At 43.0% G+C, this 57,238-nt stretch overlaps 1 protein-coding gene across 2 annotated transcripts; it reads right to left on the bottom strand.

The window, feature by feature from the left end:
• Positions 1–26,424: 26,424 nt before the first annotated feature.
• On the bottom strand, positions 26,425–47,250 carry NDP (norrin cystine knot growth factor NDP). 2 transcript variants are annotated; one of them, XM_005431925.3, is made up of 3 exons: positions 47,015–47,250; positions 35,182–35,530; positions 26,425–27,453 (listed from the first exon to the last, which is right to left on the bottom strand). In XM_005431925.3, the coding sequence occupies exons 2-3, from the start codon at positions 35,398–35,400 to the stop codon at positions 27,226–27,228; spliced, it is 447 nt and encodes a 148-aa protein (XP_005431982.1). In that variant the 5' UTR covers positions 35,401–35,530; positions 47,015–47,250; the 3' UTR covers positions 26,425–27,225. The 2 variants fall into 2 exon arrangements, with proteins under 2 accessions (XP_005431982.1, XP_027672755.1); XM_027816954.2 differs by lacking the exon at positions 47,015–47,250 and adding an exon at positions 45,941–46,370.
• Between the last annotated feature and the right edge of the window lie 9,988 nt (positions 47,251–57,238).

Here is a 57,238-nt window from a genome sequence, read left to right as displayed (position 1 = left end):
CGCTGGGCAACCTGTTCCAGTGTTTCAGCACCCTCACCATAAAAAAAATTCTTCCAAAAAAAATAATTTCCATATGCTTCCACTGCACTTTCCTCCCTATTTCTGCTTCATCTCTTACTACCTAAAGATGTGCTCTCCATACTTCTCCTGCCCTGTGTTTAATCCCTTTTCCAGCCCTCTTCACCTGAATATCTCCTCTCCTTGTATCTTACCCACTGTTTCTCCAGGGTGTGTGCTGATAGACAGGTGAAGTCCAGCCTTTAGGATGAAAGCCCCTCAAAATCTGAAGAACTAGTGAACTAAACCCCATGATTTCACCGTAAGGGGAAGGTTAAAATAAGGATTAATTTAAAAAAAAATCCTAGAGGAAGAGCAATATTTAGCTGAAAATAGTTTATCACTGTTTCAATATCTGAAGTATGACATTTGCGTTTGATTTACGTGATATCTTTATTACTTTGTGACTATTAGGTTAATAATTGCAGCAGTGATACCCATAAAACATGTGCAGCACCTACCTTTTATGGGGATGCGATTCCTCCATGATAATGAGTATTTTCTGTTTTGGCTGGAAGAAGGCATGCCAGAGGGGCAAGGGATGTCAGAGTGCTAGGGACTGAGCCATCATCTGGGGGTCAGGAGGAAGCCAGGTCACTTCTTGCAATATACAAGGAAATCCATTACAAATGAAGGGCACTGCTGCTTTTTATATGCTTAGCAGAATGCTACATTAATATTTCTGAGGTTCAGGCTGGTTGCTGGTAAAAGGAGAGATCAGGGTAGATAGGGAGAGAAGAAAAAGGAGTAAAAGAGGAAGGGGAGAGGGCAGTGGCCCTGATTAATTTGCCTCTTTGTGCACATTTTTTTCATTCACTTTCAATTTTCTGAATGTGACAAATCAGCCAATATACTTCAGAACTTGAACTGAATTTCTTTCCAACAATGCTGGTCCTAAGAAGTAGTTAGCTAGTACACATAATCCTTTTGATGAGGTAAGCAATAAGCTGCACTGCCATACGTAATGTGTTTAAAGTCTAGGATACTCTATTGTAGACAAGATTTCAGTCTCATTTCATCACTGTGGTTATGAATATCATGACTGCAGTTAGGTGCTGTATCTGGAACTGCAGTTCCAGATAGTTTTAGACATTCAATTCTATTTTGTGCTGGTGAAATCTGTTTTGATAAAACTAATCTTTTGCTTTAAAAATTATGAAAATTTGTGGAAAAAAAATTATTGCCCCATACCTTATTTTTCTCTATTTCTCTTTTTCCTCATCTGAGGTGTGTTCAAGGTCCTTGCCTAGCTGCTTGCTTACCCTTTTTGTGCACTTATAGATGTGATGTCTTCATTGTTAAGGTCATGTATTTATCAGCTTCTTAGAAAAGAAAGCAGTCTAATGAAACCATCTACATTTTTACTTTGATTATTGCATTTGTACCTGGAAGATATGTGAAGACAAGAAACCTTTGCCTCATTGAAAGTGTCATAAATATTTCCCTCTTAGAACAGGTTTTCTGAGTGGTTCTTGCCCTGCTTGAAGCAATGGTACATGATTGATCATTTACAGGGAGAAATTCCATATCTTTGAGATAAGTGATTAATGGAGAAGAGAGAAGGAAGTCTTTCCACATAATCTGAATAAAAATTTATTGGGAGGCTGATGAGGCTGAATTAATAGATGATGACATTTTTTAGTTTCTGCTCAGAAATACATATTCTTACTCTGATTAAAAGAATCTCTGATTCAAGGATGGTTAAATCAAACTCCAAGATCTCTTCCTACTGTGAGACATGCAGTTATCAAGTGGCTGTCAGAAATAATAGTTGTAGAGATTATTTCAAACCCCATATGAAACATTGAAAGGTAGGGGAGGCTATTCTGAAAGCAGAAGTCTGTAATTTTATTTGGGCTTTTGTCAAGGGTAGCTATGGCTACATCTGTGTACTTAATGCCAAGTGCTGCAGATTCCTGATGTCCACAATATGTAATACGTATTCCTGGGATTCTTCTGGTTCCTGTTGTCCTTCTGTGCCTCTAAGAAATATATATATATATTTATTTTTTTTTAATGTGAGTGTTTGAAACAGAGGGCTGTATTGCCTGCAATTAAGGTTATGTGGTGCATGCCCTAGAGTCACATGAAGGTCCATGGGAGTGTTTGAAGGTGCAAAGCCCTCAAAGGGCTGCTGCTGCAATACAACAGAGCAAGCATCTGTGTCATTAAGTCTGGTTTTCTGTCATCATGGGCACACTATATAATCCTTCTAATGAATAAATCTAGCGCTCTCTAGAGCAGGCTAAAACTCTCCCAGAGCCAGGTTGGTACTTTTTCCTTCCTCTCTCCCACAGTAAGTCTGTTTCAGAGGTTCATTTTTTAATCTCAGTAGCTTCTCCTTCCAAAATGTTTACACCATGATGCATTTAAACAGATAACATATTCCCCTTTCTGCTGTTCTGTTTACAGTGTTGATGCTTATCAGGCACTTTAGTACCCTCATTTGCTGATCCTAATAGCTCTTTTATACACCTGTCTCAGTCCAGAAGTATCTATTTTCAACATATATGACCAGAATGCTATACATAATCCTAATAAAGCCTCTTTAATGGCAGAAAGGGACCTACAGGAAAGCTGGAGAGGGACTTTTTACAAGGGCATGTAGTGATAGGGCAAATGGTTTTAAGATGAAAGAGGATAGATTTAGATTAGAAATTTGGAAGAATTTTTTTATGATGAGGATGGTGAAACACTGGAACAGGTTGCCCAGAGAAGTTGTGGAGGCCCCATCACTGGAAGTGTTCAAGGTCAGGTTGGATGGGGCTTTGAGCAACCTGATCAAGTGGAAGGTGTCCCTGCCTATGGCAGGTGGGGTTGGAACTAGATGATCTTTAAGGTCCCTTCCAACCCAAACCATTCTACGATAAAGATTTGTTTTGTCTGGAATCATCTTTTCTAGTCATATTGGGATTCTGTTTCTGGGTTTTATTATTTTTGTCATCCCATGTGGTTCTAATTAATTAAACAGATAGTTTTCTGCCTGGATTTTGGTGCATTATTCTTTGAATGCATAATGTTAAAAGCAAAGCAAACTTTCTGAGAAAACAGAGCAACTGAGAGCCTCCACATTTTCTCACCTTGGAAGACACCTCATCTGAGACAAATTATATTGTTTACATAAATTTTGTTAGGCACTTAGATGCTGTGGCAATGAGATGGCGTAAATAGCTATATTGTCTGGCAGAAAATGTACTGACAGCCCTGGACTAAATTTTGATAAACTAGTAGAAAACTGATGGAGTAGGGGTCAAAGCCAAAGATCTCCACATTTACCATGACTTAGAGGTAGAATTTAGGCACATGATTCATGACTGCAGCTGGTAAAAACACAGTGCGGCATTTTAGATTACACATTCTCTCAGCTTCTGCTCCTTAAACAGCAGTGCATTTAATAAGCTAGCTTTTCATTGTTTGTTATGTATTTCAGTCTGTCCTCGTCATACACAGCAGAAAAGTCTACTTCAGGAATTTCACTGTTGAAATTTCCTGTGGGCAGGTAATACATGTTGATACAACCTTTAATCAAGGCGTCAGAATGGATTCCTCCATTACCTGCAACTATATTAGCACCTGCATCACGAGGGTGCTTCAGCAACAGCGATATGAACAGAGCCAAGATTTCTTCTGAATTCCTGGATGCAAACTCCCACTGCACCAGGTCCATGTCAGTGAGCCCAGGGCATTCATCCCACCCTTCCCCATCACGGCCACTGTGCCCTATATACAGCACAGGGAGGAAGCCCGGGACACAGGCAAGGTGGAGTCCATGGCACACCACAGGAAGTCCCAGACCTTCGTAACTGGGGTCAGGACACAAGGACCTGACAGGTTTTGGACTGTTTAATGTTCAGGCTCAGGAGCACAGGTAAGTCTAGGCACAACCTTAGGGCATTGCCATCACATACAGAGATACTGCAAAGAGAAAGGTAATAAAGGGATTGGTTGTGAAGAGCAGGATTGCGTCTTTCATCAGCAGTGAGCATACACTGGGACTTGGTGTTTCAGGCACCTGGTGAATTTGCTGCTTGTACGTCATTACTAGTTTATGGTGCAGAATCTCGAACGTGGCTTGCTACCTCTCTAATCTGTAATCAGGTCATGCTATTCTTCTGGTGAGTACCTTTGTGTAGACTGGATACTGATGTTACCAGAGAGGCTTAAATGTATTTTTACACATATATTTTACATAATTTCAGATGTTTCTAAAGCAATCAGTGCAGAAATTGTGAAAACACGTCAGTGCTTTTGAAATACTGTACAATTGCATAAGCGTAAGCTCCATGCCACTTTCCAATAAAGGAAAACTGCTGCAAGGAGTCTCAAGAGGTTTTCTAGTCTGACCCTTTGCCCTACAGCGGCATCAGCTATGACCAAAATGTATCTTGATTAGCAGTGAATGTTAACTGGAAAGGCTAAATGCTAATTGCAAGGATTTTTAATTCAATATGCAACAGTCTGACATTAATCTAGAGCTGATAGCAAAATTTTAGTATTTTATCAGTCAGATGCCATTCAAAGTAGGACTGATCATAAAATGTAAAACCTACAAGAGTAAGCCCATTAGTAAAAGTGATGAGTGAATGTGAACACATTACGCCTGAGCAAGCAGAGCCATAGCAGAAGAACAGAACAAGGGTCTGAGTTCCATGGCGCAGCCAGACTGGCAGCTGCCCAGGGCTGGGGGCCAGGATCATGGAGGCCCCCCGTGGGAGGGCACCGGGGGCAGGCCCTGGCAGCCCAGGCCCATCCCACCCGCAGCCCAGAGCAGCAGGGGGCACTGGGGCAGCCCCAGCCGTGGGCATCAGGCACATCCCTGGGGATGGAGATGGGCTGAGGCTGGGAGAGGCCATAGGCCCATGGGTGGGCCTGGCTCAGTGGGGCCCATGGCCGGGCACGGAGGGCTGTGGGGAGCTGCAGACCGGCCCAGCTGTGGCATCTCTGGGGCAGGGGGCAATGGCTCCAGGGGGGTGACATGATGCCCTGGGCTGCGGGCAGGTGGGGGGCCCTGGGCAGCTGCCAAGAGCCAGTCAGGGCTGGTGGTGCCCGCAGGGCCTTGAAGCTGAGTGAAAACTGCATTGCATATTTTCAGGTTAGACAGAAGGACCAGCAAAATTAGGTCCCTACTGATACCATTATCATTAAATACAGGTGCACAGGTTTCTAAGCCACAGCATTAAAACTCCAAATAATTTTGGCTTGTTTCGTATTAGCCTTGTCTATTTAGACTTAAGGATCCTCCTAGTCAAAAGCACCCATAATGGGTGTAAAGGCAGCCTCCCCTTCAGTGGAGAGAGGCCATATAGGGTCTAACACAATGAGGAGTTCATCACATGTCCCTTCATTAGATCTCATGGAGAACCCATTCTTCAAGACTTCTTGTGTAATGAAACTCCAAGGAGGAGTGGAGGAAAGTTGATGTGATGTCTCAAACCATTCCAGACAGTCCTACTTCATAGTCTCTAGTTTCCTTTCCCATTCCTTGTCCTAATGAGCCTGCTTTTAAAAATCTGTGACTGATGTAAGCACCGTTCTGATGCAAGAATTAATAACAGTTATGGTAATTATACAAGTATGTGGATACTTACTAATACAGATAACAAAGAACAGCCAGGAAAACCCCCTTAAACTACCATAAATTATTTTCCCAATGTCAAGCTCATCCTTCCACTATGCTAATCTCTTCCTGACCATTAGCTACAGTTCAGGCTGGTCCAATTTCCTATTGCTTTTCTCTTTTGCAAAATTGTTCTCCAAAAGAAATCCACTATCAGGTTTGCAGTTATGTTCCCTATTGGTGACAGCAGCGAAATTCCTTCTTATACCTCTAAACAGGCAGTGCCCTATGTAATATGCATTAGCATACCTCAGAATACATAAGGAAGTAAAACACTTTGGTCCTTTTAACAAAAATGACTGCCATGTCCTTTGTTGGTAACCTAATCTGAAGAGTTCCTGAAGAGACAGGTTATGCCTCTCACTTATGTCAAATGTTTTCTAGGTGAATAATGGCAGGTGACCTTTTATTTTTTCTTAATCGTGCTGGTCCTGCTGCTTCACATCTATTGAAGTCATAGCACACTGTTTCTACCTGTCACTTAAAAGACAGTTCCCTTTCAGCCTGGCCACTGCCAGTCTTCATTAATTCGCTGCTAACCTATTTAATCTGAACAGGAGTCAAAAGGAGTTCCTAGGTTTGCATTCCTCTGGTTTTTCATTCTCTAATTACGTCTTTTCTACTGTATTTTTTCTAATGCCTCATTCACTAATTATTGGCTGTGGTGAAATAAACCAGCATCAGTAGCAAAACTCATGTTCTGCAGGAAAAAGCATACAGGAAGATACTCTGGAAGTTCCTACAACTCAAACTTGGGAAAGAATTGAAATAATGAACAGGCTATCGTTTATTGATATGGAGGTCATTATGCATGTGTTATGCATGTATATGGTAATGCTGCTGTGACTACTAGAGAGATGTTGTTTATACTTCTGTGCATACTTCCACAGTCCAAGATGGCTCTGCAGAAATTGAAGTGGCTCCAGTGAAGAGCCCTGAAAGTAGTTAGCAGATTGGGAAATATGCTTGCAAGTGAAAAAAACTAAATTTAAAGAGGAGGACAATTAGCCAATCTACTTAGACTAGATAAACTTTCAGATTATTAGAACTAGTGTACTAAGTCCCACTCCAGGTATGTACTTAGTAAGCAAAGAGCTACCCAAAGAGTTCTCAGTGAAGATGACAGAAGTGCTAACTAATACTTCTAACCTAGATGAAAAGGAGAAATCAATACAAATCTTCCCTGGAAACTTAACCACTCAGGTTATTTTATATACCATAGGATCTTGTATTTGTATCTAAAAAGCAGCAGAAGGTTGTGACTTCAAGATGAATTGTCTCCTTGCTCTTCCATGAAGGCTAGAACTACCTCTGCAACGGCCTGTGTTGTCCTGCTCATTCTCCATGCCTTTCATTAGTGCCCCCCAGTGCCCTAAAGCAAAGCTGATACAGCTTCCTGAATGGGCATGGAGAATCCCTTTACATGGGAAGACTGAAGCCTTGCTAATTATTAATGTCAGAGCACAGATTTTAAGCACCCACAGACAGCATTAGCTGTAGGCTGGACCAGAATCAAGGTTTTATTGTATAATTGCCCCTTGCACCTTTGGTTTTCTAAACATTCAAAATCCCAGCATTGCAAATCGCTGAGTTTAATCCAAATCTTTCTGTGCTAAATCCTCTGGGGTCAGGACTTGATCCTGTTCTTTGAGGCTTGAGGTAGATTTTCTGTACTTACATTATTTTTCCTTTCTATTGTATACACAATTTCCATTCTTTTCAGACCTAAACTTTCTCTGAAATCTTTAATTATCCTATACATTCCCAAGGCCAGCTCCTCATCAACTTTTCTTTGTATGCTTCCTTTAACTCATTTCCATAAAAGACAAACCTCTTCCAGAGAATTAAAAAAATACATATATATGCACTGACTACATGCACAATAGTTTAAAATCAGTAGAATCTGGATCTTTTTCTTTCAGATCTGGATGTTTTCATACTGTCTTCATGCTGTTTTCTGTCTAAGTATTTAGGTCTGTCTTTACCTATGGTCTTTCATTTTATACCCTGCTCCTTTTGAAATGCTGGGTTATTTTAATAAGCCTGACTTGCAAAGGTGTGTTGTTTATATTAGCACTTCTCTACAGTGCCGCTAGGATCAGTCATAAGTCTCTTTGTTTTCTGCAAAATGAGCCTGCTGCATTCACTTTATGTTTATAGATCTCCTACAGAAACCAATGTTACAGTTTCAATGAAATTAAAATATTTTGAGTTTAGGTACATCAGAATTTTAACTATTGTCACATACAGATGCTGAACAATAGTTTTCAGATAAAAATATTATTTGATCTCCTCTCACGTTTCTCATGATCAGTATTATAGTTTCATGAGGTAGCCAGCATGTAGTTGGTGTTACAGTGGGTGTATTTCACAAAAGGTAGATTTTAGAAGAGGTCAGTACTAGACAGGGTTTTTTAAAATGCTGTAACTTTACAGGGATGAGCAACCAGCTGGAAAGCACCAAGAGATCTCATCTCCCGTTTTTCAGCTCAAGGAGATCTCGTTTCTTGTTGCTGGTGGCTGCATTGAATGGAATTGTCAGGGCTGAGAGCAACTTTAACTATTTTACCCAAAGACCTCACCTGCTTCTGGCTCTGTCTTCATGAACTAGACCCTTGAATCAGAATATCATTCAGAATCTAGGCTATCATCAACCTTCCAGGTTGCGGTGTGAAAACAGAAACCCACCATGTTCAAACACCAGGCCCTACTGTCTGCATGCTTGGGAGAAGAACAGCAGTGATCATCTTCTGGCAATTATCATCTCACAGCAGATGGCAGAAAAAGCAAGGTGAGCCTTCTGTGTTTTCTCTTTTGGGATTAAAATCTGGGTCCTGAACCATCACATGGATTTGACTGACTGCTTCCTTTCTGTATTCAGTGGCCATTGCTTTCTCTCATGTCCTTCTGGGGAATGATTGATACCTTATGGTGATGTGTAGACCTTTGTAACTCATTATATGCAAGCACCTGCAGTAGAGAACTGTGCAAGGCTATTTTCATCTGCTTTGCTTGTTCAGACCGACATCCTTTTGTTTTAAATGTTCTATTAGAAGTTCAAATGATGCCCTGGAATCAGCCACACAGGGATTTGAGTCTGTGCTCTTTGAAGTCTTGCCTGCTTCCCTAACATCCTTTTGGTCTACCTTTTTTTTGCATTATTTTCTTCTGGTTCACCATTGTTGGCATTCTCTACCATTGCTGAGTGGGCCTGATAGTCTTCATTGGCATTACCTGGATGTGTCTGCAATATAAGCATAGTGGTCAAGGAAACTGCTATGATATCTTTCTGAATACAGTAGCGTTGCTTATTGCTCTTGCTTAGTTATGAACTAGCATGTGGCTAGTTCAGTTGTGGGCTTGTTCATCCTCTATGTCTCTCCACCAGTTTGGAGACAGGTCACAAAATAAGTTTCATTGTTTGGATTTTTTTAATATTGCAGACTGTGATGTGAGGGGCTTGTTCAGAGCCATCTGCAACTTCTGCCACTTTTTTTTTGCTTGACCTATTGCTAATCACCAAGGTATTTTGTGATCGTGTTCTGCTGACTAGTGGAGTCAGTGGAGAGATTCATACTGGTGTCAGGGACTGATTTTTGAGAGCCTGTGTTATGTTTTTCATTGCTGTTCTAGAATTCCTGGGTTTGAAAAAAGTGGTTTGCTTTTCATGCATGATTTTAGATGGAAAGAACATCAGCGTGTGCAAGCAGTTCACTGAAGTTAGACAAACTGTTGTCTAAGCCACACAGGTTTCTGGAACTGATACTTGTCCAGAGATACTTGGACAAAGGTACAATAAATATCTCATCTTGTAATTCTTCTGGCAAACAAACGTGACTTTTAAAGTCATGTCAGTCAAGTGAAGCAAGTGAAGCAATTCTGTCAGTCAGATCTTATGAATTCACAGTCATAAATGCCTTAGTACTGATGTAAAAATTTAATAAACCAAGTATATTAACATACTTTCATACTTGGGAGAATATGTATTGACAATACCAGAAAGAAATGGCCTTTTGAATATTAGTTAGTGATTTCAAATACCCTGAGTTCATTAGAATAGTCAGCATTTTGTCTGGCACTGATTGATGAATCAAAATAGTAGAGAGAAGCAAAGTAAACACACTATGATTAATTAGCAAATCTGTGTGGTATTTCTGGAAAAAATCCTGACATTTTCATAGGAGACTCTGGGGTTGGAAACACCATATAACCATGAGGCTTGTTTAATGAATGAATGTATTCTGAAGTGAGATTCTTTCACATACCTGTATCTCTTAAACTGGCACACAGTAGTCATATCTCCTTGAACACTGGCTTTTACTGCATTATAAAATAGCATTCCCTTGAGAACCAGGTATAAAGGTGTTGCACAGCATGCATTAGCACTCTGTTGCACAACTGCTGGGGTCTGGGCTTCGTAGGCTCAGTCCTATGGTGAGTGGCGAAAGATCTTGCAGAACCTAGCCAGTAGCCACTGAATTATATACCTGGGAGTCAAACTCTTAAAACCCTCTGTTCTGCCCTTGATCTGCCTCTTCAGGAAAGCCAGCACCATTTTCATGCCCCTAGGAGATAAAATTGTCTTCTAGGTTCAGTGCTATTGCAAACTGTTGCAGAGCTTGTCTGGCCAGTAGTGCCTATGTTTACCCTGGTTGATCAAAAGGTGAGAGGTAGGCTTGCAGGTTTCACCTGAGCCCTGCATTGAGGGAGGGCTGGGGAAGGTCTCCTGAAGCCAGGATGGCAGCTGCATACACACTGTTTCATGCAGTGCTGATACTGAACACATTGGTAATCCATGTGAGGAAATAGTGAGACATTGGCCTAAGAAGGTGTAGAGGAACCCAGCAAAATAATCAGTGCTTTGTTCACTTGAACTGTCTTTCTGGCCACTCTGAATGGGAAGGGAGGCGGCAGTCATGCCTTAAACCACAATAGACTCCTTCCAGAGAACTCTGCTCTTTCTAAAAGTTTGATTTATCTCTCCCAAGATCATAAGTAGAATTTTCCATGACATGTTTTCCTTTGCATAAGCCTTTGTAAAGTAAACAGTGTTCAAGCTTTTTAAACTGAGTTGTGAAATTTTGTGTCTACTTCTCATCTTGTGATATGGCAGTGTTGCTATACCTACTTTCACAGTGGTTTGCTATGCTTGGAAAAGGGGTTGCAGATATACAAGACTTTGTCAATGAACAGTACATGGGAAAGTACAGGTAAAGCTTAGATGAATGACATTACCATGATAGGAGGTGAAGATAGCACAAATATTGGCACAGGTACTCTAGAGGAGTGCATGTAATGACATTTAGTTGAACCAGACATGAAATATTGTCATGACAGCTGTCTGATGTTGATTGATTTCTTCACTGGGAATAGCTGTAATTTGTTTTCACTATCCTCTGAAGAGTATTCATGGTAACAGCCTGTGCAAGGTGTCCTGAGTTCCAGATGCATGTTCACCAATGACCACAGAAACAAGTATGGCACCTGTGAATGAGACATGCTCTAATAAAAGTAAGCACAGGGATTCTGCAGACCCAGAGCACAGTTCCTCTGTGGCTAATCTTACAGGCATACAGTAAGCCTTATGTGGCCGGGGTACTCACTGTTGGATTTGAGGACCTTTTTAAACTTGGGGATTTCAGAACGTGGCTCAGATTTAGATCTTAAGATGACACTGTGCATTCAGAATAATCTTTTCCCAAATTACCAAGGTTAAATATGATGTGATGGGCAGTAACTGCATAATTCCTTTAAAGCATTTTCCTACATTCATAGCCTGCTGGTCTTCATTCCGCCAACTGTGAAATGCACCCTGAACAAGGACCTGTTCCAGAGATAGTGGTGTTGCATATGAGCCACCAAATAATGTAATCCTGAATTTTAAAGGCAATTATTCTTCATACCCTTTAAGTGAAACTGGAGGAGCTGTTTGTCTTCAAAGCCTAGTGTTCTGTGAGACTGTGGCAAGTGATGTACAGATGATCATGGAGCTAACATCACCTTCATAGTATTTCCAATTAAAACAGAGCTGTAGATGCATGCTTGCCTATAAAAGTTCTAAGTGGCGACGTGAGCCTGAGGGACATAAAATGGGGAAATCACCAAGCAAAGAATGCCAGACGCCATAACCTCTGAGTGTTATGGAGGGGTGAAGACAAAATATAAATGAATATTAATGTCTGGGGACAGCTTAATGATACAGCATAAGATTTAGATTATGTCATTAATTCCTAAGTAAGGAACAACATTCTTTCTGAGGGGAATTGTTCTGATTATGATTAGAAATGTTTAAAAAAAAGAAGGCTTTTCTGTTCATAAATGTATGTCTGTCTTTGGCTGATGTGAAGGTCATATCTCAGTTCTATCCAACAGAAATAGCATAGAACTTGAGTGTCTTACTGTGAAGTAATACTTCCAGCACTTCTAGATGCAAGACAGAGCTTAAAATTTTATATGTCGCACACAGCATCATATAGTTCGTTTCAAAAGAGCTGTCACTGCATATATTCTGCAGTTAGGATTAGTCTTGCCCTATCCTGCACTAGTATTAGTCACAGGCTGTAGCAACTTTAATTTCAACATTATTGGTGCTCTGCAAGAGGAATTCTTGGTAAATACTGGCAACAGAAATACAAACTGTTAATCTTATGATATTTCTTTTCAGTATTTATCACAGACCTCATTATTTGATAGTTATTTAATCTTGTTAGCATTCTTATCTGTGTTCAGTGTAAAACAAACTGTATTGTCACTACTTGCTTTTGAACAGGCAAGCAAAAAGGTGATATGTCTCAGCTGTGTTATGAAATACCTGTTTTTCACATGAACAGTGTGGTCTTTTATTGCATTCTTTTGGCATTGCTTCTGTTCTAGCAAGATTCCTTTTCTTTTTCCAATATCTAATCATGCTCCCATCAAAGTATCAGTCCCTAAGGGAGAAGGCAGGAGGGGAGAAGTACATATGTTGCCCGCCAGGAGACAGAGAAGCTGGTTTTATTTATAATGAAAGTGATAGAATAACCTGGTTTAAGTGTATGAAGCAGCAAAATGGAAAATCTCAAGTTTTATCAGCAATGAAGTTATTTTTTCCTCTACGAGTCTAGCTTTGGTCAATTTGTCTGATACTCAACAATGATTCATAATCCAGCAAAATCAGAACACCATCTCAGAATACAATTAAAAATTATGTTCTGGTTATTACTGTAGTCCTATGAAGCCTCAGAGCCTGAACACATGTCCTGTACTTAGATCTTAGTACAGAAAAATTTTCAAAGGTGGCATTTGAAAAGGCCATGGCAATTAAATGAGATAGAAGCAAAACATTCTGCTGGTTGGTGTGTACTTCTCCAAAAGGTTCATAACCTTACTGATTTCAAGACAAATTACAGATGATGTAACCTTCAAATAAACCATGATAATGTCACCTTTCAACATTGGTCATGTTCCAGATCATAATTATTGTCCAAAATAGTCTGTCCATAGCTCATACATATTCATAAGCTGTAAGGGGCATTTGTGTTCCCCAGCAGAGTAACTGAGGTCTCTTTGTGACCAAACGATTTACACTTGATACAAAAAAAGAGAACTCCCCACAATCATCCTGTTGCCATGCTGCCTCTCACACTCCAACCAACTTGTATAATACAGCTGGGTGGTACTAAACACCAGGCAACATGAAGATGCTCATTGCCTCAGATGTCAAAAGGTAGCAGAGGAGCCAGTGCCCAGCAGGGTCTTGCTGCTGTCTGTCAGTGCAGACAGGGGAAAGAAACATCACAAACCTTAAAACCAGACAAAGCACAGTGTGGCACACCTTTATATTGTATGATGAAGTACTCTGCTGAATCCAGAGGATGAAGAATTGGGCCTCACTCCTTCCTGGTGGTTTTTGTGCTGGGTTTTTTTTTTCCCCCCACTACCTTATCTTTGAATTCAGGAGAGGGCATTTTAATGCTGCTTTTCTTGAAAGTCAGTTGTTCCAGGAGCACAGAAAAGTAGGTAGAAAAACAGGGAAGACAAACAGAACTCCCTCTTCAGCCGGGACTGTGGGCATGGGGAGGTGGACAACAAAAAGAGGTGTAGAGGAAAGAATAATCAGCTCTTTTTCAAAGTGGAAGTATTTGCTTTGATCAGTTCTAGTGAAAAACAGGGTTGGTAGAAGGTGATACTGCATTACAAGGAGTCAGTGAAACTGCCCAGGAACCTCCTGAACTGGGATCTCGGAGCTATAGTTCTTTAGCAGAGGCATACACACAGCAAAAGTCACTCAGGGAAAGGCTGAGGTTCCTCACACATCCTCACTTAACCTTTGCTCTTGGCAACAGCAATCTCCTAGGAGATGACTGCCCTTACAGTGTAACTCCATGTGCCTATTCTCTATGGTACCAGCATTATTTATTTTTTTTCACTGTAGTTACAAGTCATATCTCTGTGCCTCGCTACTACTACCTTCTCCTCAAAATATTTTCTCTTGAGCTGCGTTCTGAGGCTTTGAAACATCTTTTTCCCTGCCTTTTGGCCATCCCCTTTCCCATATGCCTTCATGATTATAAAGCCTAAGCCTTCCTGTTCCTTTATTCAAAACCAAGGTATTTTATTTCTTAGTCTTGACACTATGCTTTAGACCAGCAGCATATCTGTTTATTGCTGGAGCATTATAGTAAGGAAGGATTAACATTGATACTGGCTGTGTCAAGGACCTGACTTCAAGCCTCAAGAGATTTCTAAGCCTCCTGGCTACATGACAAGCATTTTAAGGTCTTTGGAAAGTACTGAGTATAAACCAGCACAGGAGTACAAAATGTAAAACAGGAAGAAAAGGATGAATTCACTTTTGGAGAGAGAAAGTGGGGGAAAAAAAAAGGGTAAAAGCAGATGCAGAGAGAGGTATGTTCAAGACTGGGTTAAATCTGCCTCAGCTCTACAGGCATCTGTAGCAGGCAGTGAGAGCTCATGGTCACAGCTGCAAGCTAAAGCTAGATTTCCTCTTGCCAAAGAACAGTCGGAACAACTAGGCTACTTTAACCTACACATTAACGAGCCAAATGTTGAGAGGCCTGTGCAGGCTGCCCTGTTATGTGAAACAAATTCATGGTGTATTTACTTTCTCTAAGTGTTGCAGCTCTGCTGCCTTTTTAGCTCAGTTTCAATGGCAGCTTGCAAGTGACTTTCCTTTTCTGCTTCCCAATCAGAGAATCACTTTGATATAATTTTTCTGCAGCAGACCCTGCAATGAGGATGCATGCCTTGACCTCCTCTGGTTAGTTTAGTGGCACAAATTTTTTACCCCTTTCCTCAGGGGTCAAGCATCATTAACTTACCCAAGTGAAAGATACTATACCTAAACGGTTGTGACGTGCTGTTACACACAGGGGCATGGAAGGAGACCTGAGGAAACCATCTAATTCCTTGCACCATCCAGAGGTAGGATTGGCTATACCTAAACATTTATCTGAACTGCTCTTAAAGGCACCTAAGGATATGTCTTAACAGCCACCTTTTTAAATTATTTCCAGTCCTTCATTGTCTTCTGTGTAAGAATGTTTTTTTGTTTGGTTTTTTTTTTCCATTACAGATACTAGAAATTTAATCCCTGCAGCTGGTTTTTTTGCATATTTTAGTATTTTCAGCAGATTTTCCCTCAGCCTTCTCTTCTCTAGGTTATACAACCCACTCCCTTCAATTCTTTCTTACAGGCTGTGTTTTCATGCCCTTTGATTATTTGAATTTCTCTCCTCTATACTTTCTTTGGTTAGTGAACTTCTTTCTTGAGCTCAAAACTAATCACACTGTTCCAGCTGAGGCTTCACTAATACTGAATAAAGTGGAAGGATTGCTTCAGATACCTTATGATGCCAGCCAGTATTGCATCTATTTTTCTCATAACAACATGATGTTACTGGCTTATGCACTGCTGTGACCCACCATACCCCCCCCATCTTCTTCTAGTGAAGGTTTATATTTGTACAGCTGATTATTCTTTCTTGTCCACTGTGTTTTTTCAGGTTTCACCTCTGTTTAAGTAGTAGCTTCAATTTGTCACGATTGATTTGAATACTAATTTATATTTGCAATCCCTCCTGCTTAATGCTGCATGCTAATGTAGTAAGCATCCTCTCTATTCCATCACTTTGGTCATCAGGGAAAATTTGAAGGCCCCCAAATGATGTAACCCCCCATTTTGATAGCATTTAGTAGTAGCTACTCAGAGTAGTTGCATACTCACCTTTCAGAATTTCTATCCAGACCACGTTTCCTCATTTTATTTGTGATGATATCACTAGGGAGACTAAGTTAAGAATATTCCTGTGACTCCTATTGATCTCCACAGCTGCTATGTGGTTCTTAAAGTTAAAATTATCCTTTTTTTGTGTGTACATTATATTGATCTGTATCTGTGACTTGCTGCAATAAGAATGACAGTAAATGTAATAAGTTTAGTAAAGGAATTGCTTTTTTTTTTTTTTGAGGAAAGTAGCAAGTTGATTCAGCTTGCAGATTGAGACTATGTCTACCTGTGACAAATTGAGATTGAGGACATGTCTACCTGTGCAACAGGTGTTTAACCTCCTGTTATAAGCCACAGGCATCTAGTCTGGACAGACAGTTCAGTCTAGAAGGCTACTCAGCTCACCTAGACATATACACTAATGCCTAGTCAGGTGAACTGAATCTAGACTCAGTTGTGTCAACTGAATCTCTGACTGCAGCAGGATGTTGGACATAGGCCTGATTCCGGGTGCCTTGGTCTACGAGCCAAATCCTGCCTGTTAAGTTCTGTATAACTCACAGGATGATATGTATTTAGTATATTCTAGTCATGGTTTTGGTACACATTTTTACATTGCAGAAGAAAACAAGAAGGGTAGTATTTACCGTGCAAACAGGTGTAATGCTATAACGCTGGAATTTGTTATTGCTGATCTCAGTAACTACTACTGGGTAGTAGGTCTGTCATGTGAAAGAGAAAGTGAGTCTTCCTAGCCCTAACCTATGAGATCATCTTAAATTACTAATGTTGCTTGCGTTTATAGTAATCTGGCTTTATCCTGGGGGGGGGGGGGGGGGGGGGAAGGATAGTCATGGTATTTCATGATATGTCATGAAATGACAAGAGCATTAGAGCAATTCTGTTGTTAACATGTCACCACTCTAGCAGCAGGGTTGGGAGAGGCCACCTACACATTAACCCTGCAGCCCAGGCTTTCTCTAACCACCAAGCTTTTTAGTTCAACAGCAAATTAGGGGCAGTTGTTATTAATCTAACTTTTCTATTCACTGCCAGGGCTTCAATGGGGCATTTGACACCTCCTGATCTATCTTTGATATCCATGTAAGACTCTCACCACCCCACAGCTGGCACCCTCAGTGTAAAGTTGCTTTTGTAAAAGTTTGCCATCCCAAACATCTGTTCATCCCAGGAGGCTTTAGAATGTAAAAACATGATGGGAAATGTTTAGGGTTATGTCAGGCTCTTCTACGATTGTGGTGTGATATTGTTCGCAGCTTCATGTATGCAGGTTTAAGGACCATTCCCGTCCCCTTCTGCTGTTTAGAGCTATCCTCCAGTACTGTTTTCATTCTTCATCCTCCTGAACTGACACAGGCGCTGCTTGTGATGCCTGGTATCAATTTCACAGTGTGAAATGAACACAGCTTTTACAATGTCATAGCACTATCAAAACTAGCTGGCTTCAACAAGGTCTTTACCATCACATACCAGGTTAACCTCAATAAATAGTTCACGCACCTTGCCCCTGCACAGCCACCAATCCCCCACAAGGTTTCAAAAAACCCATTTACCGTCCGTGCTGTTTCTTCATCCTCTTCAGGCCAGTCCACCCTGCTTCTTACCTCCACTGTGTCTGAAATCTTCCCTCTCCAGGCTCCTTTTCCAGCCAGCCTCTCCTCATCCGGACCCCCTTTTTCTCCTGGGGCCTCTCCTGTATCTGGGGTACTCGCTCTCCTCCCTCTACCTCTTCCAGGTCCCTCTTCATACAGTCCATCCCTCTCATACCCCTTAGAGCTATTTAACTACTTAACAGAACCAGCCACAGCTGCACCTTATCCAAGTCAGCCAACCCATTGCCCCTGAAGCCAACCCACAGCTGTATATTATCAATGTTATTAACCCAGCTTCATCCCTCTATAATTCCTCTACGTTACAAGTCTGGCTTTGTTAGACAAAATTGTAAGTCCTCACATGTGACTTAATTGGTTTGGGGTTTGCTGCTAGCACAAAGCTTTCTTCCACTTTTTTCTGCCTGTTCTCCAGCCTGCCAGATCTCACAGAAGGTATGGCAAGGACTGGGAACCACACACTTTGCTGTTGATGCAAGCCTTCCAAATTGCCCTTGCTGAGCACAAAACTTGCACAGAAGCCTGCTTCTTTGTGTTTCCCACTGCTTCTGCAACAGCCCTCCTCCCAGTCACACAGCCTCCGCACTACTTTCCCACAACCCAACACAGCCTTCTGCGGCCATGCAGCAAAATGTGCCAGATGCATCCACTGCCCTTTGCTCCTGGGTGATACTATGTCCCGTTCTGGAGCTGTAGGTCAATGGGATCCTTTTAGATTGGGATGCAAGGTAGACCTGAAGGGAGCTTCCCTGGCTGTGTGGACCTACACAAAGAGTCTTTGAGACCATACTCATCCTGCAATGGTGGTAGCCAGGTGCACACATAACCTCCAGCCCCAGTAACATAGCCTAGACAAGGTGGATCCACCAACAGCTTTATGTCCTGTATGCACTAGTCAACACTGTCTCCGCAGGACAAAAGTCACCTTCAAACAGCTTTTGAAATACATCATTTTTCAGCTTGTGAGGAGCCTGGCCATTAACCTGAGCTATGAAAAATCAAGACAGTGGCTCTGCTTTCCTGGTTTTCTCCTTGCAGGGCTGAGCCAGGTCAGCAGAAGCTACAGTGCTGCTCTTCCCAGGAGCAGTAGTAAGTGAGTGTCACCTAAAGGTTCAGCCCCAGCTCTCTCCCAGGAAGGGAAGAGGGACCTGCAGGTATTTCATCATATATGAGCCTCACGCTGTGCTCAAGCTCCAGGGACAAATGTAGGAGCAGCCATTAATGCCCTTTGCCTCCATTGCAGCCAGGTGTGCTGCTGACCTAGCATCATTTACCACCTTTTATTTTATTGTGTTCAAGGTCATTCATGCAGCTATTTTGTCTGACAGCAATGTCACTGTTTGGGTTCAAATGCATAAAAATATATTTGTGAATATAAAAAAGTAGATTTATGTGTGTCTCTCTCTGTTTCTTCTTTATATCTCATTGAAAGACTATAATATAATGTCCCACAAAGCTGTGATTATCCAAGTCTAGAAACCATAGCTTTTCCCATCCTGTAATAAGCACAGTCTCACCCTCTTTATCTCTCCATCTCTGTGTGTATGTCTATGTGCACATAAACATACACCTGTATCTACTATTACAGTTTAAGGGGAAAAAATCACAAAGTAGTCAGTAGTGAGTTTCCAGCACCAGGTCACAAAATAGCCCCAGTGTTCTGGAGTTTATGGTGCCTGCAGATGAAAAGCCACAATTAGCACATCATTCAGTCTTTGAAACAAGATGCAAGAGAGGAGAGAAGTCTTCAGTTATAGAGGAAGAGGATGCATATATTTCCCCCCGATGCTGTTTCCAAATTGTAGAGTACAGAGGAAGGGAGGTGGACTACTGGCTCCTCATTAACCAAGGCCTTAAAGGCAACAGCAAATACAAACAAAGAAACAACATGGGAGAAATTAGGAAGCACGGGGATGAGTTGTCCCAGTGCAGGGACTCTCTTGTACTTCAAAGGGAATGAGATATGTGAGGCAGTAGTAACTCTAGTCCCTGAAGTGGTAATATTTGAACATATCTAGCTCATATAAAATTAGAATTGCTTTTAAGTCTGCACAGTCTTGCTGCAGCAGGTCACAGGTTTCTTCTTCCAGCATCCCATTCCCAGTTACAGTGAACGTTTGGACAAGCTCTGTATGTGACAATGTGGAGATATATCTGACATTAGCAGTGGCATCCCAGCAGCACAAGTTAGAGGCGTGGAGTGGGTGAAGAGGACTAGGGCAGGTGAAAGGCATGAAGAAAACTTAAATGAGTGTAATTCTGAATTTTCCTCAGTTAAGGGCAGCAGACTTGTGATCTGATGCTGAGGACTGCCAATATCCTGACCAGGTGTACCGCAGAACTGGATTCTTCCCCTTCTCTTCCCTCCTCCATCACTCTCAGGCAGGAGGCTTTGTGGCGCTGGCCGGGGTTTGTTCTTACTGAAGTTAGATTGCGTTCTGTGTGAATGAAAGTGGAGTTAAGCCAATACCGAGCACCTTTGAAAAATCCCACTCAGAATTAATTTAGTGTTTATTCAATTAAGTATTAATTATGGGATCTCTTTAGAAGAAGAAGATCCCTTACTGTTATTTCAGCAAAGTTTGGAATATGGTGTCTTAGTTCCCCCAAGCATTGTCCTCTGTAGTTCATCTTCTGATGTATTTTTCCTACAGTTACAGCCTGTAGAAAAGAACTACATTTTCAAATATAGTTCCAGAGATTAAGAATGGCACAATTTCTAAACACCATACAAGAATTTTGTGAAAGTGCCAATAATCTCTTTATCAGTACTCTAAAAGTATCAAAACAAGGGTTGGGAAGGCCTGCTATTTAAAAAATGAGACCCATAACAAGCACAGATGAAAGAGTAAATGTAGACATGCAGCTTCATATGGAGTCACCCTGATCCCTTTTATACAAGGAGCAACAGAACTTTATGTCTGGAATATTTATTTGGCTCCAACAAGTGACCGCTGGTGTGACTACAGAGAGCTGTATCTGAGCAGTCAGCTGAGGGACTTAGGTGGATTTGGGTGCCTGCTGTGATCAGGAGAATGATGAGTGATGCAGGCCACCTACTTGATAAATTTTGTCCCTCTTGCAAACAGTGGTGAAAGACAGCTGCTTTCCAAGAGCAGCAGAGAGGGTCTAGGAGAGGTCTTTGCTCCTCTGCAGCTACCAGGCTCTCAGGGAGTGGTAGAAGGCTGGGAAACTGAAGAGACATGCCTGTGAAATAGAGCCTTGTTTTGTGCACATATGTACATATACATGTACACAGGAGTATAACAAAAAGATGGAGAGTTATTTCTAATAGTACCAAACTGCTTCTTACTAAAGCTATGTGGCTGATTGCTGTTGTGAATGTTTGACTTCTGCAAAAGCATGTTTATGTCATTTCAAGTACGTCATTTCAATACTTGAAATAGTTTCAGTGCATTTTCAATACTGTTTGTGTGAATTCTGCAAATCTAATTTCCAATACACTCAGATACCTACCTGGAACATTTTTGGCCTCAGAATTTCAAACAGAAATCTCTCTGACCAGCAGAGACTCTGCCTTTCCTACAGAGGCTACCTGGAAACTCGCATCTTCATAAAACCATTTGGCATACAGAAAACTCAAGTCCAAAGAGGAGCTTCATTTTTCTGCCAATGCTGAGAACATGCTCAGCTCAATCAAACTCCACTGCATTTACGGACAACTGCTTTGGTGATTTTACCATCTCATTTTTGCACAGCTCCCACAAGAAAACATGCTCACCCAAGACAGTGGAGACTGATTCCAGGCCTTTTTTCACTAGAACAGGTGGTTTGATCCCCACCGGTTACAGAGCTGGGGACTGATGCTTTCAGGGGAGAGGACCTTCCACCTCTCTTGCAGAGTATCAATCATTCTGGAGGCAGAACCAGACCCAACAAAGCAGAGTCTCTAGTGCTTAGGGTAGGGAGCTGGGAAAGATGAATCCTGGCACATCACTCCCTGCTGCTGCCCAGATTAATTCTCTTTTTTACATGGTGATTGTCTGCACTACACAACATCAGTGCTAACCTTCATTAGTTTTTGTGCCTGGAAAGACGCAAAGGAACAGAAAATTATGAGGTCTTGTGATTCTTGTAGAGCTTGGAATAGCAGTTGTGCATCCAAATGAAAACAGCTCTAACTCAGGATTTGCTCTTTAATTCTTCCTAGAAAGAAGATCAGATTAATATATGTAGATTACTTGGGAATGTGATTACCTGATTTTATTATTTCATTTTCATGGGATGTACCTTTGGTTAGCATCTAAAGGAAGTATTAATTCTGACTGAGATAAATGATGTTATTTTGTCTTTTCATACATATTTTTGATTCCTAGACTGCTCCCAAATGGTATATTAAAAAAAAAAATTAAAAAGGCAAACCAAACAATTTTGAAATATGCATTCTTGGTGCAGGCCAAACAAGATTACTTAATCTCATTAGTGAACTCTGATATTTTGTATCTTGATGTACATAAAGCATCTTCTTCGTATCATAGAACCACCAAGAACCATTTTCTGTGCATTAGCCTGCTTACAGACATAGTTTGCAGACTAGGGATTACGTGTCCTCTCTCTTTTGAACCATAAATAAAGATGGTGACCCCTTGCTTGCAAATTAAAAGGGATAGACTCACTATCTGGATTTCCAACTAGCTTCCTTGTATACCTGCAACACAGCAAACTTAACTGGGTTGCTACTTTCCCACATTGCTGCACTTTTGTAAGAGTATCTGTCTCAATACCTGTTAGCAATAATGCAATCTATCTCAGAAGGCTGTCAGCCACTTTTACCCTGGATAGAATCTTTTTTATTTTTTCGAAAGCCCTTATATTTGAAACTACAGAGTCAAAGAAAATAATACACACACTCTCACCCCCGACCCCTTATGATGATCTTTTTAATGGCATTTGGATTTTTAAAAAATACTTATGGCCCAAGTTAGAGGAAAAATTCCTTGCTAAACAGAACTGTGTTTCCTAGAGGGTTTAATCCTGTTTCAGACAAATTCGGTAAGAAACCACTGTCTTTAGACATGTAGGACTATGCACTGGAAAACCACTCACCCACAGAAGGGAGCTCAGAGGCATCTCTTTTCTCACATGAGGTGCTAAGAACCGAGGCTGGACACACAGAGCAGCAGAGCATCAGACTGTTCCTATGAGACAGTAACCTCTCCCCTTTTATTTCTCTTCTCTTTCACAAAGATATTCTGTTTGAAAGCTACACAGTCCTGCCTGAGTTTCAGGGCTTCATGGTAGGTCTGCAAGGACTTGATGAACGGGTCTCAGCTAAGGCTCATGTGAAGGCCCAGCACAGGCTGTCGTGTACCGTGGACATCAGCAAGCTTCACTTCTCCGTCATTGCCATAAGCATTTTGTCAGCAGCTTACAAAAGCCCTGACAAAGGCCACTGAGAGACAGCCAGGCTTGGCATCTCTGGTATGGTAGAAGTCCTCCAAGCTCAGATGGCAAGATGAAGTATAGGGGAGGTCAGTGGGGACATACCCAAGAAAGCAGCGAGTTCTTCAGTTTAAGATTCATATAAAGCTTGAACCAGCAAACTGTTTTTGTATCTCTACAGCTTTAAGTGCTTAACAGACCCACTGAAGCTGGGAGCAGAATAACTAAAATTTGCTAGGTCATGGGCTCTTTTATTCCGGAAAAACACTGATTATTTCTGATAGGCACAAAATGCAGTGGCATTATAAGGCTTTTCTTACAATCAAAGGGTACCAGCAAAGGTTTAGTGTTTCCCTCTGGTCTCTGAGTACAGTCAATCCACCTGACACAGAACACCACCACTGCAGGGACAGCTGGCTTTCAGAAGTAAGCCAAGCTGGACTCAGATAGTTAATCAAAAGAAAAGAGGGCATAGGGTAGTGACAGCCGAAAGTCTCAGCAAACCACAGGATGATCACAGCTGAACCAACCTTTCTGCAAGGGAAGATGGTGCATCAAGGGTGAGATGCACTGACAGGAGAAAAGGACAAAGCTTTCTTATTCAAGTCCCAGCGAGAGAATGCTTTAGGAAAAAAATAAGCCCCACAACATTATCTGGACAACTAGACATTGCCTTCACTGTTGTTTAGTTCAAGAAAGCCTTACACAGTAGTCTGACTTGAAAAACAGAGCTTAAGTATCCAGAGGGGTGTCAAGCTAAGAAATCAGGAAGCATTTCATCTCTGAACACCATTTAGACTCTTTCTCAGCATGAGGCATATCATGTAGTTTTCACCTGAAGCCTCATTTTCTTTTGCTTCAATACACTGCCTGAATTTTAACAAGGGTGGCACTTGCGTTCTTCATTCAGCACTTAGTTGCGTAATATACTGATAAAAAAGTTTCAAAATATGGATTTATAACCAACGTCGGGGCATTTGGTTTTGAAGAATAGCTCCTCCTTTTCTTAAATGTTAATATGAAGATTGCCTAACAAAGCCAAAATGAGAATTTTAAAGTGATTCATTGCTTAATATCCAGTTCTAGCTGTTTACAAGTATGTTTTGTCTTGTCATTCATAATTTCTGTTATATTCCTTCCATGCATTTATTCAACTCAACGGTTAAATTAATGTTGAATTCACCTCAACATTTATGCCTGGCAACAGCCTTTGCGGTCACAAGGCGATGATTTCATTAGAGGAACCAAGCAAATGTGGAAGGAATGTGGGGTGTGAGAGGGGAAAAAAAGGTTTTGTTGAAACACAAATATCTCCTGTGAGACTGATTTGAGCAATTATAGCTCTGGCACCGTGATAGCAAGGGGATGTGGGAATAAATACCAGCCAAGCTCTTGTCTTGCTATAAATATTTTCTTTTTTGCTAATTCAGCTCAGGCGTGGTCTCTGCTTAAACCCCTCCTCTCTCCTTACCAGAGGACTGTGATTGGGGCCATGCTGCTCTGCCACATTCTGTCCAGCCAGCAGAGCCACTTGCAGCCATACAGAAGTGCCACCAATCGTCACCTGAATTTCACATCACAGCCCCCAGCATCCCATTTTTCACCAGCAAAGGAGGCTAGTAGCACGACTGGGGGGGATGTGATACTGGATATAGCAATTACCCTTCAAACATTCCCCATTCCTTAGATAACTGCATAGCATTGTTTGTGCGCAGCAATCTCTATACTCACACTTACAGGTCACGCGTATTTCGCAGTATAGTTATTTGGTTATCATAGGTATTGTTGGTGTTTTGGGTAAGGACTGGAATTTTCCATATATAATTAACAGTAGGGAGTGGTGCTTTTTTGGATACTGGGATTTTTAGATGCTGGAGGTTGAAAGAGAGTAGAAAAGAGATGCACATATGAACTTTCTTATAAAGTAGTCTGGTGATAATGCCTGGCTCACCCTCCCTTCACTTGCCTTTTGATGTTCAGACCATGCATCAAATGTGAGAAGAATGACTGACAGTGCTGAAACAGTGTGTGGTATCTAATGAGCTCAGTGGGGCTCATTACTCCCAGTTTTGACATTTTAGTCTAAATCCCTCAGTTTCTAACAGTTTAATTCACCCTTTTGTTTGCCCACTGCTCTGTGTTGTTAAAAACTGGCCACCTCCAAGTCATCTCCGAAAGACAGACAGTCCTTCCCGTGTATCACAAACCTCTCTAACTGGTGTCTGTGGGTATACCTGTCCCCCATTGCTTTCTACTACTGACTGCCGTCCTGCTCCAGAATTTGGCTTGCAAGGCCAGTGCCTGTCACCTGCCCACCTTCACATCCCATACGTACTCGCCATGAGCAGGCAGCGGCAAAGGAATTTGGCTTGGCCCAAGCAGCCACAGTAGCCACTGCACAGACCACAGCACGACTGCTGTCCCTGGCAGACCCTGAGGATCCCCTGCCTCGAGCTGCTGTGCATGGCATTTGCTGCAGACAGACTGGATGGTGCTGAACAGATGGACTGAACACTGCGCTTGGATAGAACTTCCCCTCTTTGCTATGGAGCCCTAGCAGACATCGGTGTGCAGGGGAGCATCTCCAGCCTGTCCCAGAGAATAACCATGGTGCTATGCATGTGGGTGCTGCTGAGCACATGAAGCCATGAAGATGACTTCTATCAAAAAAATGGCTTATGAACATCACAGACATATTGCTGACTGACTGGGTATACTGCCATTTAAAGAGACAAGAACTGTAATATAAAAACTGTCAGGTTGTTTTCTTGCAGTCAAAAGAGACTATGACTGAACTTTCCTAAAACCTCATGTTAATGGAGGAGGGACAGATTTTCTCTGCAAATACCAAATATCATTCCAAAACTTGGGATCCTTTATTATTTTGAGATCCTTTCACCCTAGCAATCACTATAATTCATTCAGCTCCTCAAGGCATTTATTTCTGCAACGATCCTACACGTGAAAGCAGTTCATGGCCTTGCTTGCTTCTTACAGAGAAGTGCTGGCTACTCTCTTCTGCAGGACTCCATAGCTCTGATGCCCTGACTGTGGGACACCTTCACCTACAGGTGAGGTCTGGTCTTGCACTAACCCCACCACAGCCTCCGACATCCTTGTGTATGCACAAAGGATGCATGGGTGTATGGACCAGCCAAGAGCTGTGCCATTTCCTGAGCAGCTGCCAAACTGGATGGTGAGTCCACCAGGACTCCAGGTAGCAGGTGACTAGGTAAATCGAGGTACAGTCTTTGTGATTGACTGAGTGATGCTGGGACTCAGGCTCTGCCTTAAACTTCCTATGGGCACCTCAGCATGATTCCCCTGTTTTGGGGATTGCCTGTCTTTAAAAGGCAAAGTGGTACTCACTCCATGGCCTAAGAGGTGTAGATGAAAATAAGTCCTAGGCTTGGTCATTGTTTTGGTGGCTCTGGCTCTGTACATCAACAGGTCTACTCAAGTTAAGAAAAGACTCCATTTAGCACGTGTCATTTTAATCTTTGATTAGTCTTTATCATTTGAATAATGACTTTTGTGACAGATGTGATGTGTCACATTTCCAGGCCTTTAGAGGGGAATAATGAGTTTCATGACCTTTCACTTCTCAAGAGTTGCTCAGCCACTGAACTCTGATGCCGCACGCTGCAAATAATAATTTCAGCTGGCTAGGGCTGGGTAATCCCAGCATGACATTTTATATCCAGTTCACTTTTTAATGATTTATTTGTAATTTCTGCTAAACCACAGTTAAAGTTATCCAGCGCTTGGCTGCTAGATCAGTAACAGATAACCCTTGCCAACAACACAGTTTGTTTTGAAGGCCAATATAACTAGGAGACTGAGTATAAGTTGATAGGTTAAGAGGTTGTATGTGGGAACTGATGCCCATCCTCTGTCCAAACGCCAGCTTCCAGAGCACAGTGCTGTCGTCCCTCTGGCCTTCCTCTCGTTTCCCCTGCTGCCCGTGGCCTAAAGTAAAAGCACCTCTCTGTAGTCAGAGCTGAGCCTGAAAAAGAAGAAACTGACAAAAATACCCTTTCAGAAAAAAAGAAAGGCTTCTTAAAAACAAGTCCTCGTGCTTTTGCCTTTGTCGCAGCCCACACTTTGGTACTGGCACCATCCAGGGCCCTGGGATACTTTACACTAGCTCTCAGATCCAATCCAGCCTGCTTAGTCCTGTCCTCGCTGCAATCGTACGCTGGGAGAATCGGCCTCACCTTGGATTACTTCTTGGGAGCCTTCCCCAACACCAGCACCCCAGTCCCCTCTCAGCTGTGGTAGGTACATCCCTAGGAGTTGCACTCCTCACAGTGGCAGGAGAGGATGTAGCGGTAGGTGGCAGTGAGCCGCATGCCCCCCGAGCATCGCAACCGCATGGCCTTCAGCTTGGAGGTCTGGGGCCGGCAGCAGTGGCAGGTGGAGCGGAAAGGCTGCTTCAGGACGGTGCTGAAAGAAACCATTGGCTCTGAGCGCGACGTCTGGCTGCAGCGCCCTTCACAGCGAGCCAGCAGCACCATCTGCGAGGGAAAAGAGATGGATTAGGAAACACGCTCCCATGGCTGCCAGCACGCAGCTAACACCAGCAGATGGGTACCTCCTTCCAGTCTGGCTGGTCTTTCTTCACTTGCTACATCTCCCCACCTTGGCAAGGGCACCCAGCCCCACACAGTGCATTGCCCCTGAGCTGTGTATGAGAGAGCAGAGAAGGTGATATGGGCAGGAGGAAAAGCAAGGCTTCTCCTGGAGTCCCAAGCACCAACACCAGCAAGGACTACAGGGCCTGGTTTTCTGAATGCTGACCTCGGGGCTCCAAATGATCCCAGCAAGCCCTGCTTTGCAGGCATGGTGAATACAACTCTGATTTGCTGACCCCAGATTTGTGGCAGCTGGACCCTTAAATCATCAGCTAGACTGATATTTCGGTTGGAAATTTTCCAGTGTTTTGACTGTATATACTAGTGATCAGCAGAACTGGTCCTGAATGTCTCAAATGTTTTAGATACATAAACATATAAAGCAGAAATATAAAGATGATGCTCAGTTTATTGCTTCTAAAGAACTAAGTCCTTAGCTCCCTCCTTTTACAAAGATCACCTTGAATTTGTATTTACATTTATATACATGCGTGTGTATATATATATAATTGCATCAGTTATATCTGTATAAAATGCACTGCATAGCGTAAGGCAGTGAAAATGTGAAGAAGATGAACTCATTGCTAGACATGAGGGTTCACTAGTGAGATTTTCCAAAAGCAATGCAGGCTCCATGGTTGTTCTCCTCCTGAGTTCACTGTTTAAGCTGTGACAAAAACAAGGTAACTTGCACAACAGGAGGCACTATGAAAGGAAAGCCCATGGGAAGTCACCTAATCCCCTCCCCAACAACCCCTTTTTGAGCAAAGGAGCTGGGCAGAATCTCCTAAGCTCTATATAAAGCATGGAAAGGATCTTTTAAAGCTCAGGAAATTATGTGGTTAGAAATAGCTGTTACCACCTTGGTAACAGGTGAGTGTTGGACAAGTTTGGACAAACTCTTATACCTCCATGGAGAATGAAATATTAAGCCCATATCAGCTAATTCTGCTGAGCCAACACAAATTTCAAACCAACTTATTGTATCATCCAAACAAGTGCAAAATGTGGCAGAGGTGAGAAAGAAGGCAGTAAAACAGTCCTAAGACTATCCTATAACCAAGGAAGAAAAGTACCTTTTAACCATGCTGCACATATCTTATGGTTTTTTCCAGACAATCTCAAAGGATAACTACAGATGTGACAGCAAATATTTTACATTAAACCTTTTTGAGCTTCTTTGGCTACAAATGTTCAACCAGCTGCAAATCTCCATGTCTTGCAAGCAGACATGTCAAATGTTTAATTTTCTCTAGTCAGTCATGAGGAAAGACGAGAAAGAGAGAGAGTATTCCTGGTATCAAGTAGGAAATACCAGCACTGCCTTTGCCCATGGGAAAGGCACAGATCATCCATTGTACAGTGCTTAAAAATCACTCTTCCAGGAGTACTTGCATGCTAAATAGTTTGCTTGCAAATGCATTAATATACTGTATTAATACATTAACAACTACACTTCCATTCCACACAGACAGATCACAAGGAAGATGTCTTCACGAGCTCATGATCTGGGGTTGGTACCATCTTGTTTCTAGGTTTATGTTACTCTCCGAAAAATTTGCCATCCTTCATGATCTGTAGCATAAATGTATGGTCCCCTTGCTGTGATGCAGCAGATTCATAAGCAAATTCACATCAGCTGTTAGTACTAATATGGTGGGAAGGAAATTTCTGTGTACTGTTGAGCCACACCCTGGCTTTAGACATATCAGCTACATCAAGCTCCTTAATACCAGTGTCTTTAGTGTATACGAGCACAGGTAAAGGAACAGTCGTTACAGAGTTAGCACTCCATTACTGACAAATAAAGATCCATTTTTTTCCCCTTGGAAAAACACTTCCCACAGTGGTAGGCAGGCAGCTGGTGAAGGGCTACACAGGTATCATATCCTGCATGTATTGCAAAGGAAAGACAGCAGACTGGGACATTTAAAACAGTTAGTTTCCTTCCCAGCATCTCAACAGCTCTTGTTAGGTCCCCCACGTTAACCAGTTCACCAAACTTTGTCACAGGCTATTCCCAAGCTGAAGGAGAGGGTGAAGAGCAATCCAACAGCAAGTGGCAACTGCTTGAAGGTTGCAAAGACAACGGAGCTAAACTCTCCTCAGGGGTAGCAAAAGCGGGCTGTCCAACAACCACAAGTTGCTTTTTGGGAGGTTCAGAGACCTCCAGAGTCTCTTCAACTACCATTTCATTGATTCTGTGATTTCAGCCCAAATATGACAGCACACACTACTGTATGGTGGAGGTGATTTCTAATGATTCATGATTGCATATGATTTCTAACAATTTCTGTTCCTTCTGGAGCTGGAACAGTTAGTCACTTCTGGTACTGTTACCCTAAGCACGTTTTATGGCACACATCTGCTCCTGTATTTGCAGGTACTTTCAGAAATGCCAGGAAAAAAAACCCCAAACATCCAAGAAACAGGATTAAGGACTACACAAGAGTTGCAGCAGTGTAATTATAGGGTAGAATTATCTGGTGTGCCAATATCTGTGTCTCAATACATTTCTTATGAATAGCAAGCTTTCTAATGCAAAACCAGTCAGTATTTCTTCAGTGTGCAACTGCATTTATAATTGCTTAGCAAACCTTGTCTTTAAAAGCATGTTTTAGTCTGTGGAGAATCCCTTTAATTTCAAATTTTGCAGGCTATATAGGCTTTCATAAGAGTATGGTCAGTATTCATATCAAGTAAAACTACACAGTGTTGATTTTATGCCCTGTTTTTGGATGACAGTGTAAACTTTTACAAATGGCACAGCACCATGGGTATCAAGTTACATTTGCAGGATAAAAAATTTTCAGACTTCCCATTTTGATAGCTCTCTAAACTTCTGGGCTAACCTGAAGTCCTCAGCAAAATTTAACCTCCTCCTCCTCATAAAGCTGGAACAGCACCAGTGGATTCTGGCAGGTGTGCAAATGAGCTGGAAATAGCTTGTACTTTAAAAGCTTTGCTTTGCCATTTAATCAATAGCACCAGCTGCTTATTGCATCGTATACTATAGCACAATAGAGATTATCGCCTAAATAATTAGTAATGCTATGATGGCATAGCACAGTAATACAGGGGGTGTATATATAGTAAAAACGTGTGGGAATTTTATAATCTGATACGTGTGCCTCTTGGCTCCCCTCACCCCCTGCACATGTGAGCTTGTGTGTGTCACCTTGCGATGCTGGGTTCAGAAGCACGGAGTGCTACAACGTGGGAACCACAGGGGGCTTGAGTGTGTGAGCAGCTGGGGAAGAACAGGTTTTCTTACTTAGAGTCCACAGTCTCATAGGTATCTGGAAGGGCACGAAAGAGGGTAACCTGAGTATGAGGCAGTATTTGACTCTGATCATTCAAGCTATATTCTGGAAATTCAGAAGTTGTAAACTGGTTTGTTAGTAATGGTGTTTGTAGTCCTCTTTTTCTGCACTTCAGCAACAATCTGAGGCCCAAAAGCAGATGGGCTGAGATGCATGAGAACAGACTTTCACACAGTATCCATGGCCTGGCTGCAAACAGGCATTACTGAAGATCTCCTGAGCAACTTCATGAGTAAATATCTTCAAACATTTGCTAAATCTTTCTTTACCTGGTCACTGTCTCTCTGGGATGGATTCTTTAGTGTGAGGCTGTCAGTGGTAGCACATTTCTGGCACATCTAGAGGAAACACTTGTGACAGCCAGTATTTAGGAGACACTGGTTGCAGCAGCGAGGCAATCCAGCACATCGATGAGGACCGGGTCAGGCAGAATCCAATATGGTCAGGAAAGGCAATACCTCATGAGCTGATACAGACATTTCCTTGAAGTCAAACACTATTTTCCAGGAACAAATGACCTCCTTCCATCCCTCTTTTGTGTCTCTTTCATACATTCTTTTACTATAACAGACTATATTTCCAAAGGTTTTGGAAACCTGTTTTCAACATCTGTGTGAGGTCACAAGCAAGAGGGATTTTAATGATTAAATTACACTGGGTGGATGTTTCCAAATGTAACAAAACTACTTCCCATGTGGGTACAATTGGCAGCCTCCACAGAGAAGCATGGTGGACATAATCCTTTTTTAACCAAGACAGACAGCAAACATAATATGTCTTGCGATTTCTGAAGCCATTTTTAACTTCTGTAATTCTATGCTGCACTAAAAGGGAAAACATACAGCGTGAAAAAGGATGGCTCAGTGGAACCAATATATCACGCCAAAAAAGGGCAGAGTTTCTGCTTGACATCAATTGTCAGTCCAAGCTTCACAATGGAAACTCAGTGGAAACAAGAGGTACCACAATTCCCACAGCTACTCCCGCAGAACCTTCTTTTTTTTGACTTGTTTATATTTTAACACAATATATATAGGAACAGACATTGCATCTAATTTTCATTAGCAAGTCTAATATTGTTCTGTGTTTATATGCTAGATCCAGAACAGAAGCCATATGTCTACCAGGATGATTCAGAACTCTGAGACCTAAAAAAAAAAGAGCTTGATTTAACCATCAGAGAGAAGTTTTCTAGGAAATGTCAAAATTACTTTGCTTTGTATGGAAACTGTTTTCATTTTCCAGTTCATGAGGAAGTCCATACAACTCGCGGTATTGTTAAAAAACTGTTCTTGAAACCATTGTGGAATTTGGAAAGCCAAGAGACGTGATAATAATTTCAAACATGATTTCCATTAAAGGCTTGATTTAAAAAAAGTCACTGACATTTTTGCAGTCAGTTACAAATGTTTATGTCAACAGCTTTTTTTCTCAATATGGTTTTCATTACAATGCATTCTGTGTTCTCATTTCAATCCGTTCCACTCTCCTAAAGGCCTGATTGCCTTTCTGTGCCATTAGGGGTGTCAAGAAATTGTGCTGTTGCTGGGTTTCCTTCCTTCCTTCCTTCCTTCCTTCCTTCCTCCCTCCCTCCCTCCCTCCCTCCCTCCCTTCCTCCCTTTTCTTCAGAAAAGTAGCCCCCTATCCAATGTCTGTGGCGGTGAGTTTTAAGAAAAATCCAGAGGATGGTGATGGTGATGGTGGAGCAAGACAGACAGCCACACAGTGAAAGGGCTTTGCTGGGGTTTGCAGAAGTGTGCCAGACCCAGCGGCACATCCCAGCCATTGGGCAACAAACCAACAGAGCCCTGGGCAGGCGCAATTGCAGCTCCGGGGTCACACGGACCAGGGAGCAGCCCACATCTAATACAATTATCCTAAAAGTCTCCACCAGGAGAACCAGCTGAGGACCAAAATCCCTTGGGCTGTATAGGAAGCAATGCCTTAAGCATGTAAGAAAATCAGGGCCAGAGGTGAGGCACAGACTGACTGCAGGGCAGGCAGGAATGTGCGGAGCTACGGGAGGGGGATGCCCGCTGGGGCAGCAGCCTCAGCGCGAGTGCCCAGATGGCCCAGGGACAGGAGAGCTTTGCCGTGGCAGTGGCTGCTGGGGAGCTGGTGGTAATGCGGGCCCAAGCAGAAGCAAAGACATCCTTCTGTGGGTACCTGCTACCTCTGGGGAATAGGGGCAGGTGGGTGATGGCCTGGGGAGAGGAGAGCCCCGGATATGGCAGTCCTCTGCCCTAGGATGGAGAATCCCTGTCCTTCATGCTCCAGGACAGATTTACCTGAGGGGCTGAGATGGGACCTGTTGTGTTTAATCTCTTGTGTCTGAGGCAGTGTGCCCAGGTCAGTCATACTCTGCATTTCTCAATGCCCTAGTGAGGTTGCCACTTGTTACTCATTTGCTCTTCTGGGTGTAGAAGGCCAGAGGAGGATTCTACCCAAAGCTGGAGACCAAAGGGCTTCTGGAGGCTACCTACCATATTACCTATGCTACGTACCGTAGCTCCTCCTGCTCTCTGGCAAAGCAGCAAGCTGAGAGCGAGAGCCAGCTGGGTGGAGCATTGCCCTCCTGGACCAAACCCTCACGGTAGCTATGCTTCTCAGGTTTAGTAGGTGATCTGAAGTACCCTGAGAGGGGAGGGCTGCTAGCACTCCATACCAGTAAGTAAAACCCACACACACACCTACACTTTTCACTTTTGCCTCTTACTGGAGTCAACTGCAATAAAATCAATATTGCACAAACAGATGCATCTCTGCAGTTCGGTATGTTAATGCTAGATGTTTTTCAGATGGTAGAAGGGTCTAGTCTACGCTAAAAGCAAACTAAAAGATCTCTCCTGAATCATAAGTAATGCATGATTTACTGTTTGAACTCAGAAGCAGTAGGGCAAAAGTCTCTGATGCCCCACTCCTGTGGATCAGGCATGGTCATGCCAAGCTGGGCAGATGGCACTGCTGTGAGACTGATGTAAGGCAGCCCAGAGTGGGGCTTTCCCCTGTGCCCAGTTCCAAGGCTGCCAGCCCCGCTCTGGTGAGCAGGCTCAGGGCAAGCCCTGCAACAGGCATACAGCCAGGACATCAGATGTCCTGGTGCACAGGGGATGCACAGAGCACCGAGTGGGTCTTATTTTCTGTTGATGGTTCTTTCTGTGCTTTATTTTAAATTTTATGACCTGCTTCTACCTGTGGTATGACCCCCACCCCTGCACTGATCATGGGAAACCAATAACTCGTCCTGCACACAAAGGCATCTGGTGGTCTCCACAGCCAGTGCTGCATCCATCTGAACTGTGTGGATCCTCTCACCTTGGAAATGCTCCCAGGATCACCACTGCTGGGGTCTGCCATTAGGCAACATCACAGGCAGCCCTCTTGTCCTAAACCCCAGCATGTACCAGCCTCCCAACACTCTTCTACCCAATGCAGGGCTGGCAAAAACATTGACACTGGCATTTGTTCCCTTTTGTTAGTCCAGGGATGTGGGTGCATAAGGCAAAGCCACTTTCTGCAAGACAGAGGGATGGTCCAGGCAGAGACTGTACATCTGAATGCACGCTGGGTTAACTCAGCTGAAATAAATTAGGACAAGACGAAAGGGACCAGCAAGTATCTCCCCATTGTTTATCCCTGTTCTTATTCTCCATGCAATGAAATAAATGACTGTAGGCTACATGTGCAGGCTGCTAAACCATTTTGACACAAAATTTTTCAGGCTTGAAATCTCAAATGAAAGGCAATCTTGTATTTCCTTCTGCTTCTAAGCCCTATAGTAAACATTAAATTGTCATTCTGCATGAAAACAAAGGCCTTGAAACTAAACAGAGAGAAAAGATATTAGCAATGTTTTTCACATGCTTTTTTCATTACCATTTTACAGCTTGATTCTTTACCTCAGTACTTCGCCCCAAAAGTTTTAAGTTTACGTCTGGATTAAAGACTGCCTTGAAGGAGGGGGTGACTGAGATGATCTAAACTTCCAGACTAACCCATCTCCTTGGCAGTTGAGACCCCAATGTGGTCCTTTGATTCCTTTCATTTACTGCATGTTAATTATACCATTGTGATGTGTTTCTCCTTTTGAAAAGGTGAAAAGAGAGTCAAGATCCTTTCTCTCCAGTCCCAGTTCTGATGCACACACTCAGCTGTCTCTACATCTGTTCGTCTTTGCAACTAGATTTTGTAGTAAGGAATCTGTGCAAAGCAAATAATACAAAATGGCTCATTCTAATAACTCTGCCAATGCAGCATCCTTCTGCAAGAAGGTGAGGGAAGCCCTTACCTTTGAGCTACACTTGTAGAGTGGGTGGCTGATGGAGTCAACGTAGTGGTGCCTCATACAGCGGCTGGGGTCGGAGTCGATCATGAAGGAACTGTCTGTTTTACTATCCGCATCTCCCATCATCGCCAGGAGCGAGAGCATGGAAATCGAAGCTGCAAGTACATGATTTCCCATTGTCAAGGAACTTCTCGCCGATAACAGCAGAGGGAGGTAGAGCATTAAAAAAATTCCAAATACTGGCAGCCAGTTCCTTTCCAGGATGGTGAAAAGTCTGGTTTAAGTGTCTTAGCTGTCATTCTCAAGTTGAAGTTTGCTGAGATTGTAATCCGTCAAAGAATCTCCTGCGTAGCTGGAATAAAAACAACATAAATCATGAGCCTGACCTAAGGGACCTCTGGAGAAATACAGACATGAATAATATTAAGGCACACAGGATTTTTGCTAGCCAAATATATGCTCTGAGTAAGCATCATTCTCACAGTAGATAGAGTATATGGCATTAGGAAAGAGATGTCAAGGCCTTGTTACTTTAAGCATTGCTTTTATTATTTTGCTGGGGAGAACCTTTTGACTTTTAACATCATAAATTGTGCAATGCCAATCTTTTTCATTTGGTGATGTCCCTAATGGGTTCAGCTGAACACTGGTCATTAGTAACACATCAGAGATTTCTGCAAATTGAAAGTACTGTGTATCCACTCGAGGTGTCAAAGGCAGGCAAAGCTAGGCTGCCTCCTGCATTACAAATGGCAATTTCTGGCTTAGGTAGCACACAGAAAGGCTAGGGACATGTTGAGCCCTGCCTCTAGGGGCTACATGTCGGTCTCCTGCAGCTGCTCTGGTGCAGGCACAAGAGGTACCCCCCAGGATGGAGGGATGCTGAAGTTCTAAGCCCAGGTATAAGCAGAGTGGTCCCCCAGGGAGCTTGCCTGAACACCAACCTGCACTGCATGGAGGACTGCATAGGTCTCTGGCTGTCCTGCCCTTCTCCTGATTACCAAACTCACATGCACACAGGTGGGCACGCTTTACTTTCTTACTTGTCAGGCTGCATTTGTCTGTCTCTTCCCTGTTAATTAAAAAGCAGCATCTGAAATATACATTATATTCCACAATATCCAAGTACATCCCAGCTATCAACTGGGAAAAAAATAGGTGCAGTTGGAGTCATGGGGATCTCCACCCAGGCATCTGGATTTCTGATGCTTGTTGGAGATCAGGAGATACCCCAGAAAACAGGCAGAGGACAGCCCCTGAAATGCTGCCCAGAGCTCTGCGCCAGCAGGGAAAGGAGGGCATCTCCCTCAGCTGCTTCATCACAGCCCCTTGTTCCTTCTCGTAAAGCCCATAGTCTCAAATGGGTGATTTAAGTTGGCTTTTACTACAAACAGCTATAGCCTGAAAGAGCTGTGAATTAGCCATCTAAACGAAACTTGATGAAGCAGAGGATAGTCACAAGTAAAGTTAAAAGTGCAAGGACTTTCTGAAGAAACTTATGATAGAACAGTTTCCTGGTCACACAGAAACGCTCCCCCACAGCCTTTCGCCTATCTAAAGAGCTGATGTGTGCCTTTATTGCCTTATACAAGCTGCTTCAAAACTGTTTTCTGCTTTGCTGGCGATCCTCTAAACCGACCGAAACACATCTCCCAAACAGCCTGACATTATGAGGCCTCCCCACCAGAGTGCTTGATGATTTGTGCATTGCTTTATAGCTTGCTCAAACACTTTTGTGAGAGGAGTGCATAGCAGTGAGAAACATTTCCACAGTTCATCCAAGTTGGGAGTCGGGACTTGTTGGTCTGAAGTGGCATACAAAGTCTCACGCTGGGAAGAAATGTAATTAGGGATGCTCTGTGTATTAGACATTTTTTAAAGCCTTTTTTTGATTTCAAGCTATTGTCTAAGTAGGAAAGGAAAAATGATGTGACTGTGGATTTAATAGACAATATATTTATTTTTTTTCCCAGAATCTGACTTATGACTTGGTATATTTGCCTGAAGCAATGTTTTTCAGTGGATATGGCATTAAAATATACTATGTCTTTGCAGTATAAAAAGCTTAAACAACACAAAACACTTAAGATCTCAGATACTTTTAGGCACAGTCTCATTCATGTTAATAAATATCCCTCCAAACATTTTATCAGGGTGAGAGAGAAATCTCTCAGTCATGGGGGCTGGGACAGACTCCTTCCCAGAAGTGAACTGTAGTGCTCTGGTTCATACAGATGATGCCCAAGGATTAGCTAACAGAAGGAGTGATGCACTTTTTAAAAAACATTTAACCTTTTACCTACATTCTTATTCTTTTTAAAGAGGCTGACCAAAACATGCTGCTTGGCAAGCTCTTTCGCCAGCATAGTTAATCAGTATTACACACCCAGTAATTCCCTCTCTGTCCAAATAAATTTATTTGATATTGGACGGTCTCATCTCATGAAATATTACGTCCAGGGATCCCCATTTCCCACTCTCTCTGTCCCACTATTAATATTGTGCTTCTATATCTTCCTATGGTTTTGATCAGTATGATTTAATACAGTGAGAGAAATCTGGAGTCCTGGCTCGGTTTTCAAAGGCTTATCTCTTTAGCTTTCTTCAGGAAATAATTGGATGACATAGACTCTGCCTCATGAAAACACTCTGAGAAAGCTGGAAAGAAGCAGGGAAAAATGTGAGAAAAGAAAGACTTCTGTACCTTCTTCAGGATAAGCACAGCACAATACAAAAAGTATTAACACTTTCACAGACTTTTAAAACTACCCTGATACTTCTGTGGCAAAGAAATGTAGCAAGCTTTGGTAAAAAAAAAAACTTTGAAAGAAGAAGAAAGTACTGTTATCATGTATTTGTTAGTAAAAAGAGAGACCATGGATGTATATGTGGCCCATCTTTTGGGAACAAACTGTACAGTTGTTGATAGGCAAAACGAGTGTGTAGGTATGGGGAGCAGGACTGCAGGCAACACTGGACTGGTTGCACATGCCAGTTTCTCCTGACATACCTATGTGGAGTATACATATACATTTATGTATATAAATTAAGTACATATACCATATATAATTGAGATATGTGGAAAAAAATCTCACAGGGACATTTAAACATACAGAAGTTACTGTGTAGATTTTTGATCATGTAAAAAAGGTCTAAATCTCAGGTGCATCACTATGATGAGATATGTTGACATGACATTTTCTATTTCCAGCTGATATTGTGCAATGGCATTTCACTTTACACTCGCATAGTTTTGTTTTGTTTTTTAAGGTTGTATTCCTTTTGAAATTCCAATTGAAATTATAAAATCCTAGAAAGTACATGATATCAGGAGTGACATATGTAGCTTCCAGTCTATCCTTCTGTCCATATCCAGAAGCAAGTACACCTGTAATGATTTATCATTATAGCTGTACTTCTGATGCCATTTTGTTTCATTTGGAAAATGCACTTTTTAAAATCAAAATTAAAAATTTAACATATATTTTTTTTCTTTTGTTTAAGCTGTTTTTTTCCTCAGTTTATTTTCATGTGAAAACCTGCAGTAAACAGCTCATCTGCCAAGCTAGCAAAAAGGAAGTTAAAATGCTTCCTTTTTACAGCATCCTATAAAGAAAAAGATGCAAACGTAACTTCACATGCTCAGGCTGAAAATTTGCTACAAAAGTATTTGGCCTAACAGTGGATGAATATCACTACTGGCCATTTTTTCAGAATTCACTGATGTGGTCAGTACATGTTTTTAGTAATAGACTTATAGTGTCCTTTCCATATAACTAGTTTTCAGGAATTCATAGAGACATAACATGCTAAAAGCTGTTACAGCTGTTATCTAAAACTGCTACAGCTGTTACCTAAAAACTTCAGGAAAAAATAGAAGATGTCCCAGAGAAAGGCCATATGAGCATGCAATCCAAGACTGTATTGTACACGAACATAGGGGCAGAGTTAGGGTTATTTTTCCAACCTTATGTTGTCATTCACTGCTTTTTGAATACTGAAATAAAGATTTCTTATCATAGTCTTAATATCATTTAGAGCGTGGTGAAGGTTAAGATTTTGTTTTGCTTTAAGGACAGAAGAAAATTCCATCATCTGGAATTATTTAGCCAGTCACTTTGTGAGAACGTAAACAGAAATTCCCTTTTTGCTATGTATCTTGGAAAAAATAAAGAGCTGAGCAATTCTCCAAAGGTCTATTGGATCTGCACCGCTTTTACCCTGGAAGGTAGGAAGGGAGCAATGGAAAAGCTCATTTATGGTGTACTTCTACTTAGCTGTTCCCTGCTTCTGAGCCCCCGGAATTAGGCATGCACGTATGTTCAGCTTGGCCTTTGTTTGCTGATGCATTTTCTATGTTCGAGACTCCTGCTTGATGATGAGGGTACAATTCAAGCCACTCAATGCCTTTTATGTTTTGGAGGCTGCCAAAATCCCGTTGGAGCAGCAGTGTGTATATATAACTAAGCCTGGCCTTGCATGCTGTGCATATTTAGTAAACACAATTACTTGGATCCTACCGTGTGGTTCCCTCATTCTGATTTTGTTATGTAAACAGAAGAGTTGCAAGACTACTCAGTTTCTCCAAACTCCAGCCCTAAAAAAAGTGTTACTAACCATATATGTGTGTGTATATATATATATGTATATATATGTATGTATGTGTCTGTATTTCACCACTGCTATTCTAACAAAAAAGCCACAGAGGTCTTCATGAGACCAAAATAGATTTCTCAAGGACTTTATCAAGGCCAGAAAGATGACAGTTTGGGGGGTAGGGGGGTGGGGGGGGGGTGTTGTTCTGCTCCAGGATCTGGAGTGTAGTGGAAATACCTGTGTTGGGTAAACTACACTGTCAGGTTACCCCAGGGTTTGTTCTGCAGGGTTAAACTCCCCACTGCCATGAGAAGGGTCATGAAAGGGACTGGGCATGGGAAGGCAGGGAGGAGCAATCTCTGCCGGAGATATCTTCAGCCTTGGTCATGGTGTAGCACTATCCCCACTGCTGCTGCCTGGCCACCATGCTAGATGTGACCCATGGCAACTCATTGCCAGGATTTCTGAAAAACAGATCTGCTTTCAGGGAACTTGGGGAGCCATTGTTTCTGCTCCTGCAGTGAGTTGCCAAGACCTCAGCTGGGTGGTCGGCTGGGGAGCCCCTGTGTGCAGAGCTGCCCCATGCTTGGCCACAGCTCCCAGATGACAGCAGCAGATGGACTGTCCTTTGGCCAGGGCTACCCTTGTCAAGGGGTATCCCTCTCCCAAAGCCCTGCATTGTTCTGCACGTCCACAGCTCAAGTCTTGCTCCAAGGCCACATCTCGGCTGAGACATTAAACCCCTCCCTGGAGTGGCTCTCCAGCCCTGTGGCCACATGGCATGGTGTGGTCTGTTCCCAGACCTCCTCCAGCCTCCACAGCACTCAGATGGTTTCCAGCCATGCAACCACCCACGGCATGCCCGGGATCCTCTTTGGAAGCACTGTGTGCTATGCAACAAAATTGTACTGGTGACTGTCTTAGCAATTTAGAGAGAACAGTTTATCTAGTAGGAGAGACAACCTAAGAAGCTGTGCCTGATCATGCTTTCTCTTGAATCAGCTCAGAGGCTTTATCAGCTCCAGTGCATGTCTTAGCTCTGCAAATAAATGTAATCATCTTCTCATCTAGTTCTTTCACTGTGGCCATTTCTGTTCCAGCAGTGAAATAGCTGGCCTCCTATATATGCTACCAAAACCCTCGCTCGGCTCTGCAACCGCCTTTCAAAACACCTGACAAAGTCACCGAGCGGCCATGTGGCAGCCGGGAAGCAGCAGGTGAACACAGGGAACACCAGTTGTTTGTGAAATGCCTCCATGCAGCATTTGAACAGGTTTCTTCCCCTCCCGAGACAGGGCAAATACCAAACTAAATATTTTGAGTGAGATCCTTACAGGTCTAAATAAGTGAAATGCTTCCCCGAGGCCTCATTGTGCCAAATGAGGGTTTGCCCTGCTGACATCCAGCTGTGCTGAAGCATATCCCTTTTGACACCAAAGGGAATGTTCTCACGCACCCTACGGGAGCTCCATCCACCCATCACACAGCAGGTTGCAGGGCAGCGTCTGCAAGGGAGTACACAAATAACATGCGCTCCCAGCCAGAGCTGGTGGAAGCTGGTGGACACGAGAAGAGGGGAAGGAAAAAGGCAGTAGAAAGGAAAACAGGCTCAAAAGAAGGGACTTAAGCCTCTTCATCTGGGTGTCCACAGGAGGGAAGCACATCTTCTGGTCCTATGAGGCTGCACTGTCCTACCACCTGCGAGCCAGCAGCTGCAGAGCATTGTCCCATAAAAACCAAGAAGATAAAACAGACGCTACCTCTGCGCAGTCAGAAATGTCAAACATGCTGATGGTAGTTGAGAGAAACTCCTGCACATCATTTTCTGCTGTGGGGCTTCACTAAGTCTTTTAATATTTCAGGAGATGCTGTGACTGTAAATAGAGTGAAAAAAGTAGGAAGACCGCGGTATGTGAGGCATAAGAAACAACACAGTAATTGCAGCACATGTAAGGGAAGAGTGCACCACTGCAAGCACCCCTGGGAGCATCGGCACGCACGGGATGAGCACACATGGGACTGGCTCCCCCGGCTTTGCTGGGGCAGCTTGAGTAAGGCCCCCATAAGTGTTCATGCGGCAGGGACCCGGTGCATGAGGTGGAACAAATTAAGCTGAACAGCACTTGAGCTGGCTGAGCTTCCCTTTCCTTTTGAAGTTTCAAAGAATATTTCCAGTCCTTCAGGTAGCTAGGAGAGGGGGAGCTAGCAGCGCCTTCCTGCTAGGCACTTGAAATAACAGACTAGTGGGTACTGCAAGTTGGAGCCCTGCCAGCAGACAGGCACAGGCCAACATGGAGAAAAGGGTTTTAATACCCTCGCAAAGAATAACTACTGGTGGACAAAAGAGCACTTGTATTTTTATTCTTTCCTTTTCCTGCTTCCAGGAAACTTTAAATAGATTGATTAGGGGCATGCATGGGATCTCTCTCTAATGAGCTAGTAGAGCCATTTAATGGTGAGGTGATGCCAGCCTTGGATTCTTTCTTTATTCTTGTGTCTCCCTGAATATCAGCGTAGTCATGGTTTTGAGTCTGGGACAGGAACTGAGAGGAATATAGTTTTCCACTTGCTCATCCAGAGGGTGCTGTATGGGATCACTCCTCAGTGAAGCACCAGGCTCAGAGCTGAGCTGTCTAGGTAAGGCTGCCCACCCCTCTCAGGAGGCAAACCAGCAAGGGTGGCTGCTGGCTAAAGTGTAAATAATCCCAGCCAAGCATTAGCTATAGGATTTGCTTCAGTAATTACCTCTACTGTAGTCTTATGACCCAACATAAGGCAAAACGACTCTTGGCCAGATTACAAGTTGCTAAGAGGTCTAGGGCATTCGGGCATGTGTCCTCTACCTGTTGGAGTGTGTTCCAAGCAGGTGGGCAGGTTTTATTCTGTCTTTTATATATTTTCTAGAGAACCCAAAGAACGGCAGTTATCAATAAATATAGGGGTCGGAGTGGGTTTCTTAGTCTTTAATACTAAGCAAAGACATCCCTGCCACAGGGACCAGCAAAGAAGGCTGGAGACAGCACATTATTGAAGGGGATGTGTCCTCTTTTCTGACCCTAAGGGCAAAATTCAGACCACCATCCATATACCTCAGCCTCTGATAATTGGAGAACGTAAATATTTGGCTCATGGTAGCAATTTTCTGTCTTCTAACAAGGGGAACAGCGTTCCCCTAGGTCCCACTCTCTCTGAGCAGTGCTGCTATGACAGTAATGCGATTGTCACTGCCGTGGTATGCTTAACCTTTGCCAAACCAGAGCTGAGGCATTAACTCAGATCCTCAACTCACATGTCTTAAAGGGCAACATAACCTGTGCTGCCTCCGCACTGCTGGACCGATGCAGTTTGCAGCTCAGTAATAATAAGCACATAAATGTGATAAGTGTAAGCCATAACAATGATTGATGCAAACAGAAAAATAAAAAAAGAGAAATCAAAAAATAGCAATGTGGTGGAATTCCTAGGACCAGTGCCTCCATGGCACCAGCAGCCTGCTACCCTGACACCAGCAGAAAGGCTACACTCATCCGTGGCAGAAAGGATCTCCATGCCACGCAATGGAATTCCAGCAAACGGGACAAGGACTGATGGTGTCTGGAAGTGGTAGTGCCACTGCCACCCAGATAATAGTCTGAATTAGATTATGTGAAAAAAGAAGGAATATATAGACAGCCAGCTGCTCAAAGGCTTACTACAACCTTGCTTTTATTGTTCTGCTAAGTTAGAGGTGGGGCATCAGAGGGATTCCTGGCATACCACTACTGAGAAATTTTAATATGTTCCACACTGACACATATAAAAAGGAAATAACAGCTGATCATAGGCAGTGGAGGCTGCAGCATCTCTTCATATGTATGCACAGAAGCATGGGCAAAGTGGGGTGCTCTTGGCCAGGAAGACTCAGGCACTCGAGCTAACCTGACCCAGCTAAACCTTTCTCCTGCCATTGAGCTAAGTTTCAGTGAAAGGGCTGTTGAGTGGAAAGCAAGACAGCAGAAAAAAACGGTGATCTGGGCATGGCTACTCACCCCATCCCGATATACCAGTATACCAGGACATGGAGAAGGGCAGGGGAGCTGAAAGGCTGCACTGATTTAACACTGATGAAAAGAAACACATGTTTACACAACCGACAATGATCCGGTGGAACCAGATATCACAGAGGGCAAAAGTTTAGCTGGGCTCAGCAAAAGGACCTGTTCTGTATGGGAGGGTTACAGTTGCAAGGGTTTTATTTTTAAAGAGTTTTTGGAAGGGTTATAAACTCTCAGGACTCTGAGAGTTCAGTAGATGGGGTTAGGGAAAAATCCTTCACCACAGCAAGTTACCCTGTAGCTGCCTGCCACGGGGTCTGTATGCCTGTCTTTGATGTGGCCACTTCCAGCCACACTGAAGAGGTGGATTGCTCAAATAACATGGGACTGGAGCACAGTCTTGTGTAGCAAAACTTTTCTAAAACTCATAGAAACAAGCCTTTCCTCATACTCAGCAGGTTATTAGAGGCAGAGGAATTTGCAGTATTCATAATGCGACTATCTAATATTTATAATTGTAATTACAATGATAGCAAAGGGGGGGGGGAGAGAAAGAGCTTTTTTTTTTTTTCTTCTTTCAGTTAAAGAAATAATCTGCCAGACTTGATGCAAAAACAAATGTCTCCCTGGTTTCATGCAAGCTTTTCATAGAGTCAGCTCCCTTCAAGGTCCAAAAGCAACCTGGAGCACTTCCTAGCGCATCTGAGAGCAGACAAGCTAGAAAGAGGACACAATCAGCCCCAGGGGAAGTGGGGAATGAAGACAACTCCAGGGGGACTCCCTGTCAAATGAGTCACAGTGGGCACCAATGCGAGCCCTCAAGGAGGTGTTTCGCTTCATTCCCACCTGGGCAAAAGAGTTTTCAATCCTGGCAACTCAAGCAAGCAAGAGCATACAGATGTTATCACAAGCCTCAGTGACATGTGAGTGACTGTTCCAGTGGGGTAGATGGCTTTTGTGGAGATCAGCCATGCATAGGTAGCTACCTGGGGTATTGCTACTGCAAACCGTACACAAGACTATCCTTAACAAGTATCCTGCTCTGCATCGAGGAATCATCAGTGTACATACATCTGATCAAAACCAGGTGCTGTACAAACCCAGGAAACCTACATGGGACACTTTCAGGTAGAGATCAGAGCATGTAACTAGAGTAATCAGCATCAGCCCCTAATTATACCCCTTCAGTAAATCAAATTGCATTTTATTTTGTAAGCTTAAAACATCTATTCCTTCCACATTTGCTTTTAACTGGAAAAGCTGAAAGCATCTTCTTCTAATACCATATTGCAAATAAGATTTCATTATTCCAACAAAAGCATGTCGATGTATATATGAGTCTTATTGGAACGCCCTGATTCAGGCTGGTAATTACTCACCAAATAGTTGTATTTAGGTCAAGGGAATTATTGATATGTAAAACTGCGCACAGATATGAGTAAGGACGCACAGCCTGAGCAAAAGTGAGCATCATTAGTAATTCAAAAGAAAAAAAAACAATCACAGAAGTCCTAAAATGAAGATGTTCTTTTGCTGAGGGACAAATAACAGCACTGTGATTATTACATCCACATTTATTGACACCACCAGGCAGCTGAGCTGCTTCTATTAGAAACTAACTTTGCAATGAGGAACTGATTTGAAATGAATTTGTCCCCACTGCTGGTTTTAAATAGTCATTTGCCTGTCCTTTTCCAATGTGCAGAGTTCTCACCCCTCAGCCACGGGGACAGTTACAAAGCTTTAGGAACTGATAGTAACATTTGACATATAGGAAACAATTTTTCATCTTTAAAGAGCTGCAGAAACCTTAACAAGTTACTTGTCATGCCATCTGTCCCAGGCAGAAACAAGTAAGATGTCTTATGGGGAGGTTATGGGAGAAATGTAAATGAACTTGAAGGGTAGGATAAGAAATCTGCCTGTCAGTCCCACAAGTCGGTCCACACACAGCATCTTGCAAATTCAGATTTGCCACAAGAAAATTACCCCCCTCCCCCATCACAAACTCTGGGCGAGCCTACTTTACTGACACTACAGCAGCAGATTGGTCTTCACATGGATCACCTTTGTTCCTCTGGTTTTTGCTGCAGACCCATTCCTGTGAACTTTTATAGGATTAATTTACTCACCTGAATCCTAGCAGGGAGACGGGGCTTTCTTCCTCAGCCAGGCTCTCTCGGAGCAGTGTCCGTTCCCGCGCCTTGCAGCTACACTACACCGACGCTTTATCACTGGGCTCATAACAGTGAAACTCTTCTTTTGTCCCAAAGACACAGAGAATAGTTATGCTCGTGCCTCTGACGCTGATACACAGTGGAATGATCTGCCAGCAAACAAGGAGAGCCTCCCTCTCTCCTTCGGCAGGCAGTCTGGGGTTCTGCAGCATCCTCCCGTGTCAGCTACCGACTGCACAGCCACGCTGCATTACGTGTCGTGCTGACGGGGTCGGCTACCTACTAAATATACCGCTCGGCGTTTCAGCAAAGGCAAACACCGTGGCTTTCCTCACAGGTTTCAGCCAATCAAGAATGTATGTTAAATCTGTCCTAATCCATAATCAGTGCTGCCCAATCCATAAGAAAGCTTTCCAGAAGTTTGGATAAATAATAATGTGCAAATTCAGAGTGCTCCTGCGAAGCATGACACACAAAGCTAGAAATAAATATTGCCTGTTGTTTCAAATTATTCTAAGCACTCTGGCAGATGACTGGCAAGAGAACAGCATGCATAAGTAGTGATAAAAGTAAACAGTCCAGCTTTAAACTAGCAGGCTTGCCTGTGTTCATACAGCCCTATTGTAATGGGACAAAGAGGGTGCTGCCGATACCGGTGCCCTCTCGGTGAATTCAGGGCAGAGTCCAGCATGCCCATTCACTCCAAAGCCATACCGCTAGGACCAGCACAGAGCTGCAGACATGAGCCCGGCACATGCACAAGAATAGGTGTTTAACCAAATCACTCAGAAGCGCACTGGGCTGCCTATCTGATTGCATACAGGCATCCTTCAGGCAGGACATGTTGTTAAATATGCAAGGGTAAGAAGGAGACACAGGTACTAGAGCTGTGTCAACTCCGTATCAATATATTTTAATTTTTAAAAATGGTACAAGGACAACATGTGTTTGTCAGATAGAGAGATCAAGCACTCAGTTTAAGTCCGCGTAGTATGCAAAATCTGAAGGATCTCTTATTTGTGTGCTTACCTTTGGAAAATGCACTGCTCCTTCCTCCCCTCTAACTCTTCGGAGAGCTAAAAAGAGGTCCTGTTACTTCCAAATGCTTTTGTTCTTCTGTCCCTCTGTCACATGGCTTGCCTTTTATATTTGCAACACACAAAAGTTAGGGCTGTTGTTTAAGAGGGAGAGGGAGAGAGAGAGAGGGAATGTCAAATGGAAAAGTGCCATTGCAGTCATATATCAATCAGGGCAGCGGCAGCAGCAGCTCGCTGGCAAATGGGAATTCCACAGAAATGTGAAGCTCTTGTTATCTGAGAAATCACAAAACACCACCAGCCAAGCTCCCTCAGCAGGGACTTCTTATTATTGGCAAGCCAGGAAATAGAAGGAAATGTAGGCGCTTTTTTTGTTGTTGTTATTGTTTCGGATCTGAAGATACATACGCTGTGGCATATGTAAGCCAGTGGAATATAAATTCTGAATCAAATTCCTTCCTAAACAAATGCATTGCGTGCAACATAAAGCAAACCACTGAGAAGCAAGGTAACAGAGCTAACTGAAGAATCTGAAAGTAATGATTTAAAAATTTGATATCTGTTTGCATTTGGAAAATATCCATAGAAAACCTACCTTTTCCCTGGATTACTCATTAATGTCCTTTTTGCTGACAGGTTTTTCTTAAAATTTTTTTAACTGTGATTGATCTTAGATATCCTTAATTCAAGCTGTGCTGCTTCACTACAATTGGTCACCTAAATCATCTGACATTCCCTGCCTCTCCAGTTGGGTAAGCAGACAAGCCTTTTCTGTATAAATACTTGTCTGCAAATTTGCAATTCCAGTGCTGCAGATAACCTGCCCCGAAATTCTGAAGTTTCTCTCAAAAGAATTCAGAAGTTTGCTTACAGAAGCAAACATCGTCTTTCTGCTTTACCCACCTTCCTCTGAAGAATGCCAAGTTTGAAAACAGCTATCCTTCAAACCTTTTATGTAAGTACTGTGGTTTTATGCAGAAAAAAAAAAAATAATTCCCTGAGGGGCTGAAGGCAGACTCCATCCACTGGAAAATCCCACTTACATCATGCACATCGCAGATCTGGATGCACCAAACCCTACCTTCCGCTTCCAGAGAGGACCGTGTCTCGCTTCCCTTTGGAATGCCCCCTAGTCGTCCTGCGGTGTTACGGGAAGCACAGACCTTAGCTGGTTAATTAAAAAATAGGCGACATAGCTGGCCATTGACAAGCTGGATCTGTTCAGAGGCACTGGCCAGCAGATGGACGGGGTCCTGTGTCGATTGTGTTTGAACTCTAAAAGAAAGTTGGTATTTGATGGATGATGTTATTAGCTAAATGTCTTATGTGGTATAAGATCAAAGAACAGATGGAAATTATGCCTTAAAAATAGAATAATCTAAAAGGGGAATGGCTTGTAGATGAGTAAGCATCATGGAAACAATAAAGGAGACATTCTTTGGCTTGCTTTGCTGCAGAGCCAGGTTTGGCTGGTGGGATAAACAAATGATCTGCTTAGGACCGAGATCCTCAGGATGTGAGTTTTGCTGCACATTTTTTCCCTCACATTCAGTGTTTACATTGTTTTGTCTCTTAAGTCAACCCCAGGTTTCTCTCACCGACCATATATGTACCAGCTCACTCCCTCCCTCGCAAATGCCACCACAGTCACCCAGGGTGGATGAGGGGGGTGGCAGAGCTCACCAGCATCTTTGCCTCACTGTAACTGGGGACTGAAATATCACTGAAGCTCTGGCACTACATTGTTGGTTGATATACTACACAGAACATTTTTTTTTTTTAGTTTAGCCAACACCTTCTTTTAAAATTAAGGCTATTGTCCCTTTGGTCGTTGTGCTGCCAAGTTTTCTTTCTTTTTCCATGGGCAAGAAAGTGGCTTACATACTCCGGTTGCTTGCGCTAAGCACCTGCCATTGCAAGACAAAGGCCTGGCTAAGTAGCTCCTGGATGAAATCCCCCAGGAGACAGTAGATACCCTACTTAAAGTCCTTACTGAAAATAATGCTTACATTTTTTACTGGTGCAGCTTAGGTTTCTTATCTTTGCATCATCTACAGGTGACAGTAGCTGTGTTGATTGTTTGTTGGGTGCTAAGCATACTTTAAATACTCAACAATTATCAGTAATACCTCAATCAGTGGTATTTTTGAGGAGCAGTGCTCAGCGGTTTGCTGCCACAGCTACAGATTCCTAATACAGGAAATTCTGCATATATTGGACTAAAAATTTTTTAAAAAACTAAAAGTGGCTTTCAATTTTTTATCTTCATCTTCAAGACTCTGTTTGGCTGCAAGTGGAAGTTAATCGGCAGTTAATCAACCTCACAGGCTTGTGGCTTGTAAACTGATGGTCTCATTTGTGGCCTTCTGAGTGAACTTGCACATGATCACAAGCACAAAAGTAGAAGCATCAAATGTAGCCTCCCCCCACCTCAAGAACACTATGAGCCATAACTTTTTCATAGCTGTTCATAAATCTTCAGCCTCTCTCAACCACTGTGACTTAATCCCACCCATAAAACCAGTCATTTGAAAGAAACAAATAAAAGTGGAAAGCACAGGAGCTCAGAGCTCAGTTTTCAAAGATGATTAGGCATCTGAGATGACCCCAGATATGAGATAAGATTTCCAGAAGATCTAAGGTATCCTGCTCCCATCAGTTCTGATCTGAGTTCCCTTCAGAGGAAGTTTATCTCACTTAACAGTAATTGTCTGAAAACTAAGTTTAGGCTCTCCCAGCAGCAAATGGAGAGTTTCCACCCTGAATTATTTTCAGTTCAGGACAGATTCAGGTCAGCATCTGTAACAGTTTTTCTTTTTGTGAACAATCAAAGATATTCTGCTGACTCAGTTGGACTAAATGTCTGGGAGTTTAAACAGATAAAACCAGTGAGATAAATTCCCACCCTCAGTGGCTCAAGTGTAGTTTTGAAGACATGGAGATCCGCATTTGTATGGAGTTCTACCAACCTCCCTGGTTGCATCCCCATGAAATGCATTGCAGACCTGAAACCCTAATTTGCAAGTTTCCTTATTCCACCACTGTATGACCTACAAGACTTATCTTTGGCCTCAGAAAAGCATTGTACTACTATTACCTGCAATTCAGTGGAACTGAACTGTTTGCCCCATTGGCATCATCAAGCACCACATTGTTTCCTCAGAAGAGCAGGATTTCACCTCTCCATCATGCTCGTGTTGTAAAATGCATTCAGGCTTCTGCAGCAAAATCAATCTTTCATTTTCTTCTGAAGGATTTTCCAGTGCTGCCATTTTGTAGTCTTCCCAGGCAATTTTGACATTCTGAGACAGTGGATAACAGACCTCCATATCGTCAAAAGTACTGTCAGAACAGGCACTACTTGGTATCTGTGCTGGCTGTGTCTCCGAAGACCATGAATGGAGTACACATGCAAGGATATTTTAAAGTGTAGATGTATATTCACACATGGACATAAACAGGCACACTATTGCTGCAAGCAGTTAGAGGGAGTAGGATGCATAGGAATACGGTTCAGGAAAGGACGATGCTTTGTTCCATTATTGAACTGATAAAGGGTGGCTTATATTTGGGGCTCGGCTATCAGTATTCTTTTCATAGGTGAGAATGTAGGAGCAACTGAAAGTATTGTAATGGTGGTCTACAGTAACAAGCCACATACTACTTATAGAATTAATATATATTCTGTGCAGACAAGAGGTACCCAAAATTCTTAGAGGAAGTATTTTTTTATCATTTTAATAATCAAAATAAGTATTAGAAAAATAATATTGTCACTAAATAAAATTATCAATGCAGGAGCAGGTGGCGCAGAAGTCTGTTCAGGCACTCAGTGTTTTTCATCTCTTCCTTCTCCCCATTATGCATTATCTCAGATTCATTTCGCAAGGATATTAAAATACCTAAACACATATATTATTCTGTAACCTAAACAGGCCTCTTCATTCAATATTTCTGTGTATCCATGAATACGTGTTGTTAAGACACAGTACCTGGAAATGTTTATTCAGTGCCTTACACATACACTATTATTACAGCAAGGCTCCCTTCATCTAGGGCATAAGGCTGCCTCGGAGAAAACTGAAAATTGGGTCTGAACTGTCTTCTTATTCATTTTGCAACAGAAGTCAGAAAGACGCATTACCTGTAGACCATACTTGGCCTTTAGATTGACCTGAAAACTTGTTTGCAGCAGGATCAGAAGTTGGTGTCCCCCTGGTTCCTTCAGCAAGGAGTAGTCAGTCAGGAAGGGCTCCCCCGCGGCGGGCTGCCTACAAGGCACAAATGGTGTTGGACTATCAATGCTTAAAAAAAGCAAGCTGAAGAGCCTGACAAGGAAAGCAATATACGAAGGAGATATCTTGGATGAACAGTGGCTTGAACATCTGTGGGAGAGAGGCGGGTGGCAGTCAGGTGGGGGAAGGCTGGTGTGAGTGATCCAAGTGCACGAAGCTGCTGCTCTGCCTGCCTAACAAAAGCTGCTGCCTGCTGTCTGTCACACTTGAGTTCCTCTGCACTCACCACAGAGCCGTGACGAACAGTTTGTATAGGACAAGTGAAGAAACCTGGATTCCTACACAGTTTTAAGCCTATGCCCCTCATGGTTACTCACTCAGGTTTTGCCTCTGCGTTACCTTCAGCTCTCTGACCCCTGCACCTCTTGATGATGTCTAATGCCGCACCTTGCCCTTTGCTCTCTCCAACAAAATTTTCAACTGCTTTTAAACCCCTATGAGACTGCTGGCTGAGCAAGGGGCAGTGTGCCCTCACTGGCTGGCAAAGACATGCTCATCATCCAGCAATCTGTGGCTTCTCACCTCCTCAGGCTGCCAAACGGTGGATGCTTTAGCTTCTTTCTGCAGGACAGCAACAGGATGCAACACCCGTGCCTAAGCACCACAGCTCCTTACATGTCCAAGAAATTGTCTAGAAACTTAGTTTTCTCTGCCTTGCTATGAACATCGGTTGAAATTGGGCAGCTGATTGAAAAGCCAATGGGAGAGACTAACGTCAGAGCAGGCAGACAAAAAGGCAAATTGATCCTATGAGAAAATCATAAGAGAGTAAAGATGTCTTTTTTTCTACCTCCAGACTGCTGTCTGGTGTCCTTTGCCACTACTTTATATCTAACAGAGAAAGAAGAAAGCTACCATGTTTCTCTGAATCTCAGCAATACCGATCAACAGTTCTGTAGACACCTGTGGGATTTACCCACCCTTCCTGAAGTCAGACATCTCTGTCCCAAGCTAGGCTCCTCTTATTGTCAGTGGAAACCACAAACAGGTACTGCCCAAAAGGCTGTTCGCTTGCTGTTGATAGGATGAGGTGGAATAGCCTTTTGACAATATCTATTTATCTCTATTAATAACAAAGGGAGCTGAAAGTGACTAGTTTAGGTTTAGTCATCCAGCTGTTTGATGCCTTGGTGAGGGTAGAAGAATTCCACCTTCAAGGTTGTTTCAAATTAGAATATGTGGTAGATACATGGCGTACCAGATAGATATATATACCTGTACATAGGTCGATGCTAAATATTTCGCCTTTTTGTCAAGGCTACAGGGAAAGTTTTGTGTCAAAGAGCGTGGGATAATGACACTTGATGTGCAGTGTGCAATTTGCAGTGTTTCTTCTATCTGATAGAAACAGAAAGAGTCTCTCTGTAATGACTTGTAGTCGGTCAAACGTTTATCCAAGTGTCAAAGAACAGTTATGATGTGTCCTACAGGACTCCCAAACTACATCATAAAAACAGGCTGTATTAACTCCAGCCTCTTGTAGGAAGGAGTTACGATCACACTTCCCAGGTTTCCAATGTGGAGCTTGGGACCTTGGGATACAGCTTACATGTGGTGTCTCTGGCAATTTCTCCCATGCTTCTCCATCATTTCCTTCTCCACCTCCCCCTGTGGGTGATACATGGTGCACACTGGGCGCCACAGTGGGTCTCTCTACCCCAGCATCCCAAACCACAAACAATATTTCTGCTGTTTCCTGCCCCCCATGTTCCTCAAGAGGTCAGAGTTTGTCAGAAAGTTCTAAACAGCATTCAGTGGCACAACTGGCAGTTTTGCCAGAGTACAAACTGTGGGTTAATGTTTCTAAATGTGGTTTAAAGTAGCTTCCCTCAGCAAGGGTCAGATCCTGAGGGCTTCCTCAGGATGGTTTGCACAAGAGAGAGAAAACACTAAGGTGGCAGGAGTATTTCCACTTAGTTGAGAAGGTCATCGTTGCCTTCATCAGTATAGTATCAGGTTTGTGATTTGAACATATCCATAATGACAAAAACATTCCCATAAATTCACTTAGAGCTGCAAAAATGACCTGGCAAGATACAGCCAGATACTAATAATGGCAACCTTATTTTGTTGCAGTCTCCTGCCAATACCCACATGATGTGATTTTCTTGCAGTAAAAATGTAATATGCAAAGTGGAGGAGACATTTTTCTATGTTATTTACTATAAAAAATTAAAGCAAAAAATTTGTCTGCCACCCAGATTTGTGTGCACACTCCCTGTGCAAAACCCCATGTTTAAAACGAAATTCAGCCCCAGCTAAACAATTTGGGTTAAAACTGCAGGGCAGCTTGCCGTATGTGAAGTTGCTGAGAAGAAATGCTATTTAGAGCAGGAAATTGGTGATTCATAATTGACATTAACTCCAGTTACCCTCCAATGTGCATGCTGTACTTCATGTGAAATTATTATAAGCAAAGAAAGGCCATTCCCTTGAGCAAGTTCAAGTTAATGTTTAGGAAACCATTTAAGTTATTATTAGGACAAAAGTCATTACAGTGGAATGGTCGGATGCTCAGACTGCACCCTCAGCTGCAAAACCTGTGCATTTTAATACCTCTTTGCAGGTAGCTCTTCAGACATAGGATCATTTTGACCAATTCACTGAAATCCCAGCTTCACAAATATCCCCAGTCAAAACTCCCACCTCCTAAACAGGGCCAGAAACAAATCCTTTTTTGGCACTCCCTGTGGGCTGCTTTCTAATTGCACTGAAATCCGTGATAGTCTCCAGTTTTACACACACAAGTCCCTTTGAACTCAGATGAACTCCTGGAGCCCCAGCAGTTGGGAGCAAAGCCACAAGGACACGTCCTTGCACAGTTGCATGCAGACCCCAGCTTCAATGCAACATATACTGGCAGGTGCCAAAATCCCAGAAGGCAGCTTGCTGCAATTCAGACTGCACCAGGAGGCAGCCGAGGGATGGGATCCTCACCTAATGAGAGCAGCAATGTTCTGTGGCTTTTGGTGTAACCTGTGACCTCACACTAGGTGCAAATTTGATGCTACCACTGCCTGGTCCTTGGCAGCTGGATGCTTTGCCTTCTGGTCTCCACAGCAGAAGTGAAGTTCACTGAACTTCCTCAGAGTACTGCAGTTTATTCAGTTCAAATGAACATATGAACTTAATTAGTCCACCATACTGTAAGCCTAGAATACAGAAGTAAATAGATATTATTATGGATTTTGATGTTAGTGAAGTTTTGGCATCTTACACAATTTTTTATGACTTTTTCCCGCCAAATAAAAGCTAGAACATCTTTCTGCTATAGAATATGCCTCAAACTGCAGATGTAAATCAGAGGCAGACTTCAGATACAGAAAGAGAGTAAATACTCATACAGTTATAAATTTAAGCACCACTGAACTTGAGAAAAGCACTTTAAACCACTGCCTCAGCATTACCTTTAGAAAAGAGTGATTTGGATTTCTCTATACCAGGAGAGGAGCTCCGCAGGCCAGATACTGTGTGTGACCAAGGACCTCCTAAGAAAAGCCAACCACTTCCCACAGCTGGTCAGGCTCCTGGGGCTGTGCTGATGCAGGGGATGCTCAGGGCACAGAGGGGTGACAGGTCACAGAAAGCCAAGGGGTTCACCATCCTCCTTAGCCCCAGTTTGGGCTATGATAAGCAGTACCTTTGAGGGACTTTTTGGGAAGCAAGGACAGCAGCACACAACCTTGGGAGCAAAAAAAATAAGAAAACATTCTTTATGTAAGACCAGATGTGGTGAAAGACCTGGCAGAGCTGAAACACACTGGAGCTGAAGAGGACACCAGAAGAGGGTATAAACTGTGGTGTGCTGAGAGTGAGCACAGCAAGGGTAAGAGAAGTTGCCAGTAAAAGGCAGAAGAGGCAGAAGAAAAAGCCATTCCTTGGTGTTTCCAAATACTCTTCAGTTCTGCCGGGTAAAGAAACCATTGTAGAAATGCAAGTTCTGTATTAAAAAAGCTAAAATGTTGAATAGGTTTTCAAATAGACGGTACAAAAAGGAAAGTTTGCCCTCAAGTGGCAGGGCCAGCACTACATCTTCAGGAGCTTCAGGAGTGCACCCTGGCAAGAGCCTTCCTTGCAATTGCTGCCTGGGGCAGAGCCTGGAGACTACTGCAGGGAGCAGAAATAACTCTGGAGAAAGGAATTAGGATTTGCCAAGCACAGGAAGACAACCAGAACAGATTGAGGCTGATGTGAGGATGAGAAGAAACTCTGAAAGAGCCCTGAAATGGCAGGACGAGTCGAGTCTACTGTGCCAGGAGACACTGAAAGAGCACATGTGATGCACGTGCCTTGGCAAGCTGCGGCTACACCCAGCATTTGGGAGAAGATGCAAGAATTGCAACAGATTAGGTTGTCCGAGAAAGAATCAATCTGAACCTAGGGTGCACAGCATGGGTGAGGAGGATGGTGACAACACCATTACAGGGAAAGGGCTTATTCACAGGAACCATCAAAAATGCTGTGGCAGAAGATAAGAGGACAACCAGCCTGTAGGCAAATGGCAATAATCGATTTTCAGCTGGACAGAGCTGCACAAGCTGATAAGGTGTCTGACAAGGTTACAAGCACTGAAAAAAAATGCTACAGGCAGCATAAGGTAAGAGAAGAAAGGGCTCATAAGGGTTATTCCCCACTGAAGGAGATAAAGGCATATGCAAATGAAAGAGAGAGCTCATAACAGTGTCAGGGATTTTTAAAATGTCACATCCTTGATCTCACGTCCAGAGTGAATGCACTGGGGTCAGAACAATAGTGGAAAAGGCTGAGGGACTCCGGGGAGTAGAGGTGGCCTCTGCAAAGTGCTGAAGAGCACGAAAGCACCTCATCCTCCCCATCTCTGCTCCAGGGCGGGTGGCTGGAGCCTTTCACCCGCCGCCTGGGGTGAGGGCTGCCAGCACACTGCTCTGGGAATCAGCAGACCAGGGAGAAACGCAGCCCTGGGGGCACTCCACACCCGTCCACAGGAGGAAATACTGCTTCCTTAACAAATAAGGAAAATGAAGTCACTATGTGAACAGAGCACATTTCCCTCTCCTCCCAGAGGGGAATGCTTTTAGGAGATTGTTGATAACCACACACTACACCTGACACACCAGGCAGTGCTCTCAGCCAGGAGCCAGTACTGAAACACAGAGTGCATTCAGCATCCTCGTTTCAGGGATGTCCTTGCCTCACTGCCCGGTGAGGCAAACTGGGAGTGTTTCTGAGGAAAAGAAACCTCTCAAGAAAAGCCACCTTTTGACTGCATAAAGCTTCCTGGTCTCCATACATCGTCTTGCTGTCTAAAGGGAAGGAAATCTACAGACCTGCGCTCAGGAAATGGCACAGCCTCCCCGGGCTGCAGCCAAGCTAACAATGACTGCCAATTCCATGCAAGAGGAATCTGGTGCCTGGCAGGGGGAATAGCACAGTGCGGGTGCAGGCAGATCCTGGTAGGGCTGAAATTGTTACTGATACATCTATCCCAACAGACAAGGAAAGGATGCAAAGTATCCTTGGGATGGTGACCTGTACGGGGAAACTACTCGCAGCACCAGCAACCTGACCAGGCTCAGGGGCAGCTCTAGCCAGCGCCCATGTATATATTTCAATAAAGACTGTGAAAGAGGAAGAGACTTTTAAAGGATCCTTGACCCTGCACCGCTGTGAAGGTAAGCTTAAAACTAAATTTCTCATAGACACCTCCAAGCAGAGGATGAGTGAGTCCCCTGCCTGGAGATCATCATTTTGTGCATCATGCACAAAGCACCAGTCCACAGCACGGAGAGCAAAGGAAAAGGGACACCCGGATGTCACCGCATAGAGCATGGACTGTGACTGCCAAAGGCTCTGCCCAGGCTCTCACCCCACATTTCAAACTGTTGGCCAGGATGAAGGGACCGGGTTTCCCCACTGCATAGCAAGCATTAAAGGGAACATTT

This window comes from Falco cherrug, chromosome 2, assembly GCF_023634085.1.
Source record: "Falco cherrug isolate bFalChe1 chromosome 2, bFalChe1.pri, whole genome shotgun sequence".
Lineage (NCBI taxonomy): Eukaryota > Metazoa > Chordata > Aves > Falconiformes > Falconidae > Falco > Falco cherrug.
Note: the sequence above shows the minus strand (reverse complement) of the source record. Positions and strands in the feature narration are given on the sequence as shown.

Coding starts and splice junctions, on each gene's coding strand:
- NDP (XM_005431925.3), bottom strand. CDS start 35,400: ATGCTCTACCTCCCTCTGCTGTTATCGGCGAGAAGTTCCTTGACAATG. Junction 27,454..35,181: donor TCTACAAGTGTAGCTCAAAG/GTAAGGGCTTCC, acceptor TTTCCCTCGCAG/ATGGTGCTGCTGGCTCGCTG.